At 42.1% G+C, this 72,089-nt stretch overlaps 1 protein-coding gene and 1 long non-coding RNA gene across 2 annotated transcripts; one reads left to right on the top strand and one right to left on the bottom strand.

The window, feature by feature from the left end:
* Positions 1–1,140: 1,140 nt before the first annotated feature.
* Positions 1,141–41,584, bottom strand: 1700013D24Rikl (RIKEN cDNA 1700013D24 gene like). The gene is made up of 3 exons (NM_001108645.1): positions 41,443–41,584; positions 40,974–41,063; positions 1,141–1,381 (listed from the first exon to the last, which is right to left on the bottom strand). The coding sequence occupies exons 1-3, from the start codon at positions 41,582–41,584 to the stop codon at positions 1,251–1,253; spliced, it is 363 nt and encodes a 120-aa protein (NP_001102115.1). The 3' UTR covers positions 1,141–1,250.
* A 9,834-nt stretch (positions 41,585–51,418) lies between these two features.
* On the top strand, positions 51,419–62,519 carry LOC134486637 (uncharacterized). The gene is made up of 3 exons (XR_015686985.1): positions 51,419–51,525; positions 58,133–58,659; positions 62,267–62,519. It is a non-coding gene; the product is annotated as an uncharacterized LOC134486637 (long non-coding RNA).
* Positions 62,520–72,089: the final 9,570 nt, after the last annotated feature.

Genomic DNA, 72,089 nt, shown 5'->3' on the forward strand with positions numbered 1-72,089 from the left:
TTCTAATGAAGCCATATATAGCCATACCATTCTGTTCCTGTAGAGAACCCTGACTATTACAGATGAGATAAGGATCTGCTGTCTATAACTACCAAATAAGACTACTGTTTAAAGAGAAGTAGGGCTGGGGATATGTCTCAGAGGGTAAAGCACTTGACCCAGAAGTATGAGGACCTGAGTTTGGGTCAACAGAACCTGCCATGGAGCAGACATGGTAGAGCATGTACATTGCCCAGCATTCCTACCACAAGAACAAAGATGGAGACATGAAAATCCTTGGAAGTTCGTGAGACAACTGCCTGGGCATAGGCAGCTGTGAAGAGGAAACCGCCCTGTCTTAAAAAAATGTTGGGTGCTTGGGAGATGACTCAGCTATTGACAGCACTTGCTGCTTTTGGAAATTGAGGTTCTGTTCCCAGATCTGGTATTGAATGACTCACAACCAACTCCAGGAAATCTTATGCCCTCTTCTGGCCCTTCTGGGTAACTTCACATATATGATACTCATACAGGTGATAAGCAGATGCACAGAGAGAGAGGGAGAGAGAGAGAGAGAGAGAGAGAGAGAGAGAGAGAGATGTGCTATTTTGAAATGTGAACAGTACAAGATTTTGTTGTTGAGACTTTCTAAATCTCTTGTTCAGCAATTTAGGGTTATCTATTAGATTATTTTACAAAGTGTTAGAGAGAAAAAGACATCACAGATCATTTCTAAAGGACCAAATAGAGGTACACAGCCTCTGCTCTACAAGACATTCTAAGAATCCTGGCTAGAAAAGTATTTCTTTCACTTCTCCCAAGCAGATCTTCTAAATTGGTCTCATTTAGAGCCATTTCCAGCCCAAGGACAAAGAAAGCTTTTTTTCTAGCCACTGGTGTCATAATTTCTTGTAACTATTTCTGCTAGACCATCATTGATTAACAGTCACAAAGCTGCAACTTGATTCCAAGAAAATTAAAAGCATAGCATAAAGCTGAAGGTGCCTCTTATTTTTAAAAGGTATGTTCTTAAAACTAAGTATTGTTTTGGGGAATAAAATAACAGGTAACTTCAGAGACTATCTCTGCAGCAAAACTGTTTTGAGGTGTTTGATTTTATGGGATTAAAAAAAGGATAGAAGTTCAACAAAGAACTAATAATTTCTGAGATGCTCAAAATCTTTATTATCACATTCTCCTAAGTACAAATAATGACACTGAAGCATCTTTCTGTAACAGGGATGTCAAGACACCTCACAGATATGGTCACCTCAAACTGGTGTCACTGGGCAGACTTCCCGGGTCCTCTCTCCTACAATTTCCACCAGAATTGAGCTGTCTTCTCTCCCACCAGTTGTCTCTTTTCTTGGAGCTTCTCTCCCAGGGGTCTGAAGGAGACTTCCTGAAACACAAGAACATATGACACAACCACAAGTGAAGCAAAATGTCAGAAAACAAACAGTTTCTGACAGGACCCGAATTGCAAACATTCCCAAACATCAGTGAAAAACTTGAAGCACTATATTTTATTTTATATTAAAATAAAACCACATTACAGGTGTTGTGCTATCTGGCAAACATCACATGAGATTACTGCCAAATACAGTAGTTACTGAACTCTCTGCACAACCAGAAGACATGAAGACAGAAAATGGAGAATTTCACTTTAAAATATTTAAATAGGGTGATATTACCACAAATGGAGAGGAAGTCTAATAAACTCCCAGGTCAGTTACTGGCAAATGAAGGCTTTACTGTGAGACACCCTTTTGATGTCTCAAAGTTTCTATGTGGATAATCACAGCTTTGGTAGCCTAATCCCCAAATCAGAGTGATAACCTAAGATCCAGCAATAAGGATTCCCCAGCATAATCACTCCCATCTTACTGAAGAGAAAAAGAGAATAGTAAAATTTGATAATATAAAAGATAGGCTTGGCCTTCTGGTCTCCATCTGCACCCAGAGCTAAGGCTATATCAGAGCCCTTTGGATCCAAAACCTGCCTGAAGAAAGCTGGTCTGCCAGAACTGCTCTCACTCCTAAGCCCACAGGTAAGACCCTGCTTTCGTGCCACTAACTGTCCAAGGAGGGACCCACCAGGAGTGCACAGGGTAGGTGATGTGCAGAGCAGCCTGGGATAGGATTCATCCAATCTCCATCTGCACCCAGAGCTAAGGCCCTCGGGACCAAAAACCTGACTGGAGAAAACTGGACTCCCAAGAGTGCTCTCACTCCTAAGATCACAGAATCACAGGCCCACAGGACAGACAAGCTCCACTCAGAGACAGCAAGAACAACTAACATCAGACATAACCAGTTGGAAAGAGGCAAGCACGAACCTAAGCAACAGAAACCAAGACTACTTGCCATCATCAGAACCCAGATCTCCCAACACAGCAAGTTCTGGATACCCCAACACACCGAAAAAGCAAGATTCTGATTTAAAGTCACATCTCAAGATAATGATAGAAGACTTTAAGGAGGACATAAATAACTCCTTTAAAGAAATACAGGACAACACAGGTAAGCAAGTAGAAGTCCTTAAAGAGGAAACACAAAAATCCCTTAAAGAATTACAGGAAAACACAACCAAACAGGTGAAGGAATTGAACAAAACCATCCAGAATCTTAAAATGGAAATAGAAACAATAAAGAAATCACAAAGGGAGACAACCCTGGAGATATAAAACCTAGAAAAGAGATCAAGTGTCATAGTCTTAAGCATCACCAACAGAATACAAGAGATTGAAAAGAGAATCTCAGGGGCAGAAGATACTATAGAAAACATTGAAACAATAGTCAAAGAAAATGCAAAAAGCAAAAGTCCCCTAACCCAAAACATCCAGGAAATCCAGGACACAATGAGAAAACGAAACCTAAGAATAATAGGTATAGAAGAGAAGGAAGATTCCAAACTTAAAGGGCCAGTAAATATCTTCAACTAAATTATAGAAGAAAACTTCCACAACCTAAAAAAAAGATTCCCATGAACATACAAGAAGCCTACACAACTCCAAATAGAGTAGACTAGAAAAAAAAATCTGTCACATAATAGTCAAAACAGCAAATGCACAAAACAAAGAAAGAATATTAAAAGCAGTAAGGGAGCCCTTTTCACCTGGTCCTTTCTGCTGGGACAGACTGCTAGCTAGTCTGTTCCCTGGAAAAGGCTGTATCTTCAGACATACCAGAGGGTCCACTGCACTCAGCATTTGGTAAGAATCAACCCCGAGTCCCACAGCAGCTACTGAATGTCAGTTTACTCAGGGACCCACCATCTCCCCAAATGTGTGACCTACCAAATACAAATCTCCTTCTGCCTGGTCTTTTCTCCTGGGACAGATTGCTAGCTAGTCTGCTCCCTGGAAGAAGCTATATCTTCAGACCCACTGCACTCAGAACATTTGACATCATATCCTGAAGCATATCAGAAGAACCACTGTACTCAACACATTTGATACAACATCCTGAGGCATCCTAAAAGATCTGCTGCACCCAGGGCATCTGACACCACAACTGGAGACATCCCAGGAGATCCACTGTACCCAGGACACCACAGCTTGAATGCATCCTAGGAGTTCCTCTGTACATAGAGCAACTGGGCAATTGACATCACAGTCTGAAGACCTCCCAGGGGTCTGAGGCATGAAGGGTAACTGACCCAAAAGACTGAAAGCCTGCCTGGAGTGTGGCTGCATACAAGGAAACAGAAACCACAGTCCATTGACACATCCCCAACCCCAGAGAACAGCTTCCCACAGGACAATGGTGTGATTGCTCCTCTGAAGACCCAACAGTCTGAAGGCCTCCCAGGAGATCTACTGTTGCCAGGGAAACAAATCAGCAGCTTCTCTGGCCCTCTGAATACTGTCCAGTTGGAAGGCCCCATAAGAGATCTGCTAAACCCAGGACCACAGGCCTACCAGGAGTACTATTGTAACACAGGGACAAAAGAGGCAGACTCCAGACAGAGTTACCCAAACCAGCAAACACTAGGGATAACCAGATGGGGAGAGACAAGCACAAGATCATAAGCAATGGAAGTCAGTATACATGGACATCAAAAGAACCTAGTTCTACCACCACAGCAAGCCCTGAATACACCAACACACGTGAAAATCAGGAAGCTGACCTAAACTCCTATCTTATGAAGATAATAGAGTCCTTAAAGGAGGACATAATAACTCAATTAAAGAAATAAAGGGGCGTCTGAGACACCGCTGAAACCTGAAGGGACCGACCAGATAAACAGTTCTCTGCACCCAAATCCGTGGGAGGGAGAGCTAAACCTTCAGAGAGGCAGACAAGCCTGGGAAACCAGAAGAGACTGCACTCTGCCCACATCTCAGACACCAGAGGAAAACACCGAACGCCATCTGGAACCCTGGTGCACGGAAGCTCCCGGAAAGGGCTGCGCAGATCTTTCTGGTTGCTGCCGCCGCGGAGAGCTCATAGGCAGCACCCCACGAGCAAACTTGAGCCTCGGGACCACAGGTAAGACCAACTTTTCTGCTGCAAGTGACCTGCCTGGTGAACTCAGGACACGCAGAGGCAAAAAGCAGGAGTCCCAAACCTGCAGATCCCTGCCCGCGGCAGCTCTCTGCTCCCAAACCCTGTGGGAGAAAGACCTCACCAGCTAGGCAGGTGGGAAATCCTGAGACTGCAGAGCGGAAGAGACCACCAACACTGCCCACCCCTGCCCACATCCCTGGCCCAAAAGGAAACTGTATACGGCCTCTGGGTTCCCTTGGATAAGGGCACAGCAGCAGCGGGTCCTCTGCATCTGAGACACCGCCGGAACCTGAAGGGACCGACCTGATAAACAGTTCTCTGCACCCAAATCCCGTGGGAGGGAGAGTTAAACCTTCAGAGAGGCAGACACGCCTGGGAAACCACAAGAGACTGCACTCTGCACACATTACTGATTCCAGAGGAAAACACCAAATGCCATCTGGAACCCTGGTGCACGGAAGCACCCAGAAAGGGCTGCACAGATCTTCCTGGTTGTGGCTGCCGCGGAGAACTCATAAGCAACACCCCACGAGCAAACTTGAGCCTCGGGACCACAGGTAAGACCAACTTTTCTGCTGCAAGTGACCTGCCTGGTGAACTCAGGACACAGGACCACAGGAACAGCTGAAGACCTATAGATAGGAAAAACTACACGCCCGAAAGCAGAACACTCTGTCCCCATAACTGGCTGAAAGAAAACAGGAAAACAGGTCTACAGCACTCCTGACACACAGGCTTATAGGACAGTCTAGCCACTGTCAGAAATAGCAGAACAAAGTAACACTAGAGATAATCTGATGGAGAGAGGCAAGCACAGGAACCCAAGCAACAGAAACCAAGACTACATGGCATCATCGGAGCCCAATTGTCCCACTGAAGCAAACACGGAATATCCAAACACACCAGAAAAGCAAGATCTAGATTTAAAATCACATTTGATCATGATGCTGGAAGACTTCAAGAAAGACGTGAAGAACTGCCTTAGAGAAACGGAAAACATAAATAAATAAAGTAGAAGCCTACAGAGAGGAATTGCAAAAATCCCTAAAAGAATTCCAGGAAAACATAAATAAACAAGTAGAAGCCCATAGAGAGGAGTCACAAAAATCCCTGAAAGAATTCCAGGAAAACACAATCAAACAGTCGAAGGAATTAAAAATGGAAATAGAAGCAATCAAGAAAGAACACATGGGAACAACCCTGGATATACAAAACCAAAAGAAGAGACAAGGAGCTGTAGATACAAACTTCACCAACAGAATACAAGAGATGGAAGAGAGAATCTCAGGAGCAGAAGATTCCATAGAAATCATCGACTCAACTGTCAAAGATAATGTAAAGCGGAAAAAGCTACTGGTCCAAAACATACAGGAAATCCAGGACTCAATGAGAAGATCAAACCTAAGGATAATAGGTATAGAAGAGAGTGAAGACTCCCAGCTCAAAGGACCAGTAAATATCTTCAACAAAATCATAGAAGAAAACTTCCCTAACGTAAAGAAAGAGATACCCATAAGCATACAAGAAACCTACAGAACTCCAAATAAATTGAACCAGAAAAGAAACACCTCCCGTCACATAATAGTCAAACCACCAAACGCACAAAATAAAGAAAGAATCTTAAAAGCAGTAAGGGAAAAAGGTCAAGTAACATATAAAGGCAGACCTATCAGAATCACACCAGACTTTTCGCCAGAGACTATGAAAGCCAGAAGATCCTGGACTGATGTCATACAGACCCTAAGAGAACACAAATGCCAGCCCAGGTTACTGTATCCTGCAAAACTCTCAATTAACATAGATGGAGAAACCAAGATATTCCATGACAAAACCAAATTTACACAATATCTTTCTACAAATCCAACACTACAAAGGATAATAAATGGTAAAGCCCAACATAAGGAGGCAAGCTATACCCTAGAAGAAGCAAGAAACTAATCATCTTGGCAACAAAACAAAGAGAAGAAAAGCACACAAACATAACCTCACATCCAAATATGAATATAACGGGAAGCAATAATCACTATTCCTTAATATCTCTCAACATCAATGGCCTCAACTCCCCAATAAAAAGACATAGATTAACAAACTGGATACGCAACGAGGACCCTGCATTCTGCTGCCTACAGGAAACACACCTCAGAGACAAAGACAGACACTACCTCACAGTGAAAGGCTGGAAAACAACTTTCCAAGAAAATGGTCAGAAGAAGCAAGCTGGAGTAGCCATTCTAATATCAAATAAAATCAATTTTCAATTAAAAGTCATCAAAAAAGATAAGGAAGGACACTTCATATTCATCAAAGGAAAAATCCACCAAGATGAACTCTCAATCCTAAATATCTGTGCCCCAAATACAAGGGCAACTACATACATAACAGAAACCTTACTAAAGCTCAAAACACACATTGCACCTCACACAATAATAGTAGGAGATTTCAACACCGCACTCTCATCAATGGACAGATGATGGAAACAGAAATTAAACAGAGACGTAGACAGACTAAGAGAAGTCATGAGCCAAATGGACTTAAAAAATATTTATAGAACATTCTATCCTAAAGCAAAAGGATATACCTTCTTCTCAGCTCCTCATGGTACTTTCTCCAAATTGACTATATAATTAGTTAAAAAACGGGCCTCAACAGGTACAGAAAGATAGAAATAAGCCCATACGTGCTATCAGACCACCTCGGCCTAAAGCTGGTCTTCAATAACAATAAGGGAAGAATGCCCACATATACGTGGAAATTGAACAATGCTCTACCCAATGATAACCTAGTAAAGGAAGAAATAAAGAAATTAAAGACTTTTTAGAATTTAATGAAAATGAAGGTACAACATACCCAAACTTATGGGACACAATGAAAGCTGTGCTAAGAGGAAAACTCATAGCGCTAAGTGCCTGCAGAAAGAAACAGGAAAGAGCATATGTCAGCAGCTTGACAGCACACCTAAAAACTCTAGAACAAAAAGAAGCAAATACACCCAGGAGGAGTAGAAGACAGGAAATAATCAAACTCAGAGATGAAATCAACCAAGTAGAAACAAAAAGGACCATAGAAAGAATCAACAGAACCAAAAGTTGGTTCTTTGAGAAAAATCAACAAGATAGATAAACCCTTAGCCAGACTAACGAGAGGACACAGAGAGTGTGTCCAAATTAACAAAATCAGAAATGAAAAGGGAGACATAAGTACAGATCCAGAGGAAATTCAAAAAATCATCAGATCTTACTATAAAAGCCTATATTCAACAAAACTTCAAAATCTGCAGGAAATGGACAATTTCCTAGACAGATACCAGGTACTGAAGTTAAATCAGGAACAGATAAACCAGTTAAACAACCCCATAACTCCTAAGGAAATAGAAGCAGTCATTAAAAGTCTCCCAACCAAAAACAGCCCAGGTCCAGACGGGTTTAGTGCAGAATTCTATCAGACCTTCATAGAAGACCTCATACCAATATTATCCAAACTATTCCACAAAATTGAAACAGATGGATCACTACCGAATTCCTTCTATGAGGCCACAATTACTCTTATACCTAAACCACACAAAGACCCAACAAAGAAAGAGAACTTCAGACCAATTTCCCTTATGAATACCGATGCAAAAATACTCAATAAAATTCTGGCAAACCGAATCCAAGAGCACATCAAAACAATCATCCACCATAATCAAGTAGGCTTCATCCCAGGCATGCAGGGATGGTTTAATATATGGAAAACCATCACCGTGATCCATTATATAAACAAACTGAAAGACAAAACCACATGATCATTTCATTAGATGCTGAGAAAGCATTTGACAAAATTCAACACCCCTTCATGATAAAAGTCCTGGAAAGAATAGGAATTCAAGGCCCATACCTAAACATAGTACAAGCCATATACAGCAAACCAGTTGCTAACATTAAACTAAATGGAGAGAAACTTGAAGCAATCCCACTAAAATTAGGGACTAGACAAGGCTGCCCACTCTCTCCCTACTTATTCAATATAGTTCTTGAAGTTCTAGCCAGAGCAAACAGACAACAAAAGGAGGTCAAGGGGATACAGATCGGAAAAGAAGAAGTCAAAATATCACTATTTGCAGATGATATGATAGTATACTTAAGTGATCCCAAAAGTTCCACCAGACAACTACTAAAGCTGATAAACAACTTCAGCAAAGTGGCTGGGTATAAAATTAACTCAAGTAAATCAGTAGCCTTCCTCTACACAAAAGAGAAACAAGCCAAAAAAGAAATTAGGGAAACGACACCCTTCATAATAGACCCAAATAATATAAAGTGCCTCGGTGTGACTTTAACCAAGCAAGTAAAAGATCTGTACAATAAGAACTTCAAGACTCTGAAGAAAGAAATTGAAGACCTCAGAAGATGGAAAGATGTCCCATGCTCATGGATTGGCAGGATTAATATAGTAAAAATGGCCATTGGCCAAAAGCGATCTACAGATTCAATGCAATCCCCATCAAAATACCAATCCAATTCTTCAAAGAGTTAGACAGAACAATTTGCAAATTCATCTGGAATAACAAAAAACCCAGTATAGCTAAAACTATCCTCAACAATAAAAGGACTTCAGGGGGAATCACTATCCCTGAACTCAAGCAATATTACAGAGCAATAGTGATAAAAACTGCTTGGTATTGGTACAGAGACAGACAGATAGACCAATGGAACAGAATTGGAGACCCAGAAATGAACCCACACACCTATGGGCACCTGATTTTTGACAAAGGAGCCAAAACCATCAAATGGAAAAAAGATAGCATTTTCAGCAAATGGTGCTGGTTCAACTGGAGGTCAGCATGTAGAAGAATGCAGATCGATCCATGCTTATCACCCTGTACAAAGCTTAAGTCCAAGTGGATCAAGGACCTCCACATTAAACCAGATACACTCAAACTAATAGAAGAAAAACTAGGGAAGCATCTGGAACACATGGGCACTGGAAAAAATTTCCTGAACAAAGCACCAATGGCTTATGCTCTAAGATCAAGAATCGACAAATGGGATCTCATAAAACTGCAAAGCTTCTGTAAGGCAAAGGACACTGTGGTTAGGACAAAACGGCAACCAACAGATTGGGAAAAGATCTTTACCAATCCTACAACAGATAGAGGCCTTATATCCAAAATATACAAAGAACTCAAGAAGTTAGACCACAGGGAGACAAATAACCCTATTAAAAAATGGGGTTCAGAGCTAAACAAAGAATTCACAGCTGAGGAATGCCGAATGGCTGAGAAACACTTAAAGAAATGTTCAACATCTTTAGTCATAAGGGAAATGCAAATCAAAACAACCCTGAGATTTCACCTCACACCAGTGAGAATGGCTAAGATCAAAAACTCAGGTGACAGCAGATGCTGGCGAGGATGCGGAGAAAGAGGAACACTCCTCCATTGTTGGTGGGATGGCAGACTGGTACAACCATTCTGGAAATCAGTCTGGAGGTTCCTCAGAAAATTGGACATTGAACTGCCTGAGGATCCAGCTATACCTCTCTTGGGTATATACCCAAAAGATGCCCCAACATATAAAAAAGATACATGCTCCACTATGTTCATCACAGCCTTATTTATAATAGCCAGAAGCTGGAAAGAACCCAGATGCCCTTCAACAGAGGAATGGATACAGAAAATGTGGTACATCTACACAATGGAATATTACTCAGCTATCAAAAACAATGACTTTATGAAATTCGTAGACAAATGGTTGGAACTGGAAAATATCATCCTGAGTGAGGTAACCCAATCACAGAAAAACACACATGGTATGCACTCATTGATAAGTGGCTATTAGCCCAAATGCTTGATTTACCCTAGATGCCTAGAACAAATGAAACTCAAGACGGATGACCAAAATGAGAATGCTTCACTCCTTCTTTAAAAGGGGAACAAGAATACCCTTGGCAGGAAATAGAGAGGAAAAGATTAAAACAGACACAGAAGGAACACCCATTCAGAGCCTGCCCCACATGTGGCCCATACATATACAGCCATCCAATTAGACAAGATGGATGAAGCAAAGAAGGGCAGGCCGACAGGAGCCGGATGTAGATCGCTCCTGAGAGACATAGCCAGAATACAGCAAATACAGAGGCGAATGCCAGCAGCAAACCACTGAACTGAGAATAGGATCCCATTGAAGGAATCAGAGAAAGACCTGGAAGAGCTGGAAGGGGCTCGAGACTCCATATGTACAACAATGCCAAGTAACCAGAGCTTCCAGGGACTAAGCCACTACCCAAAGACTATACATGGACTGACCCTGGACTCTGACCTCATAGGTAGCAATGAATATCCTAGTAAGAGCACCAGTGGAAGGGGAAGCCCTTGGTCCTGCTAAGACTGAACCCCCAGTGAACTAGATTGTTGGGGGGAGGGCGGCAATGGGGGAAGGATGGGGAGGGAAACACCCATAAAGGTGGGGAGGGGGAGGGATTAGGGGGATGTTTGCCCAGAAACCGGGAAAGGGAATAACACTTGAAATGTAAATAAGAAATACTCAAGTTAATAAAAAAAATAAAAATAAATAAAAATAAAAATCAACTAGCTCTTTAAAAAAATGTAAATAAGAAATACTCAAGTTAATTAAAAAAAATTTCTTGATGGTAAAAAAAAAAAGAAAGAAAGAAAGAAAGAAAGGAAAACACAGGTAAACAGGTAGAAGCCATAAAAGAGGAAACAAATTGCTTAAAGAAGTACAGGGAAACACAACCCATCAGGTGAATGAATTGCATAAAGCAGTCCTAGACCTCAAAGTGGAAGTAGAAACAATAAAGAATACACAAATGGAGGCAAACCTGGAAATGTAAAACCTAGGAAAGAGGTCAGGAATTACAGATGCAAGCATCACCAACAGGAAATAGAAGAGAGAATTTCAGGTGTAGAAGATACTGTAGAATAGATTTACACAACGGTCAAAGAAAATTTAAAACATAAAAAACTCCTAACCCAAAACATTCAGGAAATTTAGGACACAATGAAAAGACCAAATCTAAGAATGCTTGGAAGAGAGGAGAATGAAGATTTGCAGCTCAAAGGGCATGAAAATGTCTTCAACAAAATCATAGAAGAAAATTTCCCCAACCTAAAGAAAGGGATGGCCATAATGGTACAAGAAGCCTACAGAACACCAAATAAATGGGACCAAAAAAGAAAATCCTCTTGTCACATAATAGTCAAAACACTAAATGCACAGAACAAAGAAAGAATATTAAAAGTTGCAGGGAAAATGGCCAAGTAGTATACAAAGGCAGACCTAAAAGAATTAAACCAGACTTCTCAACAGAGACTATGACAGCCAGAAGAGCCTGGTCAGAGGTCATGCAGACTCTAAGAGAACACAAATGCCAACCCATGTTACTATACCCAGCAAAACTCTCAATCAACATAGATGGAGAAACCAAAATATTCCAGGACAAAACCAAAATCGAACATTATCTAACTACCAATCCAGCCCTACAGAAGATCCTAGAAGGAAAACTCCTACACCAAAGAAAATACAAGATATTAAGCATCCCACAAGAAAGCCAAAAGGAAAAGACCACAAGCACATAAAGATGCCTTCAAAAGCAGATATAATAGGAACCAACAGTCATCTGTCTCCAATATCTCTCAATATTAATGGACTCAACTCACCTATAAAAGATATAAGCTGTAAAAGCAGCTGCCCAGGAGTCACTTCAGCCACGGGACCACAGGTAAGACCAACTTTTCTGCTCTAAGGGACCTGCCTGGTGGACTCAGGACACAAAGAGGCAAAATCCTCTGGGACTAGACACTTCTGGATTTTAGCTGGAGCCAGAAGCTCACAGTTCCCAGCCCACATTCCCTGCTCCCAAACCCCTTGGGAGAGAGAGCTCACCGATGACACAGGTGGGCACTCCTGAGACTGCAGAGCGGGAGAGACCACCAATACTGCCCAACCCTGCCCACATCCCTGGCCAAAGAGGAAACAATATAGGGCCTCTGGGAACCAGAAGACAGGGGCACTCAAGCGGCAGGTTCCCCGAAGTCCAGACACCACCCAGATCTGAAGAGACCTGATCAAAAACAACCTGCATCCAAATGCCATGGGAGGGAGAGCTAAACATTCAGAGGGGCAGACATTCCTAGGAAACCAGAGGAGACTACACTCTGCCCACATTTCTGACTCCAGAGGAAAACAACTAACACCATCTGGGACCCTGGTGCACAGGGGCCCCTAGGAAAAGGAGGTGCAGGCCCTCCTGGTTGCCGACCTCACAGAGAGTTCAAAAGCAGCCGTCCAGGAGCCACTTCAGCCACTGGACACCAGGTAAGACCAACTTATCTGCTCCAAGTTACCTGCCTGGTGGACTCAGGACACAGGCCCACAGGAACAGGTGAAGACCAGTAGACAGGAAAGACTACATGCCCGAAAGAAGAACACTCTGTTCCCATAACTGCTGAAAGAAAACAGGAAAACAGGTCTACAGCACTCCTGACACACAGACCTACAGGATGATCTAGCCACTGTCAGAAATAGCAGAACAAGGTAACACCAGAGACAACCTGATGGCGAAAGGCAAGCACAGGAACCCAAGCAACAGAAACCAAGACTACATGGCATCATCAGAAACCAATTCTCCCACCAAAGCAAACACTGAATATCCAAACACACCAGAAAATCAAGATCTCCATTTAAAATCACATTTGATCATGATAATGGAGGACTTCAAGAAAGATATAAAGACTCCCTTAGAGAAACAGAGGAAAACATAAATAAACAAGTAGAAGCCTATAGAGAGGAATCACAAAAATCCCTGAAAGAATTCCAGGAAAACACAATCAAACAGGTGAAGGAATTAAAAACAGAAATAGAAGCAATAAAGAAAGCACAAAGGAAGACAACCCTGGATATACAAAACCAAAGGAAGAGACAAGGAGCCATAGATACAAGCATCACCAACAGAATACAAGAGATGGAAGAGAGAATCTCAGGAGCAGAAGATTTCATAGAAATCATCGACACATCTGTCAAAGATAATATAAAATGGAAAAAGCTACTGGTCCAAAACATACAGGAAATCCAGGACTCAATGAGAAGATCAAGACTAAGGATAATAGGTATAGAAGAGAGTGAAGACTCCCAGCTCATAAGGACCAGTAAATATCTTCAACAAAATCATAGAAGAAAACTTCCCTAGCCTAAAGAAAGAGATGCCCATAAGCATACAAGAAGCCTACAGAACTCCAAATAGATTGAACCAGAAAAGAAACACCTCCCATCACATAATAGTCAAAACACCAAATGCACAAAACAAAGAAAGAATATTAAAAGCAGTAAGGGGGAAAGGTCAAGTAACATATAAAGGCAGAACTATCAGAATCACACCGGACTTCTCACTAGAGACTATGAAAGCCAGAAGATCCTGGACAGACGTCATACAGACCCTAAGAGAACACAAATGCCAGCACAGGTTACTGTATCCAGCAAAACACTCAATTAACATAGATGGAGAAACAAACTTATTCCATGACAAAACCAAATTTACACAATTTCTTTCTACAAATCCAGCCCTACAAAGGATAATAAATATGCACAACATAAGGAGGCAAGCTACACCCTAGAAAAAGCAAGAAATTAATCATCTTGGCAACAAAACAAAGAGAAGAAAAGCACACAAACATAATCTCACATCCAAATACAAATATAACAGGAAGCAACAATCACTATTCCTTAATATCTCTCAACATCAGTGGATTCAATTACCCAATAAAAAGACACAGATTAACAAACTGGATACAAAATGAGGACCCAGCATTCTGCTGCCTACAGGAAACACACCTCAGAGACAAAGACAGACACTACCTCAGAGTAAAAGGCTGGAAAACAACTTTCCAAGCAAATGGTATGAAGAAGCAAGCTGGAGACAATGAGAAGATCAGACCTAAGGATAATACATAAAAAAGAAAGTGAAGACTCCCAACTTAAAGGGCCAGTAAATACATTGAACAAAATTATACAAGAAAATTTCCCTAACATAAAGAAAGAGATAACACATAAACATACAAGAAGCCTACAGAACTCCAAATAGATTAGACCAGAAGAGAAATTCCTCCCATCACATAATAGTCAAAACACCAAATGCACAAAACAAAGAAAGAATATTAAAAGCAGTAAGGGAAAAAAGGTCAAGTGACTTACAAAGGCAGACCTATAAGAATTACATCAGACTTCTCACCAGAGACTATGAAAGCCAGAAGATCCTGGACAGATGTCATACAGACCCTAAGAGAACACAAATGCCAGTCCAAGTTATTGTATCCAGCAAAACTTTCAATTAACATAGAGGAAGAAACCAAGATATTCCATGACAAAACCAAATTTACATAATATCTTTCTACAAATCCAGCCCTACAAAGGATAATAGATGGAAAACTCCAAGACAAGGAGAGAAACTACACCATACAGAAAGCAAGAATATAATTTCCCTGCAATGAAATGAAAAGAGAGACAGAAAAACTTAATTCTGCCTGAACAACGAAAATAACAAGAAGCGACAATCACTATTCCTTAATATCTCTCAACATCAATGGACTCGATTCCCCAAAAAAAAAAAAAAATAGACTGACAGAATGGATACATAAAGAGGATCCCAACATTTTGCTGCCTACAGGAAACACACCTCAGAGACAAAGACAGACACTGCCTCAGAGTGAAAGGCTGGAAAACAACTTTCCAAGCAAATGGTATGAAGAAGCAAGCTGGAGTAGCCATTCTAATATCAAATAAAATCAATTTTCAACTAAAAGTCATCAAAAAAGATAAGGAAGGACACTTCATATTCATCAAAGGAAAAATCTACCAAGATGAACTCTCAATCTGAAATATCTATGCACCAAATGAAAGGGCACCTCCATTCATAAAAGAAACCTTACTAAAGCTCAAAGCACACATTGCACCTCACACAATAATAGTAGGAGATTTCAACACCCCACTCTCATCAATGGACAGATCATGGAAACAGAAATTAAACAGAGACATAGACAGACTAACAGAAGTTATGAACCAAATGGACTTAACAGATATTTATAAAACATTCCATCCTAAAACAAAAGGATATACCTTCTTCTCACCACCTCATGCTACCTTCTCCAAAACTGGCCATATAATCACAAAACAGGCCTCAACAGATACAAAAAGATAGAAATAATCCCATGCATACTATCAGACCATCACAGACTAAGGCTGGTCTTCAATAACAATAAGGAAAGAACATCCACATATATATATATGGAAGTTGAACAATGCTCTACTCAATGATAACTTAATCAAAAAATAAAGAAAAAAATTAAAGACTTCTTAGAATTTAATGAAAATGAAGGTACAACATACCCAAACTTATGGGACACAATGAAAGCTGTGCTAAGAGGAAAACTCATAATGCTGGGTGCCTGCAGAAAGAAACAGGAGAGAACATACATCAGCAGGTTGACAGCACACCTAAAAGCTCTAGAACAAAAAGAAGCAAATACACCCAGGAAATAATCAAACTCAGAGCTGAAATCAACCAAGTAGAAACAAAAAGGACTATACAAAGAATCAACAGAACCAAAAGCTGGTTCTTTGAGAAAATCAACAAGAGAGATAAACACTTAGTCAGACTAAACAGCAGGCACAGAGAGTGTGTCCAAATTAACAAACTCAGAAATGAAAAGGGAGACATAACAACAGAATCAGAGGAAATTCAAAAATCATCAAATCCTACTACAAAACCCTATATTCAACAAAACTGGAAAATCTGGACAAAATGGACAATTTTCTAAACAGATACCAGGTATCAAAGTAAAATCAGGAACAGATAACCCATTTAAAAAACCCCATAACTCCTAAAGAAATAGAAGCAGTCATTAAAAGTCTCCCAACCAAAAAGACCCTGGGACCAGATGGGTTTATGGCAGAATTTTATCAGATCTTCATAGAAGACCTCATAGCAATACTATCCAAACTATTCCAAAAAATTGAAACAGATGTAGCACTACCAAATTCCTTCTATGAAGTCACAATTACTCTTAGGCCTAAACCACAAAAAGACCCAACAAAGAAAGAGAACTTCAAACCAATTTCCCTTATGAATATTGATGCCAAAATACTGAATAAAATTCTGACAAACTGAATCCAAGAACACATCAAAATGATCATCCATCATGATCAAGGAGGCATCATCCAAGGTATGAAGGGATGGTTCAATATATGGAAAACCATCAATGTAATCCACTATATAAACAAACTGAAAGATAAAAACCACATGATCATTTCATTAGATGCTGAGAAAGCAGTTGACAAAATTCAACACCCCTTCATCATAAAAGTCCTGGAAAGAATAGGAATTCAAGGCCCATACCTAAACATAGTAAAAGCCATGTACAGCAAACCAGTAGCAAATACTAAACTAAATGGAGAGAAACTTGAAACAATCTCTAAAATCAGGGACTAGACAAGGCTGCCCACTCTCTCCCTACTTATTCAATATAGTTCTTGAAGTTCTAGCCAGAGCAATCAGGCAACAAAAGGAGGTCAAAGATACAAATTGGAAAGGAAGAAGTCAAAATATCACTATTTGCAGATATGATAGTGTACTTAAGTGACCCCAAAAATTCAACTACTAAGGCTACTACTAAGAACTACTAAGAACTACTGAGAACTACTAAGCCTAGTGTCGGGGTATAAAATTAACTCAGACAAATCAGTAGCCTTCCTCTACACAAAAGATAAAAAGGCTGAGAAAGAAATTAGGGAAACAACACCTTTCATAGTAGTCCCAAATAATGTAAAATACCTCGCTGTGACTTTATCCAAGCAAGTAAAAGATCTGTATGATAAGAACTTAGAGGAGAAACCCAACCGCCTGGTCAGGAGAAACCCAACCGCCTGGTCAGGTGGGCACTCCTGAGGCTGCAGAGCGGAAGAGACCACCAACACTGCTCACCCCTGCCCACATCCCTGGCCCAAGAGGAAACTGTATAAGGCCTCTGGGCTCCCGTGGGGGAGGACCCAGGAGCGGCAGGACCCCGCCGGACCCTGAAGGAAACAGACCGGATAAACAGTTCTCTGCACCCAAATCCCGTGGGAGGGAGAGCTAAACCTTCAGAGAGGCGGACAAGCCTGGGAAACCAGAAGAGACTGCTCCCTGCACACACATCTCGGACGCCAGAGGAAAAAGCCAAAGACCATCTGGAACCCTGGTGCACTGAAGCTCCCGGAAGGGGCGGCACAGGTCTTCCTGGTTGCTGCCGCTGCAGAGAGCCCGTGGGCAGCACCCCACGAGCGAACTTGAGCCTCGGGACCACAGGTAAGACCAACTTTTCTGCTGCAAGAAAGCTGCCTGGTGAACTCAAGACACAGGCCCACAGGAACAGCTGAAGACCTGTAGAGAGGAAAAACCACACGCCCGAAAGCAGAACACTCTGTCCCCATAACTGACTGAAAGAGAGGAAAACAGGTCTACAGCACTCCTGACACACAGGCTTATAGGACAGTCTAGCCACTGTCAGAAACAGCAGAACAAAGTAACACTAGAGATAATCTGATGGCGAGAGGCAAGCGCAGGAACCCAAGCAACAGAAACCAAGACTACATGCCATCATCGGAGCCCAATTCTCCCACCAAAACAAACATGGAATATCCAAACACACCAGAAAAGCAAGATCTAGTTTCAAAATCATATTTGATCATGATGCTGGAGGACTTCAAGAAAGACATGAACACACTTAGGGAAGCACAGGAAAACATTAATAAACAAGTAAAAGCCTACAGAGAGGAATCGCAAAAATCCCTGAAAGAATTCCAGGAAAACACAATCAAACAGTTGAAGGAATTAAAAATGGAAATAGAAGCAATCAAGAAAGAACACATGGAAACAACCCTGGATATAGAAAACCAAAAGAAGAGACAAGGAGCTGTAGATACAAGCTTCACCAACAGAATACAAGAGATGGAAGAGAGAATCTCAGGAGCAGAAGATTCCATAGAAATCATTGACTCAACTGTCAAAGATAATGTAAAGCGGAAAAAGCTACTGGTCCAAAACATACAGGAAATCCAGGACTCAATGAGAAGATCAAACCTAAGGATAATAGGTATAGAAGAGAGTGAAGACTCCCAGCTCAAAGGACCAGTAAATATCTTCAACAAAATCATAGAAGAAAACTTCCCTAACCTAAAAAAAGAGATACCCATAGATATACAAGAAGCCTACAGAACTCCAAATAGATTGGACCAGAAAAGAAACACCTCCCGTCACATAATTGTCAAAACACCAAACGCACAAAATAAAGAAAGAATATTAAAAGCAGTAAGGGAAAAAGGTCAAGTAACATATAAAGGGAGACCTATCAGAATCACACCAGACTTCTCGCCAGAAACTATGAAGGCCAGAAGATCCTGGACTGATGTCATACAGACCCTAAGAGAACACAAATGCCAGCCCAGGTTACTGTATCCAGCAAAACTCTCAATTAACATTGATGGAGAAACCAAGATATTCCATGACAAAACCAAATTTACACAATATCTTTCTACAAATCCAGCACTACAAAGGATAATAAATGGTAAAGCCCAACATAAGGAGGCAAGCTATACCCTAGAAGAAGCAAGAAACTAATCGTCTTGGCAACAAAACAAAGAGAATGAAAGCACACAAACATAACCTCACATCCAAATATGAATATAACGGGAAGCAATAATCACTATTCCTTAATATCTCTCAATATCAATGGCCTCAACTCCCCAATAAAAAGACATAGATTAACAAACTGGATACGCAACGAGGACCCTGCATTCTGCTGCCTACAGGAAACACACCTCAGAGACAAAGACAGACACTACCTCAGAGTGAAAGGCTGGAAAACAACTTTCCAAGCAAATGGTCAGAAGAAGCAAGCTGGAGTAGCCATTCTAATATCAAATAAAATCAATTTCCAACTAAAAGTCATCAAAAAAGATAAGGAAGGACACTTCATATTCATCAAAGGAAAAATCAACCAAGATGAACTCTCAATCCTAAATATCTATGCCCCAAATACAAGGGCACCTACATACGTAAAAGAAACCTTACTAAAGCTCAAAACACACATTGCACCTCACACAATAATAGTGGGAGATTTCAACACCCCACTCTCATCAATGGACAGATCATGGAAACAGAAATTAAACAGTGATGTAGACAGACTAAGAGAAGTCATGAGCCAAATGGACTTAACGGATATTTATAGAACATTCTATCCTAAAGCAAAAGGATATACCTTCTTCTCAGCTCCTCATGGTACTTTCTCCAAAATTGACCATATAATTGGTCAAAAAACGGGCCTCAACAGGTACAGAAAGATAGAAATAATCCCATGCGTGCTATCGGACCACCACGGCCTAAAACTGGTCTTCAATAACAATAAGGGAAGAATGCCCACATATACGTGGAAATTGAACAATGCTCTACTCAATGATAACGTGGTCAAGGAAGAATAAAGAAAGAAATTAAAAACTTTTTAGAATTTAATGAAAATGAAGATACAACATACTCAAACTTATGGGACACAATGAAAGCTGTGCTAAGAGGAAAACTCATAGCGCTGAGTGCCTGCAGAAAGAAACAGGAAAGAGCATATGTCAGCAGCTTGACAGCACACCTAAAAACTCTAGAACAAAAAGAAGCAAATACACCCAGGAGGAGTAGAAGGCAGGAAATAATCAAACTCAGAGCTGAAATCAACCAAGTAGAAACAAAAAGGACCATAGAAAGAATCAACAGAACCAAAAGTTGGTTCTTTGAGAAAATCAACAAGATAGATAAACCCTTAGCCAGACTAACGAGAGGACACAGAGAGTGTGTCCAAATTAACAAAATCAGAAATGAAAAGGGAGACATAACTACAGATTCAGAGGAAATTCAAAAAATCATCAGATCTTACTATAAAAACCTATATTCAACAAAATTTGAAAATCTTCAGGAAATGGACAATTTCCTAGACAGATACCAGGTATCGAAGTTAAATCAGGAACAGATAAACCAGTTAAACAACCCCATAACTCCTAAGGAAATAGAAGCAGTCATTAAAGGTCTCCCAACCAAAAAGAGCCCAGGTCCAGACGGGTTTAGTGCAGAATTCTATCAAACCTTCATAGAAGACCTCATACCAATATTATCCAAACTATTCCACAAAATTGAAACAGATGGAGCCCTACCAAATTCCTTCTACGAAGCCACAATTACTCTTATACCTAAACCACACAAAGACACAACAAAGAAAGAGAACTTCAGACCAATTTCCCTTATGAATATCGACGCAAAAATACTCAATAAAATTCTGGCAAACCGAATTCAAGAGCACATCAAAACAATCATCCATCATGATCAAGTAGGCTTCATCCCAGGCATGCAGGGATGGTTTAATATACGGAAAACCATCAACGTGATCCATTATATAAACAAACTGAAAGAACAGAACCACATGATCATTTCATTAGATGCTGAGAAAGCATTTGACAAAATTCAACACCCCTTCATGATAAAAGTCCTGGAAAGAATAGGAATTCAAGGCCCATACCTAAACATAGTAAAAGCCATATACAGCAAACCAGTTGCTAACATTAAACTAAATGGAGAGAAACTTGAAGCAATCCCACTAAAATCAGGGACTAGACAAGGCTGCCCACTCTCTCCCTACTTATTCAATATAGTTCTTGAAGTTCTAGCCAGAGCAATCAGACAACAAAAGGAGATCAAAGGGATACAGATCGGAAAAGAAGAAGTCAAAATATCACTATTTGCAGATGACATGATAGTATATTTAAGTGATCCCAAAAGTTCCACCAGAGAACTACTAAAGCTGATAAACAACTTCAGCAAAGTGGCTGGGTATAAAATTAACTCAAATAAATCAGTTGCCTTCCTCTATACAAAAGAGAAACAAGCCGAGAAAGAAATTAGGGAAACGACACCCTTCATAATAGACCCAAATAATATAAAGTACCTCGGTGTGACTTTAACCAAGCAAGTAAAAGATCTGTACAATAAGAACTTCAAGACACTGAGGAAAGAAATTGAAGAAGACCTCAGAAGATGGAAAGATCTCCCATGCTCATGGATTGGCAGGATTAATATAGTAAAAATGGCCATTTTACCAAAAGCAATCTACAGATTCAATGCAATCCCCATCAAAATACCAATCCAATTCTTCAAAGAGTTAGACAGAACAATTTGCAAATTCATCTGGAATAACAAAAAACCCAGGATAGCTAAAGCTATCCTCAACAATAAAAGGACTTCAGGGGGAATCACTATCCCTGAACTCAAGCAGTATTACAGAGCAATAGTGATAAAAACTGCATGGTATTGGTACAGAGACAGACAGATAGACCAATGGAATAGAATTGAAGACCCAGAAATGAACCCACACACCTATGGTCACTTGATTTTTGACAAAGGAGCCAAAACCATCAAATGGAAAAAAGATAGCATTTTCAGCAAATGGTGCTGGTTCAACTGGAGGGCAACATGTAGAAGAATGCAGATCGATCCATGCTTATCACACTGTACAAAGCTTAAGTCCAAGTGGATCAAGGACCTCCACATCAAACCAGACACACTCAAACTAATAGAAGAAAAACTAGGGAAGCATCTGGAACACATGGGCACTGGAAAAAATTTCCTGAACAAAACACCAATGGCTTATGCTCTAAGATCAAGAATCGACAAATGGGATCTCATAAAACTGCAAAGCTTCTGTAAGGCAAAGGACACTGTGGTTAGGACAAAACGGCAACCAACAGATTGGGAAAAGATCTTTACCAATCCTACAACAGATAGAGGCCTTATATCCAAAATATACAAAGAACTCAAGAAGTTAGACCGCAGGGAAACAAATAACCCTATTAAAAAATGGGGTTCAGAGCTAAACAAAGAATTCACAGCTGAGGAATGCCGAATGGCTGAGAAACACCTAAAGAAATGTTCAACATCTTTAGTCATAAGGGAAATGCAAATCAAAACAACCCTGAGATTTCACCTCACACCAGTGCGATTGGCTAAGATCAAAAACTCAGGTGACAGCAGATGCTGGCGAGGATGTGGAGAAAGAGGAACACTCCTCCATTGTTGGTGGGATTGCAGACTGGTAAAACCATTCTGGAAATCAGTCTGGAGGTTCCTCAGAAAATTGGACATTGAACTGCCTGAGGATCCAGCTATACCTCTCTTGGGCATATACCCAAAAGATGCCTCAACATATAAAAGAGACACGTGCTCCACTATGTTCATCGCAGCCTTATTTATAATAGCCAGAAAATGGAAAGAACCCAGATGCCCTTCAACAGAGGAATGGATACAGAAAATGTGGTACATCTACACAATGGAATATTACTCAGCTATCAAAAACAACGAGTTTATGAAATTCGTAGGCAAATGGTTGGAACTGGAAAATATCATCCTGAGTGAGCTAACCCAATCACAGAAAGACATACATGGTATGCACTCATTGATAAGTGGCTATTAGCCCAAATGCTTGAATTACCCTAGATCCCTAGAACAAACGAAACTCAAGACGGATGATCAAAATGTGAATGCTTCACTCCTTCTTTAAATGAGGAAAAAGAATACCCTTGGCAGGGAAGGGAGAGGCAAAGATTAAAACAGAGACTGAACGAACACCCATTCAGAGCCTGCCCCACATGTGGCCCATACATATACAGCCACCCAATTAGACAAGATGGATGAAGCAAAGAAGTGCAGACCGACAGGAGCCGGATGTAGATCGCTCCTGAGAGACACAGCCAAAATACAGCAAATACAGAGGCGAATGCCAGCAGCAAACCACTGAACTGAGAATAGGTCCCCTATTGAAGGAATCAGAGAAAGAACTGGAAGAGCTTGAAGGGACTCGAGACCCCAAAAGTACAACAATGCCAAGCAACCAGAGCTTCCAGGGACTAAGCCACTACCTAAAGACTATACATGGACTGACCCTGGACTCTGACCCCATAGGTAGCAATGAATATCCTAGTAAGAGCACCAGTGGAAGGGGAAGCCCTGGGTCCTGCTAAGACTGAACCCCCAGTGAACTAGCCTATGGGGGGAGGGCGGCAATGGGGGGAGGGTTGGGAGGGGAACACCCATAGGAAGGGGAGGGGGGAGGGGGATGTTTGCCCGGAAACCGGGAAAGGGAATAACACTCGAAATGTATATAAGAAATACTCAAGTTAATAAAAAAAATAAATAAATAAAAAAAATAATAATAAAAAAAAAAGAACTTAGAGTCTCTGAAGAAAGAAATTAAAGAAGATCTCAGATGATGGGAAGATCTCCCATGCTCATGGATTGGCAGGATTAATATAGTAAAAATGGCCATTTTATCAAAAGCAATTGCAGATTCAATGCAATCCCCACCAAAATTCCAATCCAATTCTTCATAGAGATAGAAAGAACAATTTGCAAATTCATTTGGAATAACAAAAAAACCAAGATAGCTAAAACTATCCTCAACAATAAAAGAACTTCTGGGGGAATCACCATCCCTGACTTCAAGCAGTATTACAGAGCAATAGTGATAAAAACTGTATGGTATTGGTACAGAGACAGGCAGATAGATCAGTGGAATAGAATTGAAGACCCAGAAATAAACTCACACACCTATGGTCACTTGATTTTTGACAAAGGAGCCAAAACTATCCAATGGAAAAAAGATAGCATTTTCAGCAAATGGTGCTGGTTCAACTGCAGGTCAACATGTAGAAGAATGCAGATCGATCCATGCTTATCACACTGTACAAAGCTTAAGTCCAAGTGGATCAAGGATCTCCACATAAAACCAGATGCACTCTAATAGAAGAAAATGTGGGGAAGCATCTCGAACACATGGCCACTCGAGAAAATTTCCTGAACAGAATGCCAATGGCTTATGCTCTAAGATCAATAATCGACATATGGAATCTCATAAAACTGCAAAGCTTCTGTAAGGCAAAGGACACTGTTAGGACAAAATGGCAACCAACAGATTGGGAAAGATCTTTACCAGTCCTACAATTGATAGAAGGCTAATACCCAAAATATACAAAGAACTCAAGAAGTTAATTCCAGAGAGCCAAATAACCTTATTAAAAATGGGGTACAGAGCTAAACAAAGAATTCTCAGCTGAGGAATATCAAATGACTGAGAAGCACCTAAATAAATGTTCAACATCCTTGGTCATCAGGGAAATGCAAATCAAAACAACCCTGAGATTCCACCTCACACCAGTGAGAATGGCTAAGATCAAAAACTCGGGCAACAGCAGATGCTGGCGAGGATGTGGAGAAAGAGGAACACTCCTCCATTGTTGGTGGGATTGCAGACTGGTACAACCATTCTGGAAATCAGTCTGGAGGTTCCTCCGAAAATTGGACATTGAACTACCTGAGGACTCAGCTATACCTCTCTTGGGCATATACCCAAAAGATGCCCCAACATACAACAAAGACACATGCTCCACTATGTTCATAGCAGCCTTATTTATAATAGCCAGAAGCTGGAAAGAACCCAGATGCCCTTCACCAGAGGAATGGATACAGAAAATGTGGTACATCTACACAATGGAATATTACTCAGCTATCAAAAACAACAACTACATGAAGTTCTTAGGCAAAGATGGAATAGAAAATATCACCCTTAGTGCAGTAACCCGATCACAAAAGAACACAAATGGTGTGCACTCACTGTTAAGTGGATATTAGCCCAAAAGCTTGAAATACCTAAGAAAATTTTCACAGGTCATGTGAAGCCTAAAAAGAAGGAAGACCAAAATGTGGATGCTTCATCCTTTTTAGAAGAGAGAACAAAATACTCATGGGAGGAAACGCAGGGACAAAGAGTGAAACAGGGACTGAAGAAAAAGCCGTCCAAAGACTGTCCCACCTGGAGATCCATCCCATATGCTGCCACCAAACCCAGTCACTATTGCTGATGCCAAGACGTGCTTGCTAACAGGAGCCAGATATGGATGTCTCCTGAGAGGCTCTGCCAGAGCCCTACTGGTACAGATAAGGATGGTTGCAGCTAACCATTGGACTGAACAAGGGGACCCCAGTGGAGGATTTAGAGAAAAAAGTGAAGGAGCTGAAGTGGTTTGCAATATAATAGGAAGAAAACAATAACAACCAACCCACCCCACCAGAGCTTCCAGGGACTAAACCACCAACCAATGACTACACATGGAGGGACCCATCCATAGCAGGAAAAGCCCTTGGTCCTGTGAAGGCTCATTTCTCCAATTTAGGGGAATGCCAGGGCGTTGAGGTGGGAGTAGGAGAGTGGAAGTGGGAGCATCTTCATAGAAGAAGGGGGAGGGGAATAGGAGAGGGAGGAAAGGAGATAACATTTGAAATGTAAATACATAAAATATCTAAAAACAAATGAATAAAGTTTAGTAGTTCAATGATTTATATTTAAAAATTGTGAGCATTTTAATAAATTTAATTAACGATTTTTTTTAAAAGGTAAGCTTGTATTTTCTGTTGTCCTTAACTTTGTGTTTGTACTAGAAAAAGAATGAAAAATCCTGGAATACATTTCACTTATATCTGATGTATAATTCATCTTATTTGGTTTGTTTTCTTAAGTACATTCTAGCTAGTGAATGGTGCACGCATTTAATCCCAGAACTCAGGGGGCTGAGGCAGGCAGGTCTCTGTAGCTCAAGGTCATCCTGGTCTACACAGTGAGCTCAGTCTCAAAGGAGGAGATTCTAAATTATTAAAGGCAGAGCTTGAAGAAAGATGGCTCTGGTTTAGAGTACCTGCTTCTCTCCCAAAGGACCAGAATCCAGTTCTGTCTTAGTTGGGGTTTCCACTACTATGAAGAGACACCATGACCATTGCAACTCTTACAAAGGAAACATTTCACTGGGACTGGCTTATAGGTTTAGTCCATTATCATCATGGCAGGAAGCATGGCAGTGCACAGGCAAACATTGTGCTGGAGGAGCTGAGAGTTCTACATCTGCATTTGCAGGCAGCAAGAAGAGAGACAGTTAGCCACTTGGTCTGGCTTGAGCATTTGAAACCTCCTCAAAGCCCACCCTGTGACAACGCTTCCTCCAACAAAGCCATACCTCCTGATAGTGCCACTGCTTATGAGTCTGTGAGGTTCATTCATTAAAACAATCACAAGTTTGTAGCACCTTTATCAACAGGTCATGATCAAATGTAACATCAGCTCCATCTGATGCCCTCTTCTGGCCTCAATGGGCACCAATGTATACACACACACACACACACACACACACACACACACACTCACATGCACACAAATATGAATAAATCTTAAGAATAAAGCAGTGACCATCAAGGACGTGTCACAAGAAGTGCAGATATTTTAGTGTCTCCACTGATTCTCCCGCAGGTAGAGTCAGTTTTCCAAAGGTGGAAAGGCCTGTTCAGTTTCTGACCTCGACAAAAACAGCTAGACCCATGTCACCTTCCTCTCTCATTTACAGAAGGTCGTTGTCTTGGTTTAGTTTACTGTTGCCGTAACCCAACAGCATCATCTTGGGGACGAAAGGAAATAAACTTTTATTTGACTTAGGCTTCCACACCATCATCAAAGGAAGTCAGGACAGGAACTCAAGCGGGGCAGGAACCTGGAGGCAGAGCTGATGCAGAGGCCATGGAGGAGGGCTGCTTACTGGCTTGTTTCCTATGGCTGGCTCAGCCTGATTTCTGTTTTGTTTTTTGTTTTTGTTTTGTTTTGTTTTGTTTTTAGCTACCAACTCAAGAGGATCTTTTTATTTACTTATTTCTAGTTTACATTTTTTTTCATCTTTATTAACTTGGGTATTTCTTATTTACATTTCAACTGTTATTCCCTTTCCCGGTTTCCGGGCCAACATCCCCCCCAACCCTCCCCCTCCCCTTCTCTATCGGTGTTCCCCTCCCCATCCTCCCCCATTACTGCCCTCCCCCCAACAATCACGTTCACTGGGGGTTCAGTCTTGGCAGGACCAAGGGCTTCCCCTTCCACTGGTGCTCTTACTAGGATATTCATTGCTACCTATGAGGTCAGAGTCCAGGGTCAGTCCATGTATAGTCTTTAGGTAGTGGCTTAGTCCCTGGAAGCTCTGGTTGCTTAGCATTGTTGTACATATGGGGTCTCGAGCCCCTTCAAGCTCTTTCAGGCCTTTCTAAGATTCCTTCAACAGGGGTCCCGTTCTCAGTTCAGTGGTTTGCTGCTGGCATTCGCCTCTGTATCTGCTGTATTCTGGCTGTGTCTCTCAGGAGAGATCTACATCTGGTTCCTGTCGGCCTGCACTTCTTTGTTTCATCCATCTTGTCTAATTGGGTGGCTGTATATGTATGGGCCACATGTGGGGCAGGCTCTGAATGGGTGTTCCTTCTGCCTCTGTTCTAAACTTTGCCTCCCTATTCCCTCCCAAGGGTATTCTTGTTCCCCTTTTAAAGAAGGAGTGAAGCATTCGCATTTTGGTCATCCTTCTTGAGTATCATGTGTTCTGTACATCTAGGGTAATTTGAGCATTTGGTATCCACTTATCAATGAGTGCATACCATGTGTGTTTTTCTGTGATTGGGTTACTTCACTCAGGATGATTTTTCCAGTTCAATCCATTTGCCTATGAATTTCATAAAGCCATTGTTTTTGATAGCTGAGTAATATGCCATGGTATAGATGTACAACATTTTCGGTATCCATTCGTCTGCTGAAGGGCATCTGGGTTCTTTCCAGCTTCTGTCTATTATAAATAAGGCTGCGATGAACATAGTGGAGCATGTGTCTTTTTTATATGTTGGGGCATCTTTTGGGTATATGCCCAAGAGAGGTATAGCTGGATCTTCAGGCAGTTCAATGTCCAATTTTCTGAGGAACCTCCAGACTGATTTCCAGAATGGTTTTACCAGTCTGCAATCCCACCAACAATGGAGGAGTGTTCCTCTTTCTCCACATCCTCACCAGCATTTGCTGTCACCTGAGTTTTTGATCTTAGCCATTCTGACTGGTTTGAGGTGGAATCTCAGGGTTGTTTTGATTTGCATTTCCCTTATGACTAAAGATGTTGAACATTTCTTTTTTTTCATCTTTATTAACTTGAGTTAATTATTAACTGGATTTCCTGTATGTTTTGGACCAGGAGCTTTTTCCGTTTTACATTATCTTTGACCATTGTGTCGATGATTTCTATGGAATCTTCTGCTCCTGAGATTCTCTCTTCTATCTCTTGTATTCTGTTGGTGATGCTTGTATCTATGGCTCCTTGTCTCTTCCTTTGGTTTTCTATATCCAGGGTTGTTTCCCTTTGTACTTTCTTTATTGCTTCTATTTCCATTTTTAATTCCTTCACCTGTTTGATTGTGTTTTCCTGGAATTCTTTCAGGGATTTTTGTGATTCCTCTCTATAGGCTTCTACTTGTTTATTTATGTTTTCCTCCGTTTCTCTAAGGGAGTTCTTTATGTCTTTCTTGAAGTCCTCTAGCATCATGATCAAATGTGATTTTAAATCTAGATCTTGCTTTTCTGGTGTGTTTAGATATTCAGTGTTTGCTTTGGTGGGACAATTGGGCTCCAATGGTGCCATGTAGTCTTCGTTTCTGTTCCTTGGGTTCCTGCGCTTGCCTCTCGCCATCAGGATGTCTCTGGTGTTGCCTTCTTCTGCTCTTTCTGACAGTGGCTAGACCGTCCTATAGGCCTGTGTGTCAGGAGTGATGTAGACCTGTTTTTCTGTTTTCTTTCAGCCAGTTATGGGAACAGTGTGTTCTGCTTTCAGGCATGTAGTCTCTCCTGTCTACTGGTCTTCAGCTGTTCCTGTGGGCCTGTGTCCTGAGTCCATCAGGCAGGTTGCTTGGAGCAGAAAAGTTAGTCTTACCTGTGGTCCCGTGGCTGAAGTTGCTCGTGGGAGGCTGCTTTTGAGCTCTCGGTGAGGGAGGCAACCAGGAGGGCCTGTGCCGCCTTTTCCCGGGGACCCCCGTGCACCAGGGTCCCAGATGGCGTTAGGTGTTTTCCTCTGGAGTCAGAAATATGGGCAGAGTGTAGTCTCTTCTGGCTTCCCAGGCAGGTCTGCCCCTCTGAAGGTTTAGCTCTCCCTCCCACAGGACTTGGGTGCAGGGAGCTGTTAACCAGGTCCCTTCAGGTCCAGGTGGTGTCTGGACCGCAGGGGACCTGCTGCTTGAGTGCCCTTATCTTCCGGTTCCCAGAGACCCTATACAGTTTCCTGTTGGGCCAAGGATGTGGACAGGGGTGGGCAGTATTGGTGGTCTCTCCCGCTCTGCAGTCTCAGGAGTGTCCACCTGTCTGGGCGGTGAGCTCTCTCTCCCACGGGGTTTTGGAGCAGGGGCCTGTAGGCCAGGCACCATGCAGTTTTTATCACCATTCTTCTGTAGTAGAAATCGAATTCACGGATGGTGATTCCCCCAGGTATTCTTTTACTGTTGAAAATTGTTTTTGCTATTCTTAGTATTTTGCCTTTCCAGATGAATTTGAAAATTGCTTTTTCCATGTCTTTGAAGAATTGTGTTGGGACTTTGATGGGGATTGCATTGAATCTGTAGATTTCCTTTGGTAGAATGGCCATTTTTACTATGTTAAGTCTGTCAATCCATGAACATTGGAGATCTCTCCATTTTCTGAGATCTTCTTTGATTTCTTGAAAGATTTGAAGTTATTGTCGTACAGATCTTTCACTGTTTCTTTAGAGTTACTTCAAGATATTTTAGATTATTTGTGGCTATTGTCAAGGGAGTTATTTTCCTAATTTCTTTCTCAGCCTGATTATCATTTCTACAAAGGAAGGCTACGGATTTATTTGAGTTAATTTTATATCTGGCCACTTTGCTGAAGTTGTTTATCAGTGGGAGAAGTTCCCTGGTACAATTTTGGTATTGCTTATGTAAACTATCATATCATCTGCAAATACCTCTATTTCTTCTTTGCCAATTTGTATCCCCTTGATCTCTTTTTGTTGTATTATTGTTCTAGCCACCACCTCACTCTCACCAATGTGCAGGTCACTGAAACAGAAACTAAACAGAGACACAGTGAAACTAATAGAGGTTATGAACTAAAGGGAGTTAACAGATATCTACAGAACATTTCACCCTAAAACAAAATACACCTTCTCAGCACCTCATGGTACCTTCTCCAAAATCAACCATATAATTGGTCACAAAACAACCCTCAGCCAATACAAGAAGATTGAAATAATCCCATGCACCCTATCAGACCACCATGGCCTAAGGCTGGTCTTCAATAACAGCAAAAACAACAGAAAACCCATATATAAATGAACAGTGCTCTACTTAATAATAATTTGGTTAGGAAAAAAATAAAGATTTCTTGGAATTTAATGAAAACGTTGACATATCATACCGAAATTTATGGGACACGATGAAAGCAGTGCTAAGAGGAAATTTCATAGCACTAAGTGCACTGGTAAAGAAACTGGAGAGATCCTACATTAGCAACTTAACAACACACCTGAAAGTTCTAGTACAAAAAGAAGCAAACTCACCCAAGAGGAGTAGAAGGCAGGAAATAGTCAAACTCAAGGCTGAAATCAACCAAATAGAAACAAAGAGAACAATACAAAGAATCAACAAAACCAAAAGATGGTTCTTTGAGAGAATAAAGAAGATAGATGGGTTGGGGATTTAGCTCAGTGGTAGAGCGCTTGCCTAGCAAGCGGAAGGCCCTGGGTTCGGTCCCCAGCTCCGAAAAAAAAAAAAGGAAAAAAAAAGAAGATAGATAAATTCCTAGCCAAACTAACCAAAGGACCCAGTGGCAGTATCCAAATTCACAAAAACAGAAATTAAGGGGGAGGCAATAGAAACAATAGAAACTGGGGAAAATTCAAAAAATTATCAGATCCTACTACAAAAGCCTATAGTCAACAAAACTGAAAAATCTAGATGAAATAGACAGTTTTCTAGACAAATACCACATACCAAAGTTTAGTTAAGAGTAGGTAAACTATCTAAACGGGCCCATATCACATAAGGAAATAGAAGTACTCATTAAAAACTTACCAACCAAAAAACACCAGGGCCAGATGAATTTAATTCAGAATTATACCAGACCAATTTTCCTCAAACTATTCCATAAAATAGAAACAGAAGGAACATTACCTAATTCATTTTATGAAGCCACAATTACTCTGATACCTGAACCACACAAGGTCCCTACTAAAAATGAGAACTTCAGACCAATCTCGCTGATGAATATCAATACAAAAATACTAAACAAAATTCTTGCAAATCCAAGAATACATCAAAACCATCATTCACCATGATCAAGTAGGCTTCATCCTAGGGATGAAGATTGGTTTAATATAAAAAATCCATCAACATAATCCACTATATAAACAAACTCAAAGAAAAAATTCACATGATCATCTCCTTAGATGCAGGAAAAGCATTTGCCAAAATAAAATGCCCCTTCATATCAAGTATTGGAGTGATCATGAATTCAAGGACCATGTCTAAACATATAAAAGCAATTTACAAGTTCCCTGCACCCAAATCCCATAGGAAAAGAGAGCTGACCACCCAGGAGTACAGACATCCTGAGACCACAGGACAGACTGCCTCTTCTGCACACCTCTGCCTATATCGCTGGTCCAAGGGGAAACTGCACAGTGCCTCTGGACACAGAAATATAGGAACAGACAGTTGCTGGTACCCACTGTTCTGGACTACTCCCTGGACCAAACTGAACCTGCCAAACAGCTCCCTGCACCTAAATCCCATGGGTAAGGGAGCTGGACCCTCAGAAGTGTGAATACTCCTGAAAAGTCAGAGGAGAATACCCTCTGTCCACAATCCAGACCTAAGAGAGAATTGCACAGTGCCAACTGTGCCCATTGGGTGCAAGGACATATGAGCAATCAGTGGCAGGACGCTTTGATTCCTGCCCACGCCTAAAGCTGGAAGACAGTCTTCAGGAGCGCCTACACACCTGAAATCAGAGCACCTGTTCTCAGGAAAGGCTGAAAGAAAACAGGAAAACAGTTCTACAGGAGTGCTAACACAGAGGCCTACAGCAGGGTCAAGTAACTCTCAGAAACAGCAAGACAAGCAAACACCAGAGACAACCCAATGGCTAGAGGCAAGCACAGGAATCTAAGCAACAGAAACCAAGACTACTTGGCATCATCAGAGCCCAGTTCCCCCACAAAGAAAACACTGGATATCCAAACACACCAGAAAAGCAAAATCACATTTTTTGATAATGATGGAGGACTTTAAGAAAGACATAAAGAATTCCCTTAAAGAAATGAAGTAAAACACAAGTAAATAAGTAGAAGTTTCCTCCTTAGAGAGGAAACACAAAAATCCCTGAAAGAATTATAGGAAAACACAACCAAACAGTTGAAGGAATTGAAAATGGAAATAGAAACAATAAAGAAAGCACAAGGGGAGACAACCCTGGATATAGAAAACATAAGGAAGAGACAATGAGCCATAGATACAAGCATCACCAACACAAGAGATAGAAGAGAGAATCTCAGGGGCAGAAGATACCCTAGAAAACATCAACACAACTGTCAAAGATAATGTAAAACACAAAAAGCTCCTAGCCCAAAACATACAGGAAATCCAGGGCACAGTGAGAAGATCAAACCTAAGGATAATAGGTATAGAAGAAAGGGAAGACTCCCAACTTAAAGGGCCAGTAAATATATTCAACAAAATCATAGAAGAAAATTTCCCTAACCTAAAGAAAGAGATGCCCATAAACATAAAAGAAGCCTACAGAACTCCAAATAAATTGGACCAGAAGAGAAATTCCTCCCATCATATAATAGTCAAAACACCAAATGCACAAAACAAAGAAAGAATATTAAAAGAAATAAAGGAAAAAGGTCAAGTGACATATAAAGGCAGACATCTAAGAATTACACCAGACTTCTCACGACAGACTATGAAAGCCAGAAAATCCTGGACAAATGTCATACAGACCCTAAGAGAACACAAATGCTGGCACAAGTTACTGTATCCAGCAAAATTCTCAATTAACATAGATGGAGAAACCAAGATATTCCATGACAAAACCAAATTTACACAAGATCTTTCTACCAATTCAGCCACACAAAGGATAATAGATGGAAAACTCCAACAAAAGGAAACTACACCATACAGAAAGCAAGAATAATTTCCTTGCAATTAAACCAAGACAGAGACATAATTCCACCTCTAACAACAAAAATAACAGGAAGCAACAGTCACTATTCCTTATTATCTCTCAACATCAACAGATTCAATTCCCCCAATAAAAAGACATAGACTAACACACTGGATACATAAAGAGGACCCTGCATTTTGCTGCATGCAGGAAACACACCTCAGAGAAAAAGACAGACATTACCTTAGAGTAAATGGCTGGAAAACAACTTACCAAGCAAATGACCTGAAGAAACAAGCTGGAGTTGCCACTCTAATATCAAATAAAATGGACTTTCAACTAAAAGTTATCAAAAAATATAAGGAAGGACACTTCATATTCATCAAAGGAAAAATCCACCAAGATGAACTCTCAATCCTAAATATCTATGCCCCAAATACAAGGGCACCTACATATGTAAAAGAAACCTTACTAAAGCTCAAAGCACACATTGCACCTCACACAATAATAGCAGGAGATTTCAACACCCCACTTTCATCAATGGACAGATCATGGAAACAGAAACTAAACAGAGATATAGAGAAACTAACAGAAGTTATGAACCAGATGGATTTAACAGATATTTATAGAATATTTCATCCTAAAACAAAAGGATATACCTTCTTCTCAACACCTCATGGAACCTTCTCCAAAATTGATGATATAATCGGTCACAAAACAGGCCTCAACAGATACAGGAAGATAGAAATAATTCCATGCATCCTATCAGATCACCATGCACTAAGACTGGTCTTCAATAACAACAATAATAACAGAAAGCCCACATACACATGGAAGTTGAACAATGCTCTACTCAATGACAACTTGGTCAAGGAAGAAATAAAGAAAGAAATTAAAGACTTCTTAGAATTTAATGAAAGTGAAGATACAACATTCCCACACTTATGGGACACAATGAAAGCAGGACTGAGAAGAAAACTCATAGATCTGATTGCTGGCAGAAAGAAACAGGAGAGAGCATACATCAGCAACTTGACAGCACACCTAAAAGTTCTAGAATAAAAAGAAATGAATGAACCCAAGAGGAGTAGAAGGCAGGAAATAATCAGACTCAGGGCTGAAGTCGACCAAGTAGAAAAGAAAAGGACTATACAAAGAATAAACAAAACCGGGAGCTGGTTCTTTGAGAAAATCAACAAGATAGATAAACCCTTAGCCAGACTAACCAGGTCACAGAGAGTGTATCCAAATTAACAAAATCAGAAATGAAAATGGAGACATAACAACTGAATCTAAAGAAATTTTAAAAATCATCAGATACTACTACAAAAGTCTATATTCAACAAAACTAAAAAATCTGGAGGAAATGGACAATTTTCTAGACAGATACCAGGTACTAGAGTTAAATCAGGAACAGATAACCCATCTAAACAACCCCATACCTCCTAAAGAAATAGAAGCAGTCATTAAAGGTCTCCCAACCAAAAAGAGCCCAGGTCCAGATGGGTTCACTGCAGAATTCTATCAGACCATCATAGAAGACCTCAAACCAATACTGTCCAAACTATTCCAGGAAACTGAAACAGACGGAGCACTACCAAATTCCTTCTATGAAGCCACAATTACTCTTATAACAAAACCACACAAAGACCCAACAAAGAAAGAGAACTTCAGACGAAATTCCCCTATGAATATTGTCACAAAAATACTTAATAAAATTCTTGCAATCAAAATCCAAGAACATATCAAAACAATCATCCATCAATAATCCATCATAATCAAGTAGGCTTCATCCCAGGGAAGCAGGGATGGTTTAATATACAAAAATCCATCAACATAATCCACTATATAAACAAACTCAAAGATAAGAACCACATGATTATTTCATTAGATGCTGAGAAAGCATTTGAAAATATTCAACACCTCTTCATGATAAAAGTCCTGGAAAGATCAGGAATTCAAGGCCCATATCTATACAGAGTAAAAGCAATATACAGCAAACCAGTAGCTAACAATAAAATGAATGGAGAGAAACTTGAAGCAATCCCACTAAAACCAGTTACTAGACAAGTCTGCCAATTCTCTCCCTATTTATTCAATATAGTACTTGAAGTCCTAGCCAGAGCAATCAGACAGCAAAAGGAGGTCAAAGGGAAACAAATTGGAAGGGAAGAAGTCAAAATATCACTATTTGCAGATGATATGATAGTATAGTTAAGTGACCCCAAAAGTTCCACCAGAGAACTACTTAACCTAACAAACAACTTCAGCAAAGTGGCTGGGTATAAAATTAACTCAAACAAATCAGTAGCCTTCCTCTACTCAAAGGATAAACAGGATGAGAAAGAAATTAGGGAGTTGACACCCTTCATAATAGTCCCAAATAATATAAAATATCTTGGTGTGACTCCAACCAAGCAAATGAAAGATCTGTATGACAAGAATTTCAAGCCTCTGAAGGAAGAAATTAAGGAAGATCTCAGAAGATGGACAGATCTCCCATGCTCATGGACTGGCAGGATTAATATAGTAAAAATGGCCATTTTGCCAAAAGCAATCTACAGATTCAATGCAATCCCCATCAAAATTCCAATCCAATTCTTTATAGAGATAGAAAGAGCAATTTGCAAATTCATTTGGAATAACAAAAAACCCAGGATAGTGAAAACTATACACAAAAGTCAAAGAACTTCTGGGGGAATCACCATCCCTGAACTCAAGCAGTATTACAGAGCAATAGTCACAAAAACTGCATGGTATTGGTACAGAGACAGACAGATAGACCAATGGAACAGAATTGAAGACCCAGAAATGAACCCACACACCTATGATCACTTGTTCTTTGTCAACGGAACTAAAACCATCCAATAGAATAAAGATAGCATTTTCAACAAATGGTGCTGGTTCATCTGGAGGAACTGTAGAAGAATGAAAATTGATCCATTCTTATCACCATATACAAAGCTTAAGTCCAAGTGGATCAGGGACCTCCACATCAAACCAGATGCACTCAAACTAGTAGAAGAAAAAGTGGGGAAGAATCTCGAACACATGGGCACTGGGGAAAATTTCCTGAACAAAACACCAATGGCTTATGCTCTAAGATCAAGAATCGATAAATGGGACCTCATAAAACTGCAAAGCCTCTGTAAGGCAAAAGACACTGTCATTAGGACAAAACGGCAACCAACAGATTAGGAAAAGATCTTTACCAATCCTACATCTGATAGAGGACTAATATCCAAAATATACAAAGAACTCAAGAAGTTAGACTCCAGAGAGCCAAATAACCCTATTAAAAAGGGAGTACAGAGCAAAACAAAACATTCTCAGCTTAGGATCATCAAATGGCCAAAAAGCACCTAAAGAAATGTTCAACAACTGGATGTAGATCTCTCCTGAGAGACACAGCCAGAATACGGCAAATACATTAGCGAATGCCAGCAGCAAACCATTGAACTGAGAGTGGGACCCCCATTGAAGGAATCAGAGAAAGGACTGAAAGAGCTGAAGGGGCTTGAGACCCCATATGAACAACAATGCCAACCAACCAGGGATTCCAGGGACTAAGCCACTATCCAAAGACTATACATGGACTGACCCTGGCCTCCGACCTCAGAGGTAGCAATGAATAGCCTAGTAAGGGCACCAGTGGAAGGGAAAGCCCTTGGTCCTGCAAAGACTGAACCCCCAGTGAACGGGATTCTTGTGGGGAGGGCGGTAATAGGGGGAGTATTGGGAGGGGAACACCCATATAGAATGGGAGGGAGAGGAGTTAGGGGGATGTTGGCATGGAAACTGGGAAAAAGAATAACATTTGAAATGTAAATAAGAAATACCCAATTTAATAAAGATGGAAAAAATAAATAAAAATAAATTAAAACAAAAAAGAAAAAAATAGACTAAACTACTAACATTTGAACTGATAAAAATCCTATATGCCATTATAAAAAAATTAAAGATGTTTTATTTTCCAGATGTAGGCTAATTAACGTGTATATTTTAAAAATAAATGTGGTGATTCTTACAAAAAAAAAAAAGGAAAGAAAGAAATGTTCAACATCCTTAGTCATCAGGGAAATGCAAATCAAAACAACACTGAGATTACACCTCACACCAGTCAGAATGGCTAAGATCAAAAACTCAGGTGACAGCAGATGCTGGCAAGGATGTGGAGAAAGAGGAACATTCCTCCACTGTTGGTGGGATTGCAAAATGGTACAACCATTCTGAAAATCAGTCTAGAGGTTCCTCAGAAAATTGGACATTTCACTACTGAGGACCCAGCTATACCTCTCCTGGGCATATACCCAAAAGATGCTCCAACATACAACAAAGACACATGCTCCACTATGTTCATAGCAGCCTTATTTATAATAGCCAGAAGCTGGAAAGAACCCTGATGCCCTTCAACAGAGGAATAGATTCAAAAAATGTGGTACATCTACACAATGGAGTACTACTCAGCTATCAAAAACAATGACTTCATGAAATTCATAGGCAAATGGAATGAACTAGAAAATATAATCCTTAGTGAGGTAACTCAATCACAGAAAAACACACTTGGTATGCACTCATTGATAAGTGGATATTAGCCAAAAACTTGAATTACCCAAGATGCAATCCACAGACCACAGGAAGCTCAAGAAGGATGACCAAAATGTGGATGCTCCCACTCCTTCTTAAAAGTGGGGAAAATAATATCCATAGGAGGGGATATGGAAGCAAAGTTTAGAGCAGCTACTCAAGGAATGGCCATTCAGAGCCTGACCCACATGTGGCCAATATATATACAGCCACCAAAACTAGATAAGATTGATGAAGCTAAAAAATGCATGCTGAAAGGGACCGGATATAGATCTCTCCTGAGAGACACATCCAGAGCATGTCAAATACAGAGGTCAATGCTAGAAGCAAACCACCGAACTGAGAACAGGACCCCCTTGGGGGGAATTAGAGGAAGTATTGAAAGAGTTGAAGGAGCTTGCAACCCCATAAAAACAACAATGTCAACCAACCAGAGCCTCCAGGGTCTAAACCACTACCAAAAGACTATACATGGACTGACCCAGGGCTCCAACTGTATATGTAGTGAGGAATAGCCTTGTTGGGGCACCAGTGGAAGGGGAAGCCCTTGGTCCTGCCAAGTTTGGAACCCCAGTGCAAGGGGTTGGGGATTTAGCTCAGTGGTAGAGCACTTGCCTAGCAAGCGCAAGGCCCTGGGTTCGGTCCTCAGCTCCAGAAAAAAAATGGAACCCCAGTGCAGGGGAATATGGGGTGGGGCAGTAAGGGGGATGCATGGGGGGAATACATGTGTGGGGAGATGGAGGGGTTGGGATGGGGGCTTATGGACAGGAAACCAGGAAAGGGAATAACATTTGAAATGTAAGTAAAGAAATATATCTGATAAAATTTTTTTAAAAAGGCAATTTACTGCAAACCAACAGCTAATATCAAATTAAATTGAGAGATACTTGAAGCAATCCCACTAAAATCATGGACAAGACAAGGATGCCCATTCTTCCCGTATCTATTCAATATAGGTTCTCTGCTTTTACATGGGCTCCATGATGCCAGGCTTGTGGTTCTAGATGCTTTGGGTGCTTTGACCTGCTGAGCCATCTCACCACCCCAACTGGCCTTGTTTCTGAAAACAAAACACCCAAATGCATAAAAATAAATGTTTTAAAAGGAAAATTTGGAATAATTTTCACCCATCTAACCCAAGAAACAACATAAGAAAAATCAGTGTTTTGAAAGACACATTATATCATAGGATAATATCACCAAAATGTCCACATTTGAGCAACTTCTGGGATCCCCCATACTTTGGTTTATATGTAATCTTAGCACAGAGTATAGCAGACATCCAAAGAACCAACTTTCAAATATAAGAAATGGGCTCATAATAGGTTAGCCTGTGCATATCAGTACTGGAAATAAAGAAGAAGCTGGCATAGTCCACTGCACCGAGGCTTACCCAGCCTCTGAGGGTATCAAGAATTCTCAGAAATGTTTTGAAAGTTGGAGATCAGGAGGGGTAAGTTCACTCAGTCTCTGAGCTCTTGGAAAGAATAGCTGAGCTTGCTCTACCACCCTTCGCTCACTTACAGAAAGACCTAGATGATAAATTGGTTTCTTTGCCTGCCATGAGGAGAAAATATCCCTCACTTATTGCTGGAACAGGAAGTTTCAGATAAAGCCACCTATTTGTCTCCTTTGAAATATTCACCTGACTCTGAGCTCTGGAGCAGCCAGGGCCTCTAGAACATTAGTAGAGGGGGCATGGGGAATGAGCTGAGGTAACAGTGGCCTGTGTACAGGTGACTGGGAGTTAGTGGCTTTATGCAAACTGAGACAATTTAATGAAGACAAGTACATTGCATATATTCATTATAATTTATGCTCTCATTAATTTAATGGCACCTTGGGGCTAGATGTTCTAGCTGTGTATACCTAACACATTTTGCATATGTTGGAGAATGTGAAAAATCCAAATAAATGGTAAGATTCTTAAGTTTCAAAAAAAATCCAATTATTTGCTCACATGGAAACAATTTTCAACCTGTCTTGCCCATCTCCAAGTGAAATAATATGTTTTACAAAGATCTCAATTATTTGTGAGAGAAACCTGGGCAGAGTATCAACTGACATATATACAAGAACCACCGACACGGGGGTCACAGAGAAATTTAGAATCTAATATATCCCTGTGATGTCATGAGAGTCATGAAGTTGGCAGGAGGGCAAAGCAGACCTCCATCAAAGAAACAAATCCCATAATACACACAATCCACAGGATCTGTGGTGATTGGCTGCAGATATAGCTCAGTAGGGAAATGTACGTTTAGCCTGGGTGAAGCTCTGGGTTGAATTCGCGATACAACAGGATGGGTCACTTATCAGTGCATGAATTTTATCAGCAGGTCACTAAGACATCACCCAGGAAAAGACAGACCTTCCATTCCACAGGCTTTCTATCTGATAGTGTATCTTTGTGAAGTCCTTTCTTCATCCCTGTCAGAGATTGCTTTCTGTAGAAAAGCCACCTCTTTTTTTTTCCTTGCAAGGATACCATGGGAAGAGAAACATTGAAAGCATGACAAAACAAACTTTTTGTTCAACATGAGAGTTAATGAAAGTTTAGAACCAAGACTGTGTTTTTAAAAGAAATAGGATATTTTCTAGAGAAAAGCCTCAGAACCCTTAGACCAAACTTGGTAGAAGGTATGGACAGAAGAACACAGAAGCTATTCCACCAGGGCCAAGATTTAGCATAAAATTCCCTTAGTCAGCACATAAACTGTGACTGATGAGTTCTCTGAGGTGAAGGACAGGGAGTACTTACTTGCCCCTCCCAGATGGTTCATCTTCACCTTAATACTGTCTTTATCCTTACGGGAAGCATTGCGCAGAGAACATCGGCATCTGAGAAAGACTAAAACAGTGCACCTCCTGTCAGAGTCCACTGGAGAGATTCCCTTACAGTTTAGAGTCCCCGGAGCTCCCCATGTCTTTGTACTAGAGTATCCAAGTTAGATAAGTTGGGGCTTACAAATACTTCCTCCTCCTCTGCAAGTATAAAAGTCATAGATCCCTTAGCCTGGCTTAGATGTGAGCCCTCTGAGCCTTTCTATCAAGATTACAGCTCCTAAGACCTGTGAGCCATGGCTCACAGCCTTGGGCTGTGGAACCTTGGAGCACAGAAAAAGGACATTGTTGTTTCCCCACAGTATAATAGGGACTCCTTCTATGTCCATACACTAATCTCTCACTAAAGTTCATCTGCTCTCCTAAGTCCCCCCCATTGTACTTACATTTCTTGATGTGCTGGTCTATCTCAAGCAAAAAAGGTGAGAACATGACAAAAAGGAAGAACACAAAGAGTATAGCAAACACTGCATAGAGCCAAGGGACGCCATTGGGGAACAGATTGATCCCTGGTTCAATCTCTGCCATTTGGACAGGAGGGAAGACATAGAATTCTCTGCCTTTGCTTCTTTGCCTCCTAGGTGACCACAGCTATGACATCACAGCTTCCGAGACAGTGGGCGTGATGAGGATCTGATTGGGGATTGGCCAAGCTTCATCCTATCTATGGCAAGAGCAGGGATAGTTTCCTCCTACCACAGACTCTTTTCCTAATACTTTTGTGGGTGCATATGGTGTGTGTATGCATGTGTGTAGGCATGATCACACTGTATGAGGTCAGAGCTGACATCGGATGTCTTCCTCTATTATTCTACACCTTTTTTTAAGACAGGATCAATGAAAGTTGCCCTATCAGCTAGACTGATGCCCAAGTGTGTGCATGCACACACACGCGCACACACACACACACACACACACACACACACACACACACACACTGAGATTATAGACCTCTACCTCTCACACAGCTTTTATATGGATGTGGAGATCCTAACTCAGGTCCTTATGTTTGCACAGGAAGCACTTTTCCCACTTTACCTCCTCAATCCCTACCATGGATTTCTTTAGTTGTCCTAAAATAAGTTGGCTGGGCAGACCAATCAATCACATAGCTTATATTCAGGAACTACATTTTATTACATTGGAACACCTATTTATAAGGGAGAGGTTTGCCTTGGTATGTACCAGAAATGGGTGTCCTATCTGAGCATAGAAATATCTCCCCTATCATGTGGGGTCAATAGGGACAAAAACATTTCATTTTCCAAGATGAGGGTGGTGTCTCCCTTCTGAACTCAACAGAATTGTCATGTCATAAGTGTTTTGAACATCCCCACCACATGATTTCTGGTCCATGACAGCATTCCCAAAAGAGAGTAGGTAGAAAGTAAAAGGGACAGGGCTGTGAGCCCATCTCTGGGGTAATTGATGAAGAATTCTCCAGCTCCTTGTTCTAGAGTCTGGGAAGTTCAAGACTGGGGACCATCTCTGCTGAGGGCATTTTAGATATGGCATTCTATTACAGAAGAGATGAAGTGGTTGTATGCAAAAGATGAGAGCTGGCTGACTGTACCACAACCTACTCTCAGAATGCCTAACACACTCTTACTTACCTCAGTGGTATTAGCCTGTCTCTTTGTAAGGCCCACTTCTTGTGTTGTAAAGGAAACAGGCTTCCAACCCTTTGGATTGGCGCATTGAAACCATGACACTCAATGTGGAAAGAATTCTGGAATTTTGGTTTCTTTTTCAAAAAAAAAAAAACAAAATATTTTAAAAGTGTGTTTTCGGGTTGGGGATTTAGCTCAGCGGTAGAGCGCTTGCCTAGCAAGCACAAGGCCCTGGGTTCGGTCCTCAGCTCCGAAAAAAAAAAAAAAAAAAAAGTGTGTTTTCATTGTAATACCAGGTGTAAGATATAGGGCTACTTCAGATTGTCCATAGCAGCTGACTATGATTTGCCTCATGCTCTATCTGGGGCATGCTTTTGCCAGCCGCAGACAGTTTCTATGATTGTGTGACATCTGGAAATCTGGGGAGTGTTTAGAGGATATATAAGTGCTAGGGCATGAAGAGGCTTTGTTGGTGGATGCTGGTTGGTGCGTTGGCCAGGCTTTGGTTGGTTGGTTGGTTGGTTGGTTGGTTGGTCATTGGTTGCTGTTGGTCACAGTTTGTTAAGTAGTCATGTGCAAAGAAGACACAAGAAGAAATTAGATTACCTGACAATGAGGATCAAATTTGCCCCTGAGTAACTTGAAGCCCCTAATCTAGGCTCCCTTGTTAGTTTGGAAGCACTGAGTTCCACAAACACAGGAGCCCACTCACAGTCCCATGGGCCTAGACTGGGAGCTAAGCAGAAAGCCCGAGACCAGCACCGAATACTATACTAAGATCCTTATGTCAATAGGAGTCAAGAGGTGTCAAGCAGCTGGTGGGAGAGAAACACACTGCCTTGTTTTCTTCTAAACCTCCTAATATAAAAAGCCAGAAGTTTCAGTGGCCTGATAAGCAAACAGCTTTCCCCTTTAGGGAAGCTTAGCTCCCAGCCTAGGCCCATGTGGTTTCCAGAAAGACAACTTGCCTTTCCTAGAAATCTTCCTCTGGTGCATTTCCATTTTCCCTCTGGTATGTGTAGAAGGGACTCTTTGGATTTTTCTTAGTTGACTAGCAACCTGCAGTTCTTTTCAAATTAAGTCCTCAGGATAGTTTATACTTCTACCAGCCTACTTTCTATTTTATTAACATAAATATACTATTGTTTGCTTACTTGTTCCTATGAGCTTTCCTGTTACTTTTACTCCATGTCCGTTTCTCTCTTCCTGGGATCCTGACAGGTAGACCCCGTCCCCATACCACTGTCATTTCTTCTTGTCTTCCTGGTAAACCTATATTCCAGCTCAATAACTTGTTTTTAATTATGTCTATGCCACTTTCAAATTTTTTACTGTCTAACTTCTCAGTCGAGTAATGTTTTACTTCCGTGAAGAGCTATGGACATGGCTGGTAGCTGGGGTGGTGGCCTCAGCCTTCTGTGACTGTGGAACAAGCTGCAGAAGGAGCTGGAAAATAATTGCCTCAAATGCGGTTTGGATTTCTCCAGTGTAACGTCTTCCCAGCCCCTGGTCCCTGCCTCACTCACTGCCATCCAGTCTCCAACTCAACATATATGTCAGTCCACTCAAAAAAAAAAAAAAGAGGAAGAAAAGAAAAGAGAAAAGAAAAGAGAAGAAAAGAAAAGAAAAGAGAAAAGAGAAGAAAAGAAAAGAAAAGAAAAGAGAAAAGAAAAGAAAAGAAAAGAAAAGAGAAAAGAAAAGAAAAGTGTTCACACATTGACAGGCTCATTTGTTACTTATTTATTTCCGTTGTCATGACTACTCTTCCAGAGTTCACTTTAAGACTAAGCGTTCTCTGCTACTTCCATATTCTTGCAGGAAGAGGGAGATGTGGTATAGAAAACGAAGTTCCTACTCTATGTAGATGTATTTTGAAAACAGTAAAAAAAAAAAAAAAAAAAAAACAATTGTCATTTTGGACCCAAACTTCCTTAGATATCATCAACAAATACGTTGATTTCAAATTCTAAAATTAAGTGCTCCTTTATTTCTATGAGGGATCGACGGTGTTCATTCTAGCTAGAGAAATTCTGCATACACTGTAAATCTTCCAAAGCAATCTAAGATACGCATCACACACCACAACCTCATACCATGTGGAGATCAGCAAGGGCCTTTTTGTTACTGTTTACCCAATATCACTGAAAGTTCGAGGGATTTTTTCATTCATCAATAAACTCAATTATTTTTGTATTTGTTTATATATATATGATATTAAATTTGTATCCACAGTGGCTTGCAGCAGGAAGAAAAACTTATATGGAAATTTAAAACACAGCACTTGCTTTGCATCCAAGGGCTCTCTGTAGCAGAAGCAAGGATTAATGTTCTCTGCGTGCTGTGCCTCAGTGGCTTGGCACATGCCCACTTTATTATAATTAGGTTTGTACTCCTAGAAGTAAGGCTGCTCAGTGACAAGGTTCCTCTTTTGCAACTACAATCCAGTGTGAACTGTTTCTGTAGCAAATCTCTCTGGGAGTCCTGTGCTGAAATTTGGGCCTTGCTCTTTGAACCAAAACACAAGGTTGGTCACGACTCCTAACAGGCAGAACACACAGATCCTGTTTGGTGGGCTTAGCTAATGTCCAAACTGAGCCAAGCCAGCAACAATGAGAATTGGGGAAGCTGGAGTGGCCAAACGGACTGCAGGAAAGCATAAAACTTCTCTGGTTCCCTGACTATGAAGAAAACATACAATCTCAAGAGGACGAAGTTCTACTTTGTCCCTATGGGAGGGAGCACTTCTCTGCCTCTGTAGGAGGGAGCACTTCTCTGCCTCTGTAGGAGGGAGCACTTTACTGCCTCTGTGGGGGAAGCACTTTACTGCCTCTATGGGGGAGCACTTTACTGCCTCGGTGGGAGGGAACACTTCACTGCCTCTGTGGGAAGAGCACTTCACTGCCTCTGTGGGAGGGAGCACTTCACTGCCTCCATGGGAGGGAGCACATCACTGGTTTCCTTTCCTATCATCACTCTATTCCTATGACAGTGTAGAAGAATTGATTGTAGAAGACAGAAATGAAAACCTTTCAACAGATAACAAAAGAAAAAAGTTAAGATGGACAGGTAGAAAGCCACAGGACAAGACGGAAGGGGCACAAAGAGAAATTCCTCCTGCGGAAGGACTGGAAGAGAATAGCTATGGTATAGAGTGGACTTTGGTAAATGTTCTGCTATGTGCACCTTGCCCCAGACTCTAACCCTTTATGCCTTCCCTTTACCACCAGATAGGAATAAACTGTTGAGTAGATGGCTCACTCTCTTAGGGACAATTCTGAAGAAGGAAATGGTAAAATGTGCACGTGCTAGATGAAATGGAATAGAGAGAGAGGATAGAAAGCATTGGCGGGGTAGACAAAAAAAGACTGAGAGTTCAACAAAAACACATAGAAGTATCGCTTGGGAGATACTCCAGACATACCCAAGAGCCATGAGGAATTATACAGAAAGAATATGCAGACACAGATTCAACCATTCTTCTTGTTATTGGAAGGGCAGGAGAATTTGCTCATGCTGTCTAGAGAAACTACATCTATGCCTACACGACAGGCAACTCTAATAACTCCTCCCAGGGAGTTCAGAGCGTCAGCAAGACTGCTGCACACTGTATGATCCCACTGACAACACTGCACTCAGAAAAATAGCCACCTCATTTCCTTCGTCTCTCACGGATGGACACGTTAGGTAGAATATATGTGGAGCTACAAATAGACTTTTGTGCTTACCCACTGCCAATTGTCTCTCCTTTATTTTACACATAGGAAAGTGCTGGGTCCTGACCTGGCAATCAGGTACTGAGGTGCAACACAGACTCAAAGGACAAAGGCTGGTGGCCTCTGGCCTTTAACTAACCCTCTCCCTCTCCCTCTCCCTCTCCCTCTCCCTCTCCCTCTCCCTCTCCCTCTCCCTCTCCCTCTCCCTCTCCCTCTCCCTCTCCCTCCCCCTCCCCTCCCCCTCCCCCTCTCCCTCCCCCTCTCCCTCTTCTACTCCCTCTCCCTCCCCCTCTCCCTCTCCCTCTTCCTTTCTTCCCTCTCCTCCCTCTCCCTCCCTCTCTTGCTGTTCTGGGGCCAAAACTGATACCTTCTGGTAATTGATTCCTGCTGCAGCAGAGGAGTTACTCGGGCTCTTTACACTTGGACTCAGGGGCCTCTTGCTAGCCAGGTGACAGGCTCAGAGTTCATTAACTCTTCCTGAGCCAAAAAGAAGGAAGAGAGAGGGAGAGTGGGGGAGAGAGGGGAGGGGGGGCGCGCACACACACAGAGACTGGATGAAACAGAAAAGGGCTAAACAGACCTTTATTTTTGCTTTCAGATTTTTATAGCTTTTTAGACAAAGGTCTTCAAGGTTAGAAAAAAATTACCTCATAGATAAAACGTTACACAGAAGGGGAGTCACAAGAGGATGCCAATAGCAAACTCAAAGCAGTGTTTCATTTCATAAGCTCATAATAAGTTCCGGGCAACACTTTCACACGGCCTTGCTTTATCACAGTGCACACCTGTGGCCTCATCCTTGGACCTGACCTAGAATGAATGTTTTTCCTTGATCACGAATCTGTCCCAAGCCTATTTCTACTCTTAGTGTAATTTATGAAAGCTCATCATATTCCTTACTTTACAGCTTTTACTATTCTACGAGAAGGGGGCATTCTGTTCTTGATTCTAGCTTTATTACGTCTTTCTGTCAAAACAACTAAAACCATCTCCTTAAACTTTCTTCCTAAAATTATTTGAAAAAATCAGGAATTCTATAGTCACTGATTTATAAAAGCTCATCTCTGCATTGATCTTCAGGAAATCTGCCCAATAGGGTGAGCTGATGCTCAGGAATCATTAGGCTGTAATAGTGGCAGGAAACCAACGCCAACAGCAAGAAGCAATCCTGGGATAAAGCCTCTGAGGACCTTAACATCTCAGAGGTCACCCATTGCAGCCATACAAAATGGTGGGTCATCTTCAGAGAGCTCACTCGATTGCCATGGACTTTCCTAGATGGTGCCTGTCAGAAAAAGCACTTCATGTCTGCAGATAAGTAATTCCAAGATGGTAGAGAACAGCAGTAGTGTAGATGGAGAGCGGTTCATAGATAATCATTTGTGGCTATTTTCTAAGATGTTGCCATGAGCATTTCTAACGCAGTACGCCAAGAAGGCTACCCCACCCTCATCACATTTTGAACAGAACTATTCGACACCTCTGTAGACTAGCCTAGCAGTAGACTGTGACCCATTTCAAACACTGCTCTTGCCCACCAAAAGAGAAGATCCAATCTTCTCCTATAGCCAGAGGAAGTAAGAACAAATTGTTTTTCCAACAAAAGCCCACATACTTTCATTGTATTTTTTAAACATCATGATAAGGCTGGAAGAACGTCATCCAGTAGTAGAGCGGTTGCATGGTATACATGAGACCTTGAGTTTCGCCATCAGGATAGCCAAAGTACATTTACTGATCAACAAAATGAAATAAAATGCACTGTGCTTGAGAAGTGTGAGATGGGCTTCACTGAGAGCTAGAGGTTCACGTTTATTATCCATATGAAAACATCTGACATGCTGTGCCCCAGTCACTCAACCATTAAAAGGCTTAATTATGCTTAAAAGTAAACTGAAATGCAATAATCCCATCACCAAAATTTGAAAATTAGGAGCTTGAAAACAGTCTGCTTCCAAACAGCCTCTGTATCTCCCTATTCCAAGAATGTGTCTGAGTTTTTATATTTTGGGTATTTTTTTTTTACTTTACTTAGTACTGTCCCCAGAAAGTTGTCATACCTAAATGTGCCTCCTTTCAACATTTTCCTGAGTCACTGGGAGAAAGGCCAAAATTATGAGAGAAACAATGTTGTAGTGATCGCAGAACATTTCTAGGCTGTCTGACCCTCTTCACTGTGAGGTTGGAAGAAGATCAGCTCTGACGCTGGACCTGGTGTTGCTCCCACTCAAGAGGCGGAAGCACACACACACGCCAAGGAGCTATTTGCCCATTCTATATAATCAACCTATACTGTGTCATTAGATGGTCACAAAGATTTCTCAATTACAGGCACTAGTGAGAAGGACACAAGTAGTTATTATGGGATAGTTTATGAAAAACGAGAGCACAATGCAACATCAACACAGGTGGTCACCATTGTGGTGTCCTCTGAAGCCCTAGCCTGGACTATAGTGTAGATGGTTTCAATACAGTCACACTGGTCCCTTCAGTGATACCCTAGGGTCTCTGAGCTCACAAACCATACTTCCAGACTCCTCTTCCTCATTCAGGAGTATCTTCTTCATCGATTCTTCCTCTGGGCAATATGAAAAACAAACAAAAAGAAAATTTAAGGTCTCATTATAATTATGACCCAAAGATAATAGGAGCCTTCTAGGCATGTCAGAACCACAGGCAAGCTTCAAAGAAAAGTGTCATGGGAAGAGGATCTCAGGCCGATTTCTCCAGAGTGTCTGTCCTAGAGATCAGTGGTAACTAAGAAATGCTAAAGAGCTGTCTCTCAGTCTGCCCACACAAACAAGGACATTAAATCAGAGGACAAAACTGGAAATACCTTTTCTGTGGCAAAAATCTCAGGAAACTGCTGACAAAGAAGTATGCTTCTGTTGCCATCTAGCCTATGAGGACACCTAACAAATCCTGACTTCCCATTAACCCACAGTGAGAACTTTAGTTTTCCCTAGGAAATCCTTGAATGGATGCATGTTAAGATATGGGCTCTACACCAGTGGAAGGGGAAGTCCTTGGTCCTGCCAAGACTGAACCCCCAGTGAACATGATTGTTGGGGGGGAGGGCGGTAATGGGGGGAGGATGGGGAGGGGAAGCCCATATAGAAGGGGAGAGGAATGTTGGCCCAGAAACCGGGAAGGGGAATAACAATCAAAATGTAAATAAGAAATACTCAAGTTAATAAAGGTTAAAATAAAAAATATGGGCTCTAACTATGCTCTTCTGAAGGCTTATTTCTCTGATGCAGCAGCGTGTAGAGGGGAAGCAAATGAGTTATGACTGCTCCGATTCTACTAGTGAATTAATAAATACATTTATAGATTCTTAGCGATTTTGAAAGAAAGAACGGATTATAAATGTAACCTAAGGATGCCTAGAAAGAGGGCTAAGTGCCCTGTGCTCACACTTGGGTTCCGCTGTCGTGATAATAGCCCTTGGAATGTCCACCTTATCTAATTCACAGACATGGCACACAGGAAGAATTGCAAGCCCTGGAGACCCTTCACTTCTGTAGTCTCATCTCTAAGAAGACGACCGGGGTGAGAAATGCAGAAATTATATGGGCTTTTCCACCAGAATCAAAATAGGGCCATCTTGTATCTATACCTTGAGAAACTTGTATCACCAGTTTTCAGTGACTTTATGAGTGAACAAGTATTTGGCTATGTAAACCCTGTGATGTCTTCAAGTACTGACAATCCCAGATTTTGTAACTGAAGGCATTCTTGGTCATTGTTAGACGTATCAGCTTCAGCATTTGAGGTATTATCTCCTTCAAATAAAGTGTTTGACAGATCCTATCTTTCAAAAAAAGATTTCATTGTCTCCTGCCCTTTAGTATTACTTTTTCCCCTCCAACCTGATACATTTGTTTGAGAAATACTGTCACATTATCTAGATACAAATACTTATCAGCTATGGATTTGGACCACAAGGCTGGCACAGAGGTGTAAGGACAAAAAGCAGAGTTTAAGTCATTCTTAAATAATCACCTCGGGGTTGGGGATTTGGCTCAGTGGTAGAGCGCTTGCCTAGGAAGCGCAAGGTCCTGGGTTGGGTCCCCAGCCCCGAAAAAGAGAAAAAAAAATAATCACCTCCCCAGAGCCACATCACCCCTCTTCCAGGGCTGAAGGTGTAGCTGCCTTCCCTTCAGTGCCTCCTGTACATGCAGCCACACCTGTCTCAAGAGCCATGTCCCCACATCCCAGTACATATTCAGACTAACTTTGACATCCCCCTGCTCCACATACTACCATGCCTCAGTCACTGAGCACCAAACAAGAAGCATTCCAAGGACAGACATGAGCATAGAAGTTCACATGTGTGAGTATTGGATAAGTCTCAGAGCAGAAACTCAGCCTAGAAATGTTTTCTTCCAGCAGAGAGGACTTGAGGTCCTCTGGGAGTCGTAGAAAAGTCTCGAGATCGTCGACAAGAACTCTGAGATGGGACTTGGGATGTCATGTGCAGATATTGTGCACACACTAAGGAGCTCCTTCACATGATGAAGAAGAGAGACACAAACTAAAGAACCTTCTCCTGACTCCAGTTCTTCCTCCTCCCTGTCTCATGGCCAATCACGGCCATGCTTGTAACCGCACGGAGAGAATATTCACATGTGATCAAAATAAAGAGCTGAACGTGAAAAACGGCGCCCTAAAATGCCCTAGCATAGTCTCTCCGGAGCCCACGAGTCTACTCTCTGACCATCAGATCCCTACTCCCTTCGCGCCTCTGGATAAGCCTAGAACTCCTCCCCCAGTCACAGTCGTAGCCTCTTTCCTGATCTCACGCTCTACTTTTAGAACTTCAGAAAAATATTATTTTGCCATGACACCATGTTTCTTGACACTACTAATCTAAAGTCACTGAGTTTAAGAATTTGGAGAACAAATGTCCTTGTTCGGGAAATTTAGGGAAGGTGGGGCACATCCGGTCTCCCACGACAACCATTCTTCCCACCCACTGTCTACAAGCTCTCCGAATCCCAAGATCCTGCTGTTCTCTACCTTGGAACACTCTCCTCTTTCTGCACTGATGAATCACCAGGATAATGAGAAAAAGGAAAATGCAGTGTCCCATGATGAAACCGAGGACAGTGGTCACAAAGAAGATTCCCGGATTGGGATTTGAGTGAGTCTCTGAAAAGAACATGTTGTGAGTAAGAGAAGGGCAGGCGGTAGTATACCTTACCTCCTGCTGGTGCTGGTAGACCAGCTCTGATGGTGAAGTCACTGCTTAGAGCACAATGGGAAATTGTGAGAGCCAAGCAGGGGCTAATTAGCCTCTAGGGGACCTCCGTCCATCCCATGCTAGCCCAGAGGTTAATCCAGAGGGTGCTTGTTGCGTTAGTTGTTTCCCTTGCTGTGAGAAAACACCATAGCACTTTGGCTTATTGCTCATACTGGCAGGGGAGGCATAGCAGCACATAGCCAGCTCATGAAACAGAGATAACATCTCTACCTGTGTGGAGAAAACAGATGGGAAACTGGAAGTAGGGTGAGGCTATAAGCGCCCCCCTCAGCCCTGGCTCGGCTCCGGGTTCTTTGTCACACTCACTTTACCTCTGATGATAAGCTAAAGGTTGCACCTGTGTACTCTCTTCTTTATCTCTTTCGACACCTCTCGTTTTCATTTCCTCGTACGAGCTGAAACATGTGACAATATGTTGATGGTTGAGGGTCTCAGATCCAAAAAGCAACAACCTCACTGAGGCCTTTCTGTCATCCATCTCCTACCTGCACTGGGCAGGAAGGGCGAATAGGATCACCTGGCAAGCACAAACCCATTCTGCCATTTCACCACAAAGACTGCGACTACATCTGGTTTCCCTGTGCTCCTTTTTCTTCATTTGAATTCCCGAGTTTACTATTCATTCATGGATTTCCTGGATCCTGGAATACTCTGCATTCCGTTAGGTACTATTTTTTTCATCTTGCATTTAAATTTTATGCAGATTTTTTCCATCTTGTCTGCTAATTCACGTCCATTCATCTGTTGTTCTCTGAACTCTGGCTGTTCGATTACTTTTATAGACTATGAGTAGTTCTTGTTGAGCTGTTTTATAATTTTTCATTAAAACTTAAGTTGAGGGTCTGGAAAGATGCTGTAGTTAGGAGTACTTACTGCTCCTTCAGAGGACCTGGGTTCACATTCCAGTACCTACACGGGGGCTCACAATCATCTGTAAGTCTAGTTATAAACACTCATGCATATGATTTTTTTAAATAAAATAAAAATTTTAAAGCTTAAGTCGTAAACTTAAATTACATTGAATAGGGTTTTCTTTAGTGGTTATGCAGTAATTATATCGTAATGCTCAATATTTATGACCACAAATCACATTTTTCAATTTAAATATCATTCACTACCTTAACAGTCAGCAAAAATTTTTAAAAGATCTTTCAGCAGATTTTGTTCCTGTAGCCAGTCAGTAAGTACACATCCAGACCCTATTTGTAGCATTCCCAACAGGTTCTCTACACGCTATGGTGAAGAGACACAACAGTCAAGCAACTTCTGACTACAACAAGAGAATGAATGAGATAGTCAAGGACAGTCAAGGGTTATCTCCTGGTAGATCTTGTGTGTGTATGTCTGTGTGTGTGTGTGTGTGCATATGTGTGTGCGTGTGTGTTTGTGTGCATGTGTGTGCATGTGTGTGTCTGTGTGTCTGTGTGCGTCTGTGTGTGTGCATGTGTGTGCATGTGTGTTTGTGTATGTGTGTGCATATGTGTGTGCATGTGTGTGTTCATGTGTGTATGCATGTGTGTGTGCTTGTGTGTCTGTGTGTGTGCATGTGTGTGAGTGTGGGGGGTGCATGTGTGTGCATGTGTGCGTGTGTATGTGTGTGTCTGTGTATGTCTGCGTGTGTGCATGTGTGTGTGCATGTGTGTGTTCATGTGTGTGTGCTTGTGTGTGTGCATGTGGGGGGGTGCATATACACACTTGTGTTTGATGTGGAAGTGTTGATAATGAAACTGATAAAGAATGTGCTCCAGTGAGTATTTGGCACTCAGCTTGCCAAATAATTCAGACTTCTCCACCTCACGACCTCACAGAGTCCAGTACAAAGCAGACCCACCCACAGCACCACAGACCCAGCGCTTCTTCACTGTGCTCCTGCAGGAATGAGACCCAAAATGTCCTCTGCTGCCCCTGGCAAGTATTATAGACCCGAACACCAGAAGCTCCTGGAGCTTCTCCTCTCCCACCATGCCGGGGGCAAGTTGTGCTGCTGCCTCCTCAGAAGAACCTCCAGTCCAGGAGAGGGGACGGCAAGTGCTCATGGCATGGGGGTTTGATCCAAAGGTACCTGGGGCACGGGATGTCATGCCTTCTGGAACCTGGAAGAGGCTGACATGGTGTGTTAGCAGCTGGGCAGTGTCTCATCACTAGACGCAGCCACCCAGGGGAGCCTGAGTATGTTCCAGGAAGGGGAAACCTCTGGCAGAAAAGGTGCTGTGAGTCCTCCCTGTGTAACTGTGTTACAGCATTTGGATGTAAATAAATAAAATAATTTATTAATAAAAATTTAATTAAAAAGAAATGCATTAGAATCAGATAGTTAACACAGTTCAGATGCTGTCTGGGCTATAACACCTCCAGCTTCAGAGATGGCCATTGTGTCTGATCTAGTGAACTCACAGTCCTCAGGATTCAGGACACACACAATCTGGGCTATCAAGCTCACCTGGACTGATGACACTCTTAAGGACATGGGACCATTTTTGCCTCCTCAAGAACAGTTCAATTTCATCCCTGGTCCCTGACATCTCCATCTTGGAATCTTCTGCAATTTAGAGCCCTTATCTTCCTCATCATCATCCGGGGGAATTCAGTTGCACAACAGAAAACAGAAACAGTGCCAAGGCAGGCTAATGGTGCCAGTGACCTGGAAAGTTTTTAGGGAAAACATTGGATCTGTGACATTTATTTTGCGCGTGTGTGTGTGTGTGTGCAGTGTGTGCTGTGTGTGCATGTGGGTGTGTGTGGTGGGTGTATGTGGGTGTGTGTGTGGTGGGGAGGTGTGGGGGGTTGTGAGTGTGTGGTGTGTGTATGTGTATGTGTGTGTGGTATATGTGTTTGTATGTGGATGTGTGTGTGTGTGAGTGTGGTGTGTATGTGTGTGTATGTGCATGTGCATGTGCGTGTATGTAGTATGCATGCACATGGGCATGTTTTCATGTGGGTGACAGAGTGGATACATGTGCATATGTACATGTGCATGTGAAGGTCAGAAGTTGACACTGGGCATAATCCTTGGTCATGCACCACTTCATTTGTTAATATAAGATCTTTTGCTGAACCCAGAACTTGCCAAATCTAAGTAGTCTGGCTAGTCAGCTTGCCCTGGGTTTACAGTTTCTGGGTATACAAGTGGCACCCACACTTGCCCAGCTTTGATGTGGGTTCTGAAGACTTGAGCTTACGTTCTCACACTTGGGCAGCAAGCACTTTATCCACTGAGCCACCCCACCCAAGCCCCCTGATAGTTTTAGTGCACACATTGGAATCTTTATTCTCATATTCAGGAAGCTTCTTTAATCTACTCACTATGGACTTCAATGTATAAAAGGCTTGAAGTTTTATTTGAGAATGATGGTATGGTCTCAGTTTATAATGCTTATAAACTTGGGAAGTGAAGGCAAGAAGGTCAGAAATTCAAGGTCATGCTTGACCACAAAGCAAGTTAGAGTGCCAGAGAAGTGAGAGATATGGTTCTCTGCCTTAGTGGCAAAAGGAGAAAGCCATACCTGGCAATTTGGTTGGTATGGGTTGCTTCAGAAAGCAGGTAGGAGTTGGGTAGCTGAGCAAGCCGGAGGGGATTGTCCTGCCTAAAACTACAGTCAGCTGGGGTCTGAGGAAAGATGGGCACGGTTGGATTTCCCCGATTAGTCATCGTCTTAGTCAGGGTTTCTATCCCTGCACAAAACATCATGACCAAGAAGCAAGTTGGGGAGGAAAGGGTTTATTCAGCTTACACCTCCTCATTGTTGTTCATCACCAAAGGAAGTCAGGACTGGAATTCAGGTCAGGAAGCAGAAACTGATGCAGAGGCCATGGAGGGATGTTTCTTACTGGCTTGCTTCCCCTGGCTTACTCAGCTTGCTCTCTTATAGAACCCAGGACCACCAGCCCAGGGATGGCACCAACACAATGGGCCCTCCCACCCTTGATCACTAATTGAGAAAATGCCTTAAACAGCTGGATCTCATGGAGGCATTTCCTGAAGAAAGGCTCCTTTTTCTGTGGTAACTCCAGCTTGTGTCAAGTTGACACGTAAAACCAGCCAGTACAGTCATAATTCTCTGGGCTTTACTTTGGCAGTTTCTCTAAGCACACTGTGAGGAATGAACTACCCTGATGGGGAAGATCTGGTTCTCTTCGTGAGGCATTAAAACTGAAAAGAAATGAAACCTGCCTTTTACCTGGGCTCACACTCTTAAAAGCAGCATCAAAAGAGAATTCATTTGCATTTAGTTTGCAAAGATTCATTTACTCCCAACAGTTTAGGAAAATAAGTGCATGGCCGACAATGGGAGAGCTTTGTTGCCTGGTCTACATCTATACCACTCAGTGACTCCCCCTAGCTCCGCCCACCCATCAGACAGACAACTGGAAAGCAGTCCATCATGCTGGAATAGAAACCTAGAAGTCCAATGTACAGATCCAGGTTCATAATTAGAGCTGAGAAAATGAGAGACTGGAAACTTACAATCTCTGTACATTAGCCCATTTTTAAGTGCCAATCAAGAACATATAAAAAATAAATGCCTCAAGCTTGTGCAAGAGACTGGCTGCTACGTCATAGGTCAAGGCCAAGAGGGCAGAGCAACCAAAGGGACCTGACTGACATCAAATGGAGAGTTAATTTTGGCTTTTTATTGATGACGAGATTATTCATGAGTTCCTGAAAGTTAAAAACCTCATCAAACGGGATCCCATGTTGAACACTCAAAGTCTGTGCAGCCTGCTTCTGATCTCCATGGTTTCCAGGGAGTTTTTCTAACTAACTTCTTCATCTTCCATCTTCAGAAACCAGTTTTCCTTTTTTTGGCCCACACCCTTTCTCCTCTCCTTCTGCAACTATCATGTGACCCTTCTTTCCCTCACTTGGTTAATAAATGCCCAATCCCTGCAGTCCGAGAAGTGCCCATGGTGGCCACGGCTTCAGAATCTGAGTCCCCCACCAGATGGATCACCTTAACCAGCAGGGGCACGCACACAGTGTGAGGGGATGCAAAAGGCGATGGAGCAGGCAAGGCATGAACAAAGGTTGTGAAGCCAAGTGCCAAATGCAAGCCTACAGCTTGTCCGTTATAGCTGGACTTTCTCAGACCCGCCAGCCATATAAATAATGACACAGAGGTTTTTAATATTTTAAAGCTTATGCCTTTTAGCTAGAGCAGTCTCCCGGTCATCTATCTAGCTTAACCTGACCAATGCTAGCACTACATCCAACCTCGTGGCTAGATCTAACTATCTGCTCCACTCTGTATATCCATGTTCACCTCTGTGCCTTCTGGCAAATCTCCCAGATCTCATTTCTTCTCCCAGCATCCCTCTGTCTCTTAGAAGTTCTGCCTTCCACTTCCTGCCCAGCTTTTGGTCAGGCAATTCTAGATTGCCTCTAGGCTAGTAAGAAAGGATGATTACAAAATGTGAGGTTGGGGCCCATGGAAATAATAATACCAAGATCCTGCCAGCATTTAGCTATCTACCTGTACAGGATTAACAATTGAATATACCGAGACACACCTTTGCACAATGTATCCCAACATCCTATTAATGCTTCTGTTGGAAGTTTTCTCTCCATAAGAAGCATGAAAACATCCAATAAGAGTAAGTTCCCTGCATATATATACTAATGTATACTTAAATCACAAAGCAAGCAAATCAGAGGAGGCTGTATTTAAACAGATACCCAAATGCCATAGGCAATGGTGGGTGGGTGTGCTTGGGACCATCCTTGTCTGATGGGTCTTTCTAATGTGGATGTAAAGGACCACAGAGGAGCCCTTGCTGTGACTGCATTTGGGTCCCTCTCATCCTCTGTCTAATCTGTCTCCCTGAGAGAGTACTCCTCAGTCAACTGCCTATGCTCACGTCTCCACCTGGAGCCTCTTCCTGGGAAACAGCTGTTTCTGTTAAAGTAAAAAAAAAAAAAAAAATACCCAGTGGCTCTACTACTTGTGTCTCAAAATATTGGTTCTCAGCCTGTGTTCTGTTTGTGCAGTGTTCTGTGGGTATTAGTTTCTTTCTCATCCCAGCCACCAAACCCCTGACAAAGGAGCAGCTTTAGAGAAGTTTATTGTGGCTCACAGTTTAGAGGAACACAGTCTATCACAGTGAGGAAGATGTCAGAAGGAACGGCTTGGTTTGTAGTGAAAACCAGAAAGCTGAGATGGGAAATGATCATACTAAGCCAGCCTTCTGCCTTTTCACTTTGTATTAAGTCTCAGGACTTAATACACTGCCCACATTCAGAATGAACCCATACACCTCAGTTATAGCTTTCTGAAAACACTCTCACCCTAACTATGAATTGCTGCAGACCCAAGTTTCCTGGTGCCAACTCTACAGGGGATAATAAAATAAAATAAAAGAATTGAACATAATTCACTTAGATTATGTAGTTTATGATGCTTCCAAGATTTATGTATTCATGAAAATTTATGACTAAATGTGTGCCTTGTTTTTTGTACTTTCTGTCATTGTGTGTTTATTTCTACTCTAGCTATCTGAGGAGGCTGAGTCTATCTTGGTGATGAAAGCATTGACCTGGGAGGATTCAGTGAATTGTCAAGGAGTTCACTCAGCAGTCCTGAACTACCACCACGGTGAGACCAACCCTCAGGGTGAAGAGGGTGCCAGAGTGAGGTGACCTGGTTAGTGGAGACATTGGGGCTAAGGACTGAAGCTCTGTACTGAGAATTACTCACTGGCAGCTCAAAAATAAAACTGTATCTTAATAGAGTGCTCCAGAAAATCTTTGTCATGTGGAACTACAGATTGTGGCCTCATTTGGAAATAGCATCTTAATAGATGTAAATGGTTAGGTCATAATGGATAAGGTGGAACATCATCCACTGAATCACAGACTTACGAAGGGAGGACATTTAGACACAGACAGAGAGAGGAACAGTGTGAAGACAATTTCTGCACAAGGAAGACACCGTGTAAAGATGGACGCAGAAACAAGACGACGTTTCTACAAGCCAAAACTACCCTAGAATTGCTGGGCTGCTCCGGAAGCTGGAAGAGGCAAGCAGTATTCTTCTCTAGATATCAAGACTAGTAACACCTTGATTCTAGACTGTGTGGGGCTGTGTGTGTGTGTATGTGTGTGTGTGTGTGTGTGTGTGTTATGCATGGTACATGATTGTAGGTTTATAACTGCTGCTCCTTTGTGTACACATGTGGAAACCAGAGCAAAACGCCAAGGCTCCACCATTTTCTTTCTTATTGCCTCAACACAAGTTCTATCACTTAACTATTTTAGCCAGGTTGCCTGGTCAGCAAACTTTCAGAATCTGTCCGTCCTTGCCTCCCAATGCTAGGGTCACAGGTGTGAGCAGCCATGTTAGCTCATTATGCGGGTCCTAGGAATTAGAAATCAGGTCTTGGGTTGGGGATTTAGCTCAGTGGTAGAGCGCTTGCCTAGCAACCGCAAGGTCCTGGGTTCGGTCCCCAGCTCCAGAAAAAAAAAAAAGAAAGAAAGAAAGAAATCAGGTCTTCCTCGAGTTTGCAAAGCAAACACTTTTACCCACTGAGCCATCTCCTCAGCCCTTTTAGCCTTTTTAACTCTGAGAGAAAACACTTCTCTGGTAGCTTTTCTGTGATTTGTTTTGACAAACCTAATGTATGAGAGAAGTGCAAAAATGTCCCCTCAAAAACACTTACATGAAGTCAACATAGTCTGATAGTGGGTGAGATGGGAGCCTGAACTGCTGGGTGTGGTTAAATACCTAGGATGAACAACTTAAGAAAAGTCTGGGCTCATAGACTCCATGGCCAGCTGATATCACTGTGTTTATGCTGTGACAAGGCATAAAGAAGTATGGGAGCAGGGCGGGGCTCAGGAAAGCTGCTTGTCTCATGGTTACCAAGGAAACACAGAGAGAGAAGGGACCAGGGACCACTTCAGCCTTCCAAGGTCCAGTGACCTATTCCCTCCAAGGAGGCTACCAGCCTCTCACAATCTCCCATTGTGCCTGCAGCTGTGACTTCATCATCCTGAACACCCACAGGTATCATTAGTGGAGACAGGATCCCCCTTGTCATTTCCATATCCAAAATATGTTCCTTTCAGCAGTCCATTCAAACCCTGGGCCTGGGATCTTCTTTGTGGCAAGTATCCTTGGTTTCAGCCTTGGACCTTGCTTCCTCCTTTTTCTCCTTGTCCTGATGGTTCATCAATGCAGAAAGAAACCAAAATGCCAAGGTAGCTCTAGAAAACAGCAGGAGCCTGGAATGTCAAAAGCTGTGGGCAGTGGGTGGGAGGTGCCAATCTTTGGGATACTGAGTCTACATCCTGTCTGCACTTGTATTTTCTAGATGGCGTCACTTGTTTCCCAAGTTGATGTGACTTTGGGTTAGAAATATCAAGGAAACATGGTGTCATTTATGACAGTAGTAAGGTCAGTAGGGGTCACAGAGTCAGGATCTAAAGTAGATGAAGATTGAACCGAAGTTAATACTGAGCCAGGAATCTAGGGATACCCATGAACCACTAAAGTGGAGGGGATTTGGTTATCTGAGAGATTCAGGGGAGGGTCTATGTAAAGATGTGTCAGAATGTTCTTCACTCAGCCTTTCTCACAGTCATAAGGACACGTGAATGTCATCCAGGGTAGCCAGGAGAGAAGGATGAGAAAGAACAGGGACCAGATGGAGGCCCTGCCCTCCTCGGCATGCTTGTTGCCTGTAATCCTCACCTAGAGAGTTCTCATGATTCCTGAGTCCCACTTCGGAACCTTGATGGTTTCCACACCCCGAACATGCCAGCTCTTCATGCAACCCAGGAGATGCTGTGTCTTTATAAGAGGGAAAATGTCAAGGTCAAGATTCTGCTCTGACCTTATCTCTTCTTCACTATTCATGTCTGTCTTTAAGAATGCTCCTTTTCTGGCAGATGGCCAAGCAGTGTGCTGACACACTGGGAGTCCTCCTGTGAGGTGCAGAAAACAATCTGCTCTTGGGAACACACGTGAGAGAAGGCCGTTGCTTTGTATGGAAGAGAAACCAAGAGAATGGGGCTTTGAGAAACTGTGGTCTTAGACATCCGAGAGAGGTCCGGCCTTGGGGGCCCATTCTGAAAGAAGTAGAGTGATAGGTTGCGTACCTTATACTCTACCTTCTCACTCTGACACTTGTGTGACACCCTCGGGACCCCTGTCCACACCTGTTCTAACAGTTTCAGATACATGTTGAGGCTTAGATACTGTGACAATATTTCTCAAACTGAAAAAATGCTGAAAAACTAAAAAGTAGCAAACAATGTCAAAGTAATTCTTTCGGTGAAACATTGGCATCTGCTGAGTGTTTTGTTTGGAATAGATAATTTAATACAATTTTGAATTTGATACATTTAACAATTAACCTAGAATGCTTTCAAGTATAGGCTCTGGGGTTGTATTTGAAGAGACCATAGAGTTTGCACAGCCCCATAAAGGGAAAATTATTATTAGGAAAATTAATACATAATTTTCTCAAGGCTTTGGAATGGGCCCTATCCTGAATCGTAGGAACAAGTCTACTCCATCTCCTTGCTTCTCGCCTTGACTCTTGTCTCCTCTTAGTGGACGGAAAACCAATGGCCTAGCGTACATTTACAGAATGAAGGGGTTTTGTACATTACAGAAGTGAAGAACTGAACCTACAGTTCTTGCAGGGCTTCATGCCTGTAGAGTGGATGGTCTGGGTATGCTCAAGATTGCTGTCAAAGGAATGCAACTTAGTGGCTGAGTAGCACTCTGCTCCTGGATCACTGCTCTGCAGTCACTGTGTTAAAAATATGAATTGTGTTTGAACAAGAGGCTCTTTTTTTTTTATTTTTCCTTGGGCTTCCATATCCCAAAAAACAAAAAAAAACAAAAAACAAAAACAAAAAAAAAAAAAAAACAGGTAAACGTGAGGTCTGTCTCCAGTAGTGGCTTAGTACTTACTACTCATTCCTGTTACTCAGAAGATAGTGTTTGAGCAATTCAGTGCCAATCCTTCCTTTGAAGACAAAATTTGAGGAGGCTCATCACTTCCTGTTTTAAGCACAATGGCCTTCCCCTGTCACTGTTATTTCTGGGTGATATTGGAGAGGATGTGAAAACATTGGAGTCTGAGGTTCCCAGTTACAAAGGTCACATGGATTATGAAAAAAATATTTGGGCCTAATTCAGGATGAAGGAAGAACAAAATGAGAAATGCAGTTTGAAAACATCACTGATAGCAATCTGCTCAGAGTTTAATACTCTATAGTTATAATGTATTAGGAATGCTCTGAGAAGTGTGGGGTCTCATGAAGCAGGCTTTGGAGTTAAGGAACCATTCTATAGTTCTTAAGATCCAAAGACGGCCTGGATACCTTACAGGTCCCCAAACGAAGGGGAAATGTGGGATCCCTTGTCCCTAGTTTATTACCATTCTGAAGGCAGATCTGGAATATTCCCTGTCACACGGGGTCCCTTTAAGTGTAATTTGTGGGTTTTGTTTAATGTGTGTTTAACGGTATGTAGACCCTGGCCTAGTTGCCTAAGTGTGCTTTTTACCTTGCCCTCGATTCTCATGGCTCCCTGAGACTAGCTGGCAGCTTGGTCTTATTAAGTAGAATGAGGCTCTAAATGTGCTACTTCTGGTTGTTTTTTGCCCTACTCAGAAGAAGAAGAAGAGGAGCCGGGAAATGCGACAGTCCTGCAGGAAGAGGAGCAGCCCTGTATTCAGATTGCTGAGTTCAGAGACTCTAGTATCTCAGTGAAGGAAGAATCCATAACCCTGTACTGAAACAAGCTATACTATGGTCCAGGCTAGAGGCTTAGAGACCGCCATAGTGGTACCCAGATAGGACCATGACACATTGTGTCCTCCTTTTACATAAGTTCTCCAATAATAAACACTTTGGTCCTACTCAAGAGGTCTCTGTCACTGAAACTTTGTGAGCAGCTAGAGAAATGATTTCACTGCACTGATAGTACAGCCAGCAGGACTCACCTTTATCCTCACTTCTCTCGGGTGAAACCCTGGTGAGTGGCTTGTGTTCAGAGAGAAATGTTGGATCCAGACGAGTTCAAAGTTAAGTCAGACAGGCGTGCCCAAAATGCACTGGGCTCTTATATGTAACATCTTTTATAGGATACTTTCCAATAACTTGTTTTGGTCACGTGTAAATAGATGAAGATGTGATAGAACCTCGTTGATAAAAATCAGATTAATCCAAAAGTTTGAAAAACTTCTGAGGGACATAATATAGATGGAGAAATCAGCTGGAAAGCACCTGCATATATGGTGCGGGGATCTGAACTCGAGACCTCAGGTTTACATTGCCAGGTCCTAGCGAACAATCTCCCGGGCACTCTCCGTACTGTTTGTAACCACTTTGGAGCATGTTTAAAGTAGCAATTGGTGCGCTCTCTCATGAACCACTCTTTCCGCCTCCCTACCCACTTCCGCCCTCCATCTTCACTCCGCTCCACTGTGTCTAACACGTAGACAGTTCACTGCTTCCTCCTTCTCCAAAGTATTAAACATTAAAGCTATCCTATGCAGTCTGAGCTCACTGATGTTGGCGCTAAAGAGGGAAGCGATGGGGGTGGGGGGATGCAGCCTAGGGAAGGATGTAAATAATAGCAAGCCTTATGACCCCACTGTCCCGGCCCCTCCTCCGCCAGACAGTTTCTTTGTGCTCCTTCTCATCTCACCCTGCAGCCACCACTTGGAGCACAGTCTCTAATAGTCTTTCCCCATCTTTTTGCCTTTTACACGGTTTGAATTTTCCTGTTGGCCTTCTTCAACTGACTTTCCTGTCAGGGATACACACCCGCGACCAGAAGTAAGCCGGTGAAGCTCTGCCTTCCGTAGAGGCAAAGTAGAAATTTGTCCTACTCCCAATCTTATGCTTTGTCTACGGGTAGAAAGTCAGATAAAAATGTTGTGCCTTCTCTAGTCACTGACTAGCCAATATTTCTCCTTGATTCTCATATCTTAAATACGTATCTCATTCTCAAGCTGACCCCACTATAAACAGGGCCTGTGCATTCTGCCTGTTGGAGTCGAGCCTGGACTTCGCTCCAGCACGCACAGCCAAGCTTTCTGCAGAGCAACGGGCAGAGTTTTCACATATAAACAGAAGGGTTTGCAGTTCAGAACAGGAACCTGTCCACAGCTAGATTACTAATAGAATATAATCCAAACTCTAGTAATTAGGCATTGCCTGGCCTGCAGTAGTGTTGGGGCTAACTGCCACAGAGGCACCGTCTTTTCCTGAACGCAAAGGCAACGGCTGCCGTCTCTTTGGGTGTAGCCAGCGTTTCCTTCCTCTCACAAACCACAGCAGTTAATGTGAAGACTGACTGTACCGAGGAGCAGGAAAGCACGCTGCTTCGTGGCTAGTGTCTGATAAGCACGTTGGAGGGGAAGGCCTTGTGATCTCCACTTGTCGGGGTGGATGTGCTGTGTAATCTTTGATTTCTCTCAAAAATTTAGTATCTACAGAATTTCCTAAACTATCAGACTCACCAGTGGCCTGTTCAGAGGTGAAGGGGCACTGGAGGCTGGAAACTTCAACTGTGTATTAATAATGACATTTCACATAACAACTCAGAAGTGACTACAACTGGTCATGGTGGCCCAAACCTTTGATCCTAGTACAGGGAGGGAGAGGTAGGCAGATCACTATGAGTTCCAAACCAATCTGGTCCACAGAGTAAGTTTCAGGCCAGTCAACACTACATAATGAGACCCTGTCTCAAAAAAGCAAACAAAAATAGCTTCGTGTATTATATTCTCAAAATATGCCTTTCTAACAGGGGCAGTTTGCTTCCGAGGCCACGGTTCCCCCCCTATTCCCACCAAAACAGCAAACTCTCCAGAGCCAAAATCAACCGTGAAGAAATAGGAGCAGCCAGGAAACGGACTGCACCCCCGGGAGTTCATTCCTAAAGGTGACTAGAGCCTCAGTGGACCTCAGTGGATGGCAAGAAGTAGGGCAGGGACTGGCGAAGGGCTTTGGCTTGGCAAGAGGCTATGGAGAGAAAAAGCAGAGGGTTTGACAGGGCCAAGCTCTTTACCTCTCCCCTTCATCCCACCATCTGGGGCTGCAGTTACAAAATGGATACCAGCCATCTAGGCTGCTTGCTCTATTCCTACGTATGGCAAGGAAGTGCCAACACTACTGAGTGTCCTGGTGAACATTTTAAAAGTTGGGTGGATATCATTGAAGAACAAGTGGTTTGGAATATGTTTGCTGGGAAGGTGAAGGGAAAGAATAAAAATAAATAAATGAATAAATAAATAAATAAATAAATAAGACACATCACAAAAGAGTTGAAGGGCGTCCAGGTGCTTATCGCACCTTGAGAGACCAGCAAACAAAGGGTGCCAGATAGTGGTGCTTACCTGATTTCCTTTCTATTCAGTCTGGGACTCCAGCATGTGGAGGAGTTCTGCTCACATTCAGGGTGGGTTAAACCTCTCTGGAAACACCTTCACGGACACCCAGAATTGTGACCCCTAGCTGAGTCCAAACCCAGTCAGGCTGAAAACAAAACTCATCTGGATAGAGAGCTATCAAGTTTTGATCTTTCAAAAACAAACAACTTTCAAAAAAAAAAGTTTCCTTTTCCCTACAGCTTTTCCAATCTCTAGCTCTCTGTGCTATTATTTCTGTCTCTGTGGTAATTGTCTCTTTAATTCCTACTCACCTAAAACCTGAAGTAACACTGTTGCTCTGAGGTTTTTCAGCGTTTTTAATGTACACATGAGTAGTCAAACGCCCTCTCAGCCCTGTTTGCATTTCATTCCACAAGCTGTGGTATGCTGTGATTGCATTTGCACTGATCTCTGCCTTCCCTAATTTAACATCTAATTTGTTAGGCTCTGTTGTTTCTGAGTGTGCTGTTTAATTTCTACAACTCAGACCTCTGTTTCTGATTCCTAACTGTATCTCACTGTGGTTGAAAACAGTCTCCCCGCCTGTACACAGGTGCGACGACCCTCACAGATGCCTAAAACCCTTGATCGAACTGAACTCTGCAGAAATGGCATTTCTTTTCAAAGCTGCCAGGTTCTGAAATGTGCCTAGGGTTGATGTACACAGCTAAATTGTGCTTCTCTGTGTGTGGGGTCAGAAGACTTTGCTTGGCACCAGTGTCGGTTTCGAGGTTTAGGATGACTTGTTGCATCTGGTCTAGAGGTAGAAAAATGGGCCTATGTTTGTATCTGGGAAGCACGAGCCAGGTTTATCTGCCTCTACTCCCATCTCAGAAGCAATGAACACTTGCCTGTGCCCAGAGTTGAAAGGCCGCTGTTCCACAGCTGATGGCTTGGGAGATGGACAAGCTCCAAATGCATACATTCACAAGATATTCAAGTAATCCTAACCCACACAGGGGAAACTCACACGAAGCCAGCCCCTATGAGGACATTCTAATGAGATGCCACAGATCCGGGAAGGCTTGTCAGTTTGGAAGAGCTGAGGTCCTCACACCCGGGGACTTCACACCCACTCACCATCTCATCTTCATGGGCTTCTTCTGGGTGCTTATTAGAGTCATTGAGGGTAGCACGGGAAACCACATAGAGTCCTCTGTGCCACCAGAATCAAGCAGGGATCAGAAACTGCTCAGGGAGACACACCCAGCCCTGTCTTCTCCTCAACTTTGTAGTATAGGAAGAAACGGCTGGGGGATGGATGAAGGACATTCATGAAATGCCCGTGGACCGATATTCTTAGCAATTTTACTTCATAGGGTGGAATACTACCCAGAAATGGAAAGAATAACTACTGATACATATAAGAATCTGGGTGGAGCTCAAGATTATTGTGTTTAAGAGAAAAAAAGGTCCGCTCTGCTGCAATTCCATTGACATCACATTCTTGAGACAGCAACACCTGGGGGTGGGGATGGGTTTCAGCTGCAGGCAACAGAGGCCATTGGTACAGAGTAGGAGAATGGGTGTGAGTACAGGGTAACTTTGCTTCTGTGGTGCTTATTTCTAAGTCTAGATTCAGATTGGTGGCTCAAAGAATCTCAATGGGAGATCAAACGGCCCACTGTGATGTGTGTGCATGTGTACACGGGCATACACAGACAAGGCTGTTTAAACAAAAGTGGACCTGGTATTAGGTCTGGGGCTTAGTAACCAGTGACAGGCCAGTGCTAACTCCCTAACGGGCTATGTCACGGCTGTATTCAGTGAAGCCCTGCAGGAGAAACAGCATACACTGACTAAGCTCTCTCTACCATCTTCTTCACTATAACCCTAGGAGCCTATAATTAAAATTAAAAGTTCTCTTACAGAAGCCACAGGCTGTCAGATCTGATAACTCAAGGGTTATCCCAATTATAAGATTGACACTCTAGGGGTTGGGGATTTAGCTCAGTGGTAGAGCGCTTGCCTAGCGAGCGCAAGGCCCTGGGTTCGGTCCCCAGCTCCGAAAGAAAAAAAAAAAAAAGATTGACACTCTAAAGACACACATAGATTAGCAGACACCATCGTTCCCCCAAAGAGCTAATCACACAATGGTGTTATGTGAAACCCATCTTTACTAAAGCCGGGGGATGAACATAGAAAGACAATATACAGCCTAGGAACTTAGGCCAGAATATCACTTGAAGTTGGACATTAAAGAGACACAAATAGGAAAAAATCAAACTGCTCCTATTTACAGATCATATGTCATACATAAGAAACTCCAGAACAATTCACCAGAAAACCTCTAGAAATGACCAACAAAATTAACGCAGAAAATTCAGCAGCCTCTCTAGATACCAACAACGAGTTGAGAAAGATTATGTTGAACAAACTCCATTCATATTCTCAAAAAGAATAGAAACTAACCACGCTCTATGCCCAGTTACATACCTGGGCCTGTGTTCTTAACCAGACCTTCAAACCAGAAGAATCTTTGGAAAACAAAGCAGAGACTAGACCGGGAGAAGGAAGCTGCCTAGTCTCTTAGTGGATCCTTTGGTCCTTTGGCGCCATCTGCTGTTGATCTAGGGTTGTCGGCACCGAACAGGGATCCTGCACTGCCGTCCTTTCCTTCCTCTTAGCACACACATGTTGTCTACAATCCTGGTGGATAATTCTCAGAGAAAGTGAGATTATTCTCATTCACACTAAAATGTGATTCGAATTTGCTAATTAAGGTGATGAGAAGTGGACAATGATGAAAATGATGATTGATGACGGTGACATCGATGACAACTTCCCCTGCCCCTTCTCCCCTTTCCTCTCCCACGACCAGCATTAACTTCTAATATCTCTGAGTGGAATATTATCAGCCCCTACACACTTTTATTTCTTTTCATCAAGTTAAAACGAAATGTCAACTTTAAAATTTTATTTGCAAAATTTTCTGGCTATTCAGGAAGGACTGGGAATTCTTATTCCGGGTTTGGGATTTCAGTCCCCAGATGTCTTGGCACACTTCTACTAGAATATAGGTCAGTGTAGAACAAATGCCGTGAGGCACCAGAAACCCGAGCTGCTTAGTTAGATGTGTTATCCTGAGACTATACAGGGGCTTTGGGATTTTTTTTCTGATTTCATTTTTACTTTTCCTCCTTTTTTTTCTTTAAAATACAAAAGGCTCCCTATAATGTCTAGTGTCCAAGATGATTTTTAAACTAAAAAATTATAAACATTTCCAGAATATTAGCTGGATTCTGTAAAAAAAATCCTTTGAAATTCTCAGAAATATGTATCCTGGGGCTGGGAGATGATAGGCAGGCCACTCAGAGAGAAAACGCATAGTATCCCTGACTGCTCCCGCGTGCTACAATACCAACCTGCTAGGCGAGACGTGTGCACTGGTACAGCTGTAGCGTGGGGATTACCCATAATCCTCAAGGTTGCTTTGTGAAGCCTATTCCACAGGAAGGAATTCAAGTTTGGCCCTGCCAACCTGGTGAAGGTCCACGGGTCTGGAGGTCAGAGGACCGATAAAGATCTCTTACAGCTGCTTTGCCGAAACATCTGTGCTCATGCTCACTGATCAGTGCTACCCTCTGCCCTTGGCCAGAGAAGCTGCCCTCTACAGAGAGGTCAGCAGATAGAGCAGATACTCATGGTTGATCAAAGTGCTTAAAAAAAAAAACATGAATGCTACTCAGGTGCTCAGCCCTCTATGGAACCATATGTATCGTCCCCGCCCCTTAGGGTTTGGGGTTTGAAAGAGCACATCCTGTCTTGGGGACATGCCATAGCCGTTGCACACGTGACCTCACTATGGCTATGGTCACCTGCACAAAAGCAAGTCGACCAGATCACTCTGCATCCTGACAGGCAGCGCTGACCGCACTCAGCAGGTTATTAACAAAGGAGGGGAAGGGCATGAAAGGGGCAGGGCAGCGTGTTAGGGGTAGCTGGGGTAGTAGGAGGGAGAAGCTAGGATTCTGGGGAGCAGTGGGGGGGGGGCGTTGGGGTGTATATGCCTAAGAGGTATTGTTTACATGAATGAAGATATCAGAAGAGATATTCTATTTTTAAAACTGAATGTGAGATAACTTATTGTTAGTATCTATTTCACTTTCCAACCTAGCAACACCCTGCAAGTTAGATCTAACAAAGGAAGTCTAAATTGCTTCATAGCATGAAAGAAAAAAAACAGTGAGCATAAAAATACAAAAAATAGATTCTGCTAAGTCTGCCAGTCCCATTTTAAATAAATGACCTCCCAGGGGAACATAGTTCCGCCATCACAGCAAATTGGTGACTAACAGCGCCCGGAGCTCTGCTCATGAGGAAAAGCCTATGGTTCTTTAAGAAAAAAAGAAAAGTTGATTTCCAAGCAAGTGTGTTCACTCTGTTAGGTGTTAAAACTCCTGTCCCTGAGTCCACTTCCCTGGGGAAGCAGTGACTGCTCACTGAAAAATCCCCTAACTTCCATATGTACCCCATGACATGCATACAGCTGCACTGTCTCGCACATGCACACACACACACACACACACATACATGCACACTCAAGTGCACACTCGCACAGGCACACACACGCACACACAATAACAAATAAATTAATTTTAAATTTATTTACAATGTTGATTTATTTTAAATTATTTTTGCCAACATGCATGCATGTATACCACGTGCATTCCTGGTGCCTAAGGAGGTCAGAAGAGGGCATCAGATCCTGTGGAACTGGAATTAACAGTGGTTGTGTACCACTCCGTTAGGAGTAAGAAGTAAACCAGGGCCTTCTGCAAGAACAGTAGGCACTCTGTTTTGTATCATTTTGGTTTTGTTTTTTGAGACAATGTCTCACTACCCGGGACTCACTATGTAGCTGCACTTGCCTTGAACTCACAGAAATACCTTCCTCGTGCTGGGATTAAAGGCATACAACCCCATGCCCAGCCTGGTAAGCACTCAACCACTGAGCCATCTCTCCAGCCCCTAGAATAAATTTTTAAGTAATAAAAATAAAAATTTTACTTTGACCAATAAAAGACAGTGGAAGTAAGACTGGACGACCCAGAGACTGAGTCTTAACAAGTTTTTCGGTCCTTGCTCTTTCCCACTTTGCAGTATAAGACCGTGACGCTGTAGAGAACAAGGCAAGCCTGCCAGCAGCCAGTCCTGCTCCTGACAGTCACACAGTTGGTGCCAGAATCATTTGAGTGGGGTAAATCCACCACTGTTAGAGTAGGTGCCAATCCAACGCTGTTTTAGACCAATAAGTATTACAATATGCTGTGCAACAAGAACAACACTTGTATGCTCTCAAGGAAATTTAAATTTGAGACCGAACACTGAGTGCCCTAGTCCTTCAAGAACAAAGCTCCTAATTTGGAATATGAAGGTGTTATCTTAAGGGTCACCACTCCAATTTGCACAAATAGACCAGCTATATAACATCCTAAGAACTCACAACGGTAAATCATAAAATGATTCTTCCCTGCTAAGAAGAGAAAATTTCAAGTGAGACACTGAGTTACTTTGAAGAAAAATTCTTTTGTTTAGACAACAGCTGGGAAACCCAAGGAACCCAGCACACTCCAGACCCATCACTCCCCAAACCCTGCCCCCCCCCAAATTCCACTCCCCTTCTGGCCTGTGCCTTCTGCCGGGGCAGATCACCACCAGTTTGTCTGCTCCTCTGAAGACCCCACAGCCTGAAGGCCTCACAGGAGGTCTGCTACAGCCAGGGACACAGGCCTCCCAGGAGACCTGCAGCAACCCAGGACACAGGAGGTAGGCTTCAGAGAGAAACACCCAGACCAGCTAATACCAGGGAAAACCTGATGGTGGGAGGCAAACACAAAATCATAATCAACAGAAGCCAGTATATTGTGGCATCATTAGAACCCAGTTCTTTCACCACAGCAAGCCCTGGATACACCAACTCATCTGAAAATCAGAGAGCTGACCTAAAATCCTATCTCATGAAGATAATGAAAGGAAAAAGTTTAAAATTGCCCCCTAGACAAAAGTTGAAGCCAAAAGCAGGCCCTGGAACTGCCTGTTCCAGAAACTAGCTGGAACACCAGCTTTTTTGCACCAGCTGGTTCAGCCACTTTGTTCCAGAAACTAGCTAACCATAATAGCAGCTGACCATAGTAGTAGGAGCTGGTTAACCATAAAGTTAGATTAAAATCTTAAAGAACAATCATGAGAAACAGGAGGTTCTTCCTTGTGATTCGGTAACAATCATGAGAAACAGGAGGTTCTTCCTTGAGATTTGGTATGGTTTTTCCTTTAAATACCCCCTTCTCCCAACCATTCAAGGTCAGACTCCTCTACCCCTGTGTGGGAGTCTCGACCCCAGTGCACTGGTTTCTGTTGTCCCTATCAATAAACTTCTTGTTGATTGCATCAAGATCGGTCTCTCGTGAGTTCTTGGGGGGTTGCGTCATCCTGAGACTTCATAGAGGGTCTCCCCACTCCGGGGGTCTTCCAATAATAGAGTCCTTTGAGGAGGATATAAATAACTCAGTGAAAGAAATACAGGTAAACAGATAGAAACAAATTAATCCCTTAAAGAAATACAGAAAAACATAATCAAACAGGTGAAGGAACTGAATAAAGCAGTCCAAGACCTAGAAGTAGAAGTGGAAACAATAAGGAAATCACAAATGGAGACAACTGTAGAAATGGAAAACGTAGGAAAGAGGTCAGGAATTACAAGAGATAGAAGGAAGAATCTATCTCTTAGATACCTTAAAAGATATTGACACAATTGTCAAAGAAAATTCAAGACATAAAAACTCTGAACCCAAAACATCCAGGATATAATGAAATGATCAAATCTAAGAATAATAGGAATGGAGGAAAGTGAAGATTCTCAGCTCAAAGGACCTGAAAACGACTTCAACAAATCACAGAAGAAAACTTCCCCAACCTAAAGAGAGAGAGAGAGAGAGAGAGAGAGAGAGAGATAAATGTATATAAGAAACCTATAGAACAACAAATAGATTGAACCAGAGAAGGAAATCCTCTTGCCACATAATAATCAAAACACTAAATGCACAGAACAAATA

This window comes from Rattus norvegicus, chromosome 4, assembly GCF_021556685.1.
Source record: "Rattus norvegicus strain SHRSP/BbbUtx chromosome 4, alternate assembly SHRSP_T2T, whole genome shotgun sequence".
NCBI classification, from domain to species: domain Eukaryota; kingdom Metazoa; phylum Chordata; class Mammalia; order Rodentia; family Muridae; genus Rattus; species Rattus norvegicus.

Coding starts and splice junctions, on each gene's coding strand:
- 1700013D24Rikl (NM_001108645.1), bottom strand. CDS start 41,584: ATGGCAGAGATTGAACCAGGGATCAATCTGTTCCCCAATGGCGTCCCT. Junction 41,064..41,442: donor AGACCAGCACATCAAGAAAT/GTAAGTACAATG, acceptor GCACTGTTTTAG/TCTTTCTCAGATGCCGATGT. Junction 1,382..40,973: donor GAACCATCTGGGAGGGGCAA/GTAAGTACTCCC, acceptor CTTGTGTTTCAG/GAAGTCTCCTTCAGACCCCT.